Below are 71,859 nucleotides of genomic sequence, written 5' to 3'. Positions count from 1 at the left end.
TTAGCTTCCTATTTATGATTTCTATTCTGTTATTTGGTTCTAGGGGGTAAGAAATGACAGTTTAAAAAAATGGATCAGTGAAAGAAAAAAGAGAGTAAATTACCTAGCTTTAGCTCCATTGCCTGTAATAGGTACTCTTCATTTGTGAAAAATGGGAAATAACACATCATAGTTCCTAGATGCTGTTAAATCCTGAATCTACCAGTCCACATTCAAAGAGTGCCAGCAACAACTGCCGCCAAAGACCAAGTAATATCTACACTTCAAGAAACAGAATCTGTGTCCTAAAACTTTCTCCAAGAAAAGGGAGAACATTACTCCCCATCTTTATGGGTTTCTGAAGACACATTTAATCCATGAGCTAATTGATTTATTTTGGCATGAGAGCTGCCCTTTTCCCTTTCTCTTTTTTTTCCTTTTTTCTTCCCCCCCTCCCCCTTTTTTCCCCCGTGTGAAGCAAGCAGGCTATCAGGACAGCTTTTTAAAATGTGAAGATCTGCTTAATAAACTCCTTCAAGAGTAATTGGGACACAGATGTTTCTTATAATTATTAGTTATAGCTTGAGATAAAAAAGATGGCAAATCAGAAGTCTGAGTTTTATACTGTGTACCTATTAAATCTCTATTAGTGACCTTATCCAGCAGTATGCAACAATTGTATTACTGCAAAGCATGCATTAAATAAATATACCACGTGTATATGGCCATATAGTTGGATGATATATGAATAATGCAAACATTTGCACTCTTCTTTCTTGGGGGAAGCGTTTACTTCTGTAACGTAGGACATTCAGCCATTTAATATCCCAAAGTTCATCTGATACAAGAGACAATGTTTCAGTTTTCTCATGGCAAATACGAATTTTTTTCCCTGGGAGTGTTTTCCTATAATGCCTAGCAGCACAGCTTACGTCGCTCAGCCCTCTCACCACAGAAATAGAACAGCACTCACTTGCTGTTGACCAGCTCAACTGGCCACATTAGACCTTGACCTTTGGAAACGGGTTTTCAGTATTAGCCATCTTGTTGGTGCTTAGGGAGCTGTACTAGTGGTAGAGACCTGGCTCTTCCAGGCACCTCACACACACGTAAGAACAAAATTTTTACTGCCCTGAAGAGCTCACAGGCTCGAGAAAGCATTCTCTCCTCAGCCAGCCAGCGGTGGCTGGTGAAAGCTCCTTACCAAAGGCAGGCAGATATCTCCCAGCTGTGAGCAAGGGCACACAGCCTTTGGTTCCCCTCCAAGCTATGTTCTTAACTGCTGCCCACAAACAAGTCTTGTTTTCTCCATTTTTGTCATGTCAAAGCTCTGTAGCCGTTTCTCGTTGGTTTTTTCTTCCCCACCCCATTCCCTCTCAAACCCACCACTTTGACCCCACTGAACTCGTGTAAGCCATCAGGGGTTTAAGTTCATCTCTGGCAGAAGTCAGAGGATAGGTTTCTGTAGAGCTAACCTCTGGGTCCCGGGCCGCTTCCAGCCAAGCCCAGTGCTGGCTGCAGGAGAGCTCAGCACACCGTTTTTCCCATGCCCTCAGACTTTGCCTGCTGAGATGCCTGCAAAGCCTCTCTGGGCTGCCTGGTGGCCACCACTGCATCAAACAAAAAGCAAATTCTGCATGGTCGATTCTTGTTTAATCCTTATGCATCAGGAGCCCAGGCTCCAGCCAGGATGAGCCAGGGCAACCAGGTCAACCCAGGCAAGGCTATGCCAGGATACATCAATTGAGGACCTGGCCCCTGGTCTCAGGGGCCTCCCTTGAAGTTCACCGGGAGATTTTCAGCCAAAAAGCTTCACGTTCCCCTTCCAATAGAGGCTGCTTTTTCCAGCTCTGAGAGCTGAGTTCTCATAAAACATGTACTCTTGTTATTATTACGGGACAGTAACACTAATGTTATAGCAGTACCCAGAGGCCTGGAACGAGGTCCCACCACATTATACGCTGAACAAACACAGCCATGGGTCTTGGCCAAGGCATCAGCTCTGCCACAGCCGCAATCACCACCACATGCCCACAGAGAAGCTGAAGGTACCAAGCAGGAGGAGGCCCCCAAGGCTGCCAAGTAGGTGCACACCAGCCATGTCTGTCTTCAAATACCCACCCTTTCATGCCCTGAGGGTGGGTTTTCACCCTCCTTTTCACAACCTCAAGAAACCTGTCGGGAAGAAAACTTACAGGATACAACATAAGACAGAGGGTATGACAGGGAGGTCACCATGACTCTCACAGGAGAAATAAGTTAATACCTGATCTGTGCACTGCCACAGCCTTAATCGATCTGTTTTTCAAGACAAATATTCCAGCCACAAGCTGGCCCTTCCAGAGAGACTTTTAATGGCTTATGGCAACGAATAGCTAGCTTATGCTCCCTCCTGGGGTGCCGAGATCACCCTTTCACATCCAAAAGGGAGAGAGAAGGTACACACTCCCAACTTCTGGCTCTCAGACATACCTTTAGAAATTGTACGGTGCCCTGCAAGGGTGTCACAGGGGAGACGTCACCAAACGCAGCCTGTCTGAAGGAAGATTTCCATGGCTCAGATGTGTGAGCTGCTGGAGAGACATGAGAGCCTACAGTTTGTTTGTTTGTTCATTTATGTGAATAAGTAAAAAAACTACGTTATTTCATTAGGTTTTGACATATTCAATTAAATATTTAACTGTGTCAGCATGAGAAAACTCTAGTTACGGTGCCAGTTGGTTTACTAGAGAAGCAGTTATTGACTGATACATGCTATTTATCGGTACTCTCTAAACACTACATTTAACAGATGTGGCATTCCTCAAGCACGATTTCAGTCCTAGTGCTTCTGTTTGCTATCTGTCCTGGGGTACCTGGAGGCTGTCTCCATGCTTTGCCATTCTGCGAGGTACTCCATAGGTGCACAATGTTTCACAGACCCTATTTCAAAGACTTTTAAAATGACGTTCGTGGTTTCTGGACTGGAGTCTCTCTTAGTTTAGATTGGCAACCCTGCATCAGTTTCAGTGGAAGTCTGGTAATTTACACCAACTGCAAATTTGGATCTTTATTTCTTCTTCTTTTTATTTCTGAGGACAGATTGGTTTATTTTAAAACCTGGCTGCTGACTAGAAATGTGTGAAATAACTTTTTTTGCTGCATAAATATTTTTAAACAGTATTTTCAAGGATTTTGCAGTGAGTTACATGAAGCTGGCAAAGCTCTGGTACCCCCTTCATCCTGTGCAAACAGAATTATGTAAAGAACAGGCCTTTGGGACATTAACACGTTCATGCAAAAAGAACATTAAAAAGCAACTTTTTTTCCCAAGGACCCTTAACCTTTCCCCATCCTGGCCCCTGGAGTGACATTCCACCATCCAGACATTTTACCTGACTTATCCTGACTGCCCCCAGTAGATTTTCTTTATACTTCAGATAGGACCAAGTGGCCCGTTCGCTGCTTGTGTTTGCCATCACTGCAAAGAATAATTAATCTCATGCTGTGAGTCCCTCAGTCTATAAAGCCTACTCCAAATTCAATTAAATTTTGAAGTGTAGGCACAAGGCCATCTAAAAGTTGTTTTTCCCTTGGACTTAATAGGCTTTGGCCTAGAAAACTGGTCCTCTGGCCTGGTAGTTTTTCCCACATAAGGGAAGCCTTTCTCTTTCTTTGTTGTTCAGAATTACCTCGACATCTTCCCAGCAGTAAGCACTCACTTAGCTATATACCCCCCCAAAATGTTTTAATGTGATGAAGCCACTGAGCATTTCTAAATACGGGAACAAGTATTTACGGCTGTACTCTAAATGGTTTCTGCATCCCTTTGAGCATTATCCAAGGCCGAAACTCAGCGCCAAGGAATCAAATTTAAAACTTTGAAGTGAAAATCAGGACTTGGTATCTGGTCCTTAAAGGAGGGCTGCACCTCTGCTCAGGCTGCCGGGATGCCTTGCCTGCTCCAGAGCTGCCTCTCACACAGCTCTCTGCACATGTCTCAGCATCCTCTCTCCCATCCAAGGTTTTCTTTCCTTTCTCACTGGTGTTTTGGGGAAGCCAGTCCTACTCTGTGCAATATCCAGTCTCTCCCCTGCTGATGAAGCAACTTGCCTCCTCAGCTCTAACCGCTCTTTTTCCAGGCTCCCAGTTAGTTACGCACCTGTGTTACCAAAGTTAAACGGTAACAATTTGGGCAACAGCGAGACTCAAACACAGCCAGACACCTAAATATATGTGGGATGTCTTTGATCCCTCCTTGGAGCTTGAACGCCCTTCACCTTCTCACCTCTGAAGGCTGCAGTGGGCATGGTGGTGCAAGGCTGCGTGCGGGTGGGGGCAGCTGCACAGCCTGCTCCAGCCCCAGCCCCATGCTGAGGGCTCTCGCAGGTCCTTGGGCATTAGGGTATTGATGGCTCCTCCTGACCTTTGCTTCATGTGAAGACCCGCATGCCTCGCACCAGTGCACTCTTCCATCTAACAGCAACGGCTGCTGCTGCCTGACCCTTTCCGCCGCCCCAGATCTGTCCCCTGCCTGCCCCTGCTGCTCAGCCCCATCTTGCTTTTGCATTTGCAGCCCTGGGAGGCTGCTTCTTTGGCTGCACACTGGTTCGTCACTCCTGCACCCTCATCATACACACACAAACACATCTGCTTCTGCAGGGATTTCCACAGCTCTCTGCCCACCCTCCCACGCCCACTTTCTCCGTTCTCAGCCTGGCTGGGAAGAAGGGTGCAGAGAGCCTGGGGATGTGTATCCACCTTCTCCTGGAGGTGGAGGGCAAGGCACAAAGGGTCAGGCAAGGAGGATTTCCTTTTGAAGGCAGAGCTGAAATTTCTAAGAGGCCTCGAGTTCTGCCTTTATATGTTTCCTGACTCTGCTCCCTAGAAAATCGTGTCAGTAAGGAGAGCTGGCAGCACCATTGCCCCCCACCCCCACCCTACCCCCCCGGGTCCTCAGCCCTGGAAGACAGGCTCAGCGCCCAGCCCTCTGGCTTCTGAATCACGGCTGAGCTGCACGGGGAGCTGGCTGTTGCTCCCAGCCTTTGCTCTACCCCTCCATGTGCCGCTTCTGTGAGTCACAGGTGTTGTGCATTTCCCTCAACAGACTGAAAGGAGTTTTCAAGAGCTCCAAAATCACTCAAAGTTAATAGGAGCCGGGAGCCCAAAGTGCCCCTGAGGAGCTGCACTGCCCCAACGCTACTCAAGCCCTGGTGTGCGCTGGAACTGGGATTCCTAAGTCACAGGATGCCTTCAAAAATGTGTTTCACTCTCTCACACAAGTAGGAGCCAAGAGCTTGCAAGTTCTGGTCTTGCTTCTGCAATTAAACTGTTCTGAGGCTTTTAGGCAAGTCACAATCCTACTGAGCCTCTTTCACCATCTGTAAAAGGGAGATAACAATACTTAACATCCTTCCAAAGTAAATGTTAATAAGACTTCAGCAGTTTACGTCTGCATAGGGTCTTGAAGATACAAGGCACTGGGAGAGCATTATGTGCTGTTGTTACTAATTGTGAATATCCTTTGCTTTAGTTTGTTGTCAATTATTATTAAAAGTGAGAATTTGTGATCCAATGTAATATTACTCTGAAAAGATTTAGTATCTTTCACAGCCTGTAAATAACTTGGTTGTATTTGTCTGATGCAGAGATGGTAATAGGAAACAGATTTCAAAAGTGGTGCGAAAAGGAATGTGTGGTTATCCTGACAATATAGTTTTCTTAAATTTAAACCTGATAAATCAGCTTTGGGATCATATTTTCTCGGAGAAGAATATTTTTAGGGGAGGCAACATAAATGAATTCCTTAATTGGAACATAAACATTAGCAATATGTTTGTATCCTTCCATTCATTGTAATGAATAAACAGACACGTCGGGGCTTTAAACGACATTTGGCAAGGCAGCATAAGGAATTTGTTCGCAAATTGCAGAAGGAATCTGGTGAAGGTCTTCCCACTGCCAACTTTTTGACCCCAACAAGTGAAAAGTGACCCACACATAGCAAGGCTAGACACGTTGGTGCCACAGAGGGCATAGTGACGTATCAGCTGTTTACCAAAAACATTTGTCTTCGTTACCGTGAAGTATCTATCTGAAGCCATCTAAAATTTGCCAGGTGAAAGTTAATTGAGCTGCAGTAAAGATATGAGATCAACTGACCCCCTCATGTGGGAAGTTACTCAGGCACAGGAAAGCTCTGCTCAGTTTCCTTTATCTTGTTCCTTTTTTCTTCAGGAACCATAGGACACTAGATACATCCACTCTGCATCTCCAGCATGAATGTTGTTCTTCCTCCCCCATCCTGCACATCCCTATGGATTCACACTACCATGGGCTTCCCTGTAGTGGGGGATAGCCCTAAAAATCAACCTTAATATAAAGGGTGGAGCAGCTCTTTGCTGTTGTGCTATGAAGAAGTCAGTTTAGGAAATGCAGGCGTTTTCTCAGGGATATGGGATTGCTGGTTTGGGTTTAACTCTTTGAGATTTCCAGCCCCACTTGCCTGAGTCTCCATCCCCTAACACCAGAGGGTTCCCAGCCCTTCTGGGTCATAGTGCACTAGCTGAAGGATTGTTGATATTGCTATTCTTCTTTTCACAGGAGTGAGTAAGCACACAAGTACGGGTCACTGATGCAAAGCAGCCTATTTGTCTGCAGAAAATGAAGTCTGGACTCTTTCTTCCGTGGATGAGATTTCTTTTATGCTCTCAAACCTCATAAAACCACTGTGTAGCTTCAGGTGTATGTATGGTTTTGTGTGGTTTTAATGTAGCTTCTTAGATTCTTTGGATTAAAATCTGTAATATTTTTCTAATATAATAGCAGTTTTGGAAGGGCCAACTCTAATGAATTTTATTATAGTTAGTAGTCGTCCTCAGCATATATGGATCTTTAATGGGATCTCAGCTTCCGTGGAGCTGAAGCAGATAGGAATTTTTCAAAAGAAGAGAAAGGAGTAAGAATGCTAGTCTTTTCCACATTTCTAAGCAGCCAGTTATTTTGGAATCTATTGCAGATGTATCCCATTAACTGTCAAGTTACTTAGTAAACCCACCAAATTACTGCACACTCACTCAATAAAAGTGCTAGATATATAAAAGAGCAAGGAAGTTCTCAAGGTTTTGCTTAAACCTCACTAGGAAAAAAAGAATTGTTTGTTCTTTTTTTTTTTTTTTTTTAAACAAGGAGTACAGCCAGGGAAAATGAATGTTAAAAAACAAGCAGCACAAAATGAGGGCTTACATTTCCAAACCTCGACATACCACATGTGCCTATAAAATACAGGAAATGGGTACAAATGTGAAGCTGCACACAGGATTAGAGGCACATGAACACATTTAAAGCAGGTGGAAATAATGTCAGCTGGAGCTGTAACGTTAGGTTTGTACCAGGGGGCAAAGAGTAGATGGGGCTATACTGCTATTAAAGTACTCTTGATACAACTTTCTGAAAATAAATCATAAACACAAACAATTTCTGGCATCCTTAAACAAATGTACAGATGTTAGCTACATCTCTTCCCATTGCTTTTAAAACAGGAAAGCCTCCAGGCCTTCAGCTCAACTGCAAAGCCTTCCAAATCCAAAAAGCTACTTTGTCAACAAAAGGAGCCTTGGGGAACATCACTAAAGTGACTGTTTTGTCAACTGGCATTACAATATCACGCAAGGCCAACACATGACATCAAGCTATTGGGAAATCTGTGGCCTGGTGCTAAGTTATCCTCGAATAAGTGTGTCATGCATTGAAACAATGATGGGATGCACGCAGGACAAGTAATACGATGGCCTCTACTGCCCCCACAGACCCGTCCCTGCAAGATCAGCAGGGGCAGGCATAATCCTCTGCAAAACCATATTGGTTTTCCCCTAACCATCCCCAGTTAGGACGATTTTGGGTATGCTGTATCAGAAAGAGCCTGGCAGGGTCAGTGTAAGGTCTACAGAGGACACACAGTTTTGACCTCTTTTTGGGTAATCCTACCAACAGTGAGGGTAAAAGTGACTTGACATTAGCTGTGCCCAAGGCTACCGTCTCCTCTCTGAAGATGCTGTGGGCAGCTGGAGCTGACAGAGCCAGGCAGCCAGAGGAAAGGGCTCGGAGCTGGCACAGAGGCAGAGCACAGGATGGTCCCGACCCTGTCTGCATCCTCTGGGATATAAGTTGCTCTGTATGCACAGTTGGTGAATTTTACTGCATCCTGTGCCTCTCCTGCCAAACTCTCGCTCCCAGTGAGAATCCAAATCAAAGGCTCTCCTGCCTCTACAGCCCTGCCTCCCCGTAGCAGCTTAGATTACACATTTTCCACGGACTAGAGGAGCACCCATATCCTACAGCTTAAAAGCAAAAACTGAAGAATTGCCTGGGTCCAAAGCAATCTGTGTTTCCAAACAGGACAAAATGTGAATGATTTCAGAGTCTGGAATCCCTTCAGTCGATACCTTCCAAAAGCAACCCTAGCCCTGCATCCAAAATCTACTGAGGGAGAGAAAACAAGAAAATCTTTCCCGCTTCTGAAGATACGGCTTGCTTCAGTGCCCATTAAATGAGATAGTAAGTTTTTCTCCTCTTTGCCAGGTTAAACGACAGATATTCCTTCTCATTCTCTTGTACTGTTTTCCAGAGCACAAATAAAGCACCATCTGGCCCTTCATTAACTCTATTTGATTTCCTTTGATCTCATGTAAACGATGAGAAAAAGATCTAAGACTCCCTTCTCCTCTTTAGACATGTGCATAACTCACATCAGTGTCAATGGGAGTTAAATATGCCTATGGAGAGGAAGAAATAGAAACCACTGTGTGTTTCACTGTAGCATTTTTGCATTTGCAAAATGGAAACAAAATGGTCCAAAACCTAATTCCCAGATCACATTCCTCCAAGTCTGAAAGTGGACCTTGGAGAGGATGTAGAAATACCAGGGTACTGTGACAGGACACAATAGGGTAGCTGATGTTCTTATTCATAAAGCAAATCATTTTGGTTGTCTTGAATTCAAGTGTCTGCAGCTCAAAGGAAGCAAAACCGAATAAAATTTAAAATGCATTTTGAAGTTTTCCACAATTTACTTTATCTTCTATTTATATACAAGTCAAATTGCGTAAATTCAAGTCTGAGGTCACAGAGTCTTCCAAGGCCTCTCTTTTATTTGCTCTCCCGCTGCCCCTGCCCCGCTTCCCCCCACCCCCACCCCCTTCCCAAACAGCACTATCATTCCCCAGCTGAAGGGAGCAAGTTCAGCATTTTCTTCTCTCGCTGCTAATCGAGTTGTTAAGAGCAAAAGATGCTCTCTGTGTTTTGCATTGGTCAAAGGAGCAATAGGTCTGGAAAGCTAGCACTTGCCCATTAACACTCCACACTTCCTAAGGCATGTGGGGAAGTTTGTGCCTATGTGACATCACTGGTGGTGAAGTCCAGGGGCACATGCACCCCCAGAAGAACCACAGCCACCCAGGCAGTCACGGTCAAGCAGCAGGGCAGGGATGATGCGTACCCTCTCACATCCCCTGGAGTGGGGTGCTTGGGGGAGATGCTGAGGCCTTCACCCTGTCTTGCACCACACTCTGGCACCTAAGTTCCTCCTTTGCCCTGCTGCCAAGGGGTGTCTGAGCCCCTGTCCCACCCCTCAGCATCCCCTGCTGCCCATTTAGTGAGGCTTTTCATGGATCACATGCTGAATTTAGGGGTGTCTGAGCATGGTGAGAGCTGACAAGCCTGCCCAAGAGTTCATCAGTCTAATGCATGGTCCCTTCTGCCCAGCTGAAGTCCTGTATATGCATGTGTGCACATTTGTACACACACACTTATGGAGTCACACAGCATGGTGAGGGTGGGAAGGGACCTCTGGAGATCATCTAGTCCAAACCCCTGCTAAAGCAGCTTCACCTGGAGCAGGTTGCAAAGAGTCACGTCCAGGCAGGTTTTGAATGTCTGCAGAGGAGAACCCACAGCTTCTACATACACATATATCTACACATATAGACACAAATATCTGAGGTCTGTTTCTGCAGCCCAGCCCATCCAGGTGTTCCCGGCTTGGGCACTGACCGTACAGCGCAGGCACTGCTGCAGGACGTGCCGGGCGCTTTGCCGCCGGACCAGGACGAAGGAAAACCGGGGGAGAGGGGCTGGGGGAGCGGCGGGGCTCCGCGCTGCGGCTGCGGGGCTCCACGGGCGCGCAGGCGGCACGGCCCCGGCCCCGGGCTCGAAGCCGTTTGGCGGAGCCGCTGCGGGCGGTTTGTCCCGCCATCCGCGGGTGCGCAGCGCTGCGGCGTGGCCCTGCGGAGCCCCGGAGCGGCGAGCCGCGGGGAGCTGCGGGCGGAGCCGGGCCCTCCCTCACGGTCAGTTTCGTTTCCCTGGCGTTTAATGCGGGGTCTGATCTAGTGCAATAATCAATAACCATCCTTCAGTCTTTGAACACCAGGGGGCTGAGAGGACTTTTCAAGACAAATTCCTCGGGCGATGATGTATACTTCACACTTACTGTGCACTTTCCACTGAGAAAAGAGAGAGAAAGAAACGGGGGGGGGGGGGAGGGGGCGACAACACCCAAAACACCAAAGGAAAGACTTGCATTTATCTACAGAAATCAATGACTGAAAGAATCCCGACGGCAAGGAGTGCCTGTATTTAATGCGAAGACCTTAATCGATGTTACATGTGCGTGTGTTTGTTTATGCATACATATAGATTTATATTATTATGTATATGTGTATGCATATGCACACACGCATTTGTTTATTTTTAAAAAGGCGCCAAGGGGCTATACACACGCAAGCCTTACAGGAGAGTAGCTTTAAAGCCCCGCTTTGCAACACGTAGCTCGAGTCTCCACAGGCGCCTCGCCCTCGCCCCGCTCCCCGGGTAATTACAAGCAGAGTGCTCGCACAGTTTTTAATAACTGTCTCCCTTTCAGCACATCGAAAAAGCAATATATTTAAAAGATATATTTTGAATGCAACACTTGATAGGGAGCTCGGGGGAAATGATCTCCTGGATGTTACCCTGAAAGTATTTTGGTCTGGCTGATTGCAGAGGAATTTAATTTCGACGAGCCAAATCCCTTCTTTCAGGTGATGGGGGGAATGGGACCGCGCTCAGGCGCCCGGCCGGCACCCTCGCTGCAGCGGGCGAGCGTGGGGAGCCGGCGTGCGTGTGCTGTGCGGCAGAGAAGCCTGTTTGATGGCTCCTTCAAAAATCGCTGCCCAGATGGAGCTCAGCTTTCCCTTCGATAAATGCCTTTCTAGCCCTAAAGCCTCTCCGCCTGCCTCCTGCTCCGACGGTTCTCCGCAAACGCGCTGGCCCGCCGCCGCCGGGGCGTCCCTGCCGGGCGTCAGGGCACGACGGCCCCGTTCCCAGGCGGAGCCCCCCCACAAGCGGGCAGCGGAGCCGAGGGACTGCGGAGAGCCCCGGCGACGTCCCGGGGTGCGCGGTGCCCCATCACCGTCCCCCGGCGTGGGCCGCCGCCAGCCCGCCGCTCGCCCGGGCTTCGGGGATGCCTGCAGGGGAAACGAAAGGGGGGGAAAAGCAGAGGCCGAGGGCCTGCGCCCCCGGTGCTGGGTCTGCGCTCCCCCGCCACCGGGGACGCGCGGGGCTGCTCCCAGAGTCCGGGCGGGAGGCTCCGGGGCGAAGCCTGCGGCTCCCGGCCCCGCGTCCGGCTGCGGAGGTGAAACCAGCCGGCCAAGGTGCGCTTCAGCCAGCGAGACGTTTCAATTCCCCTCGCATATAAACACAGGAACGGCCTTTCAAGAAATTCAGACAACTTTGTAAAACACCGTCTACTCACACGTTCACACCGAGAAGAGCAGTAAAAGGGTATGAGTGTAGGGTCTGGATTTTATATTTTCCTGTCCTCTGGGGTCTGGCTTTAGACGGAGGGAATTGGGTTTTATTTTAGGGATATTTTTTTTTGCCCCCCCTTTTTCTGTGTGGGGAAGGATTAACCTTTCGAGCCGAGAAATACAGGTGCTCCCAGGAATTTCTCTCCCCTCCCCGCCCCCCATCTAGGCGAGGACCGCAGAGCCGCGTTGTGCGGGACAGCGAACGGGAGATTACAAAGCTGAAAGCTAAAACAAAGGGCTCTCGTGTTTCCCACCGAGCAATACCGGGCTAGTTATGGCAGGGGAAAAGCCAAGTCCTTAGCAAGTGAGAGAAGCAGGACGAAAGCCAGTTCAAGGCGTAGAGGCAGGGACTTTCGTTCACAAATTGATCTGTGCTTGGAACAGGAAATATTGACTCTTCACATCTTCCCTTCACATCTGTCCGATTATTTCGGTTTATTTATAGCTGATGGGGAAATATCATCTTTTCCTTCCCCTCCCTGGAAACGGGGAAAGCACTAGTGGCTCTCTCTCCTACGGGATAAGCTGTTCTGCCGCTGCGAACAAGCGCCGCTTGTGAGACCCGGCGGCGGCCGGTGGGTGCGGGGGCGGCGCCGCGCACCTCCTGCCCCGGGGAACCCGCCGCCCCGCCGCCCCGCCGCTGCTCTCCAGCGAAGCCCGGTGCCGCCGGCAGGTCAGGGCCGTGCTTCGGGCAGCTCTGCGAGGCCCGATCCCGCGGCCAGAGTCTCGCAGCTTTTCCGAGGGAAATCCTAACTGAGCAGAGACCGCAAGGTCAGCTTCGAAAGCAGCCGACTGGGATGTTTCGTGGCCATAAAGTCCTTAAGTAACCTTGCATTAAAAAAAAAAAAAAAAAAAAAAGGAAAGAAAGAAGGGGGGGAGGGGGGAAGAAACCTTCTTTGACACGGTTCTGTATTAAAACAATCGAAAAAGCTAAACCTCTCCCACTCGGGCGCTCAGAGAAGGGAGTTTGCAATTAGCTGCAAAATCCCCCTGTGAGTTAATGACCTGATTTTTGAGGTATACATTCACTAACTGTCTTTGCTTTCTTCTTTTATTTTTTCTCTCCCACCCGCCATCCCCCGACTTCTATGGAGGTGTCTTTATTCATTTGTTTGTACTATACCAAAACTATGACTTCGCCACTTTGCTGCGCGGTATTCAAAGAACGGCGAACACTCGCTTGAGTGCCCTTGGCTTTGTAAATAACTGCTTTGCCAATAGATGGCATAGTGTCCTTTCCGTTGTGAGGAAGCTCCGCTTCCCCGTTTATTTACCTTGCTTGTTTGTTTTGGTCGCAGCGATTTTTTTTTTTATTTTTTTTTTTTTTTTACGCATAAACGTCTTTTTGCATTTCCTTCCCTGGAGTACAGAAAACATAGGTATCTTTAAAAAGGTATATTGCAAAAATTAAAATTACAGATGTAATACATACTGTGAAACCTATAAAAATGCGTTTACAATGGTTACTTAAAAAAGAAATTTATAACTTTCATATGTACCTAGCTCGTGCAATATGCAACGGCCATATGTTTCCTAGTTCCATAATTCAGTTTTTCCTGGACAGCTGGAGCAGGTAGTACTCCTTAAAGTACATTTCATGTAATATGAGAACTAGCCCTGACTAAAGACCGAAAGTTACCATAAAAAGACACAAGCCTTGCTTAAAAAATGTTGTTTAACTACACATCATTTCTTACACTGCTATGATATAAACGTTCCCGTAGACCCACGTTATGATAAAACGGGGATATACCGTATCTTTTTACTGCTGAAATCCCAGCCTCGCAAACATAAATATTTCCAATTAGTTACTCTACCCTAAACTATAGTGATTTAAGGCTCCCTAATTTAACTTAATTCCATACATGTTTTCATATTTTTCCTGAGACAATAGTGAAAACATAAGTTAAATTTATAGGAAAGCAATAAAAAGGTAAAGCCGGAGGTTTCTTCAACCCTCATCTAGCGTTTGCAAACGTTTATTTTGTGACCGGAGTAATGAAAAGGCTGTATTTAAAAATCGTTTGTCTGAAACGAACAATAAACGTAAGCGGGAGTGTAGTATTAAAGATTGGAGATTTCCTTAAAAATTGTTCATAACAGAGGCTGCGTAATTCCAAATTAAAGTAGTAATTTAAGCGCTATAAAACGCAATCACCAGAATATTTACAATTTTAACACGGGTGCCTTTAAACTGTGTTTTCAGTTCTTTAATGCGATTCCTCATCATTTTCACCCGTCTGGAAAGCCGGTCGGTTGGCTGCGCATTTATTTCTGTACGCTGATCTTATTTATACTCCGCAGCAGGGGAGCGAACATTTTTTTCCGCAGTTTTACAACGAGACCTGAGGCTGCGGGGACACCGGCCGGTAAAGACGGCCGGGCCGAGGGGCTCGGTGCAATGCGCCGGGAAAGGCCGGTAGCCGCCGCGCGGGGGACGGCCGCGCCTGGCTGGCGTCCCGGGCGCCCCGTCGGCGAGCACGGCGGGCCGACCCCGACCCGTTCGCCTCCTCGGTGCGCGGCCGCCCGGCGCAGCGCGCTCCGCCGGAGCAAAACGTGCCCGCCGCGCCGGCAAGCCCTGCTCTCACTCCACTCGCGGCCGCCGTGTGAGCGGCCGCGCTGTCGGCAGGTTGGGCTTGGCTTCGGGGCGACCGGCTACAGCCGCGGCGAGGCTCCCTGCGGTCCAGGTTAACTCTGGGTCACCGCAGGCGACAAATGGCCGCGTGAGCAGGGAGGGCGCGCCGGTCCCCCTCGCCTGCCCGGCCCGGCTCCCTTTCCTCAGCTCCTGAGCACCGAGGAGCACCGAGCGGGATGTTGCAGGCGCCCTGCTCCTGGAGGCTGGGGCCGGCTCGGTTTCGCCGTCCCCGTGCTTCGGGAGCCGCCGGTGGAGGTCGAGCCCAGGGTGTCGCGGTTGTCGGGGAAACCGGCCCCGCTTCCTCCTGCCCCTGCCCGGCCGCGGAGCTCAGCCCGTCGGGCGGGCTCTTGGGTCAATGCGCCCGGAGCAGGCCCCGGGACGAGTACCGGGGGCTAAGCCAGGGTCGCCGGGGCTCCGCGGGCCCGGGCCCGGCGCGGGGTGAGCGGTGGCCGCCCGCGCCCCTCGCTGTGAACCGCGCTCGTTACGCGCCCGCGGAAGGCGGCGTAGACGAGCCGAGGCAGGGTCCGGGCCGCCCTCGTCGGAGAGCGGAGGGGAGCCCCGCCGCCGCCCCGGCCGGCCCTGCCGCCTCCCGGGTGCCACCTCCCCCGCCGGGCTGCAGCCCGCCTGGAAGCCGCGAGAGCAGCCCAGCCGCAGGGTCCCCGGCAGAGCGGGACGGGCAGGCTGTAATACCCGGCCGCGGCCAGGGGGGCTGAGGGGGGCTTTCCTGCCTCTTCTAAATTTAAGCCACGCTCAGCCTCCTCTCAAGCCTGTTTTGAAGGTGGTGTGTATCGCGGGGAGAGTCGTTGCCGTGCTCCCACCCAGTTACAGGAAGGCTGGAAGTGCTAATTCGCCCCCAGCACCCCCGGTCCTCCCTCGCAGCAGCACCCGAGGAGCGCAAGGGACAGGCACGGGGCGAAGGTGTGCGTGGGATGCACAGGACGGGGGAGTTACATGCCGTTTCCTCGCCGGCGTCTATAATTTTTCTCCAGTTGATAATGTTTGACTGACTGCCTCCGTCCGCTACCTGCTGTCAGTTTTGAGCGCCACGTCTCCTTAAGGTGAAGCGATTAGGCTCACTGGGGGGAAAAAGCGGGTAATGATATAAATGTTTTCCTTGGCGGCCGCCCCTATGATCCCCTGCTGGGAAGTTACAGAAAATCCTGTCTTTGAAGAGAAAAGGACGCTGTGGATATTCTGCTCTCTGATGGCACCCGGCTTTAATGTTCGAAAAGATTTGCAGAAATCACACTGTGAATGGCAAAACATGGCCCTAACGACCCCCTAAATGTCACTCGAGATTTTCGAAGGGAGCGCAGGAAAATATCTTTCTAATGGAAAAGAGTTTAAACATCTTTTTTTTCTTTTCTTTTTTTTTTTCTTTTTTCCCTTTTTCCCCCCAGGAAATCTAAATATGCGATTCTCCTGCATAAAATAAATAGCGCCTCACCCAAATGCCTAAAAACCCGGACTGCATTTTAAAGTCCGGAAATAAAAGTAACCCCAGAAAGGTGTTTTGGATATATATATATTATTCCATTAGCAGATCACTATATATATAGATTCTTCTCTCTTTCATCATCCTATAAAAAAATTAATCGGACAGACATATGGATCACAGGTTGTTCGATAAATTTAAATCCACCCAGTTATTTTAAAAGGTCGAGAAATGAAAACAGCATGCTACATATCTACCTACAGAAATCTGGCAAATAATAAAAAAAAAATCAACAACAACAAGCGACCACCCTCCCGGAAAAAAATAATCCGGGCGATTTGTCCATCCGCCGTAGGACGGGCAGGCTGCGCGCAGCGGCGCGGCGCGGTGCGGAGCAAGGGGTCAGGGTCTCCGCCGCCGGAAAGCGCGGCGGTCGGCTCTGGGAGGAGGGAAAAGAATAAAACGAGCAGGGCCAGCAACCCCGTGCCCAGAGGCTTCTCCGGGACCCCCGCCGCTCCGTCCCCGCCGGCGCTGCGCCGCGGAGAGCCCGGCGGAGGCGGGGGACAGCCGCCCCCGCGGCAGGTCCCGGCGGCCGCTCGGGGCCGACCCCGCTCTCGCCGCCAGCGCCGCGCTCCGCCAGCGGCACAGCCTCGGCCTAAAGCCCCCGCGCTCCCCGCCGCTCGCACGCCGGGCCCGCGGCCGCGGAGCGCCCCCTCCTCCCGCGCTCCTCCGCGCCCCCCCCCCCCCGAGCCGCTGCGGCGGCGGGGGTCGGTACCTGCTCCCGCGGGCCCCGCCGGGGCCGTCGCACCGGTGGCGGTGGCGCGGGTGGGGCCCGGCGGCCGCGGGCGGGAGCGCGGAGCGGGGCCGCGGAAGGTGCCGTCGGAGATGGGCGGGCGGGGAGGCTGCCGGAGAGCCCTCGGACAGATAACATCCATTTCCTTCCTTCCTCTCCCTATCGATCTCATCCCCACCGCCGTGGCGTTTAAACTCTTGCAAGATCCTCTAGCTTAGCACGTTTCGATCACTCCCGCACATCTGATTTCCTTCAGATTCAATCACGGCTGGAACAGGCAGAGCAGACAGACTTTAGACCACGGAACAGTTAATATGTCCCAGATTTAATGTAAAGATAAACTGACTCCGCAGCACTGTTCGTCGGTGACAGGCATTAGGCATTTTCTGCTCTCCTATCGATTCACAGCGACAGCCACTGCAGGGGAATTTTTTTCGTGGTGACGAGTTTTTCTCAGACAAATTGCCATCTCTCCCAATGTGGAGAGGGTTAGTGCTCCTGCAGCGGTTTCGTGGTGGGGTTTGTTTTTTTGGTAGTGTTTGGTTTTGGGTTTTTTTGATTGGGGTTCCCCCCCCCCCCCCCCTTCTTTAATCAAGTATTTATCTGTCACATACCTATATTTTCGCGTCTGGAAAGCACTTCTACAATCTTAACGCTGATAACCTTATTTGAGGTGATAATTTATCTCTAGAGTACGTTTATTAATCAGCCCCTTCCTCAGACTCTCTGACGAAGCAGCTGTTGAAATTAGGGATGAATTTGCATTTTAGGGCTAGGTAAAATGCGATAGTGGGAACGGTTACGTCTCCTAAAAGGTAACTCTTTCCTTTTTAGATTACGATCAGAAATCTCAGCTGTGCCACTCGACGGCCCGAACGGGACCTCCGAGGCTGTGACACAGACGAAGCGCACCGCGAATTTGTCTTTGCTGCTCAAAACAGCGAACCGAAGCCGAGATCCGAAACCGTGAAATTTGCCTCATGATTTTTTACAGAAGGAGGATTTCTACTCTGTTTCCTTCAACGGAGCATGTCACCCCATTCAGATCTGGGGGTGTGTGTGTGGTGTGTGTGGGGGTGGGGTGGAAGGGAACAAAATTATCTCCCAAAAAGAGAGGGGGGAAAAAATACAACAAAAACCTCAATAGCTTTTTCATTTCCCTGGGCATGCAAAGAAAATAATATCTGGCTCCAAACCTTTAATAGTTTTACTCACTGGAAAGATACAAAGGGATTTTCCCCTAACTATTCTATGCACCTGAATATGATTATTATTAAAGTTGCTGCGGCTGGCTGCATGGATGTTCATACAAGGTTCGGTTTAATTCTCTTTTTATTGCAGCTTCAGCGCCTAATGGGTTGGGTTTAGAGGGGGCTATGGATGCTGCGCTGAAGCCCTTCTGCGGCCAGCGTCTGAGTAACAACGCGATTAATCTCCGGGCGCGGCAGCTGAACAATACCAATAATTACTGATCTCTAACAGCAAGAAAGGGCCCAAAGTCATTTTTTTTAAGTCCGAACGGTTTTTCCCGAGCGAAACGCAGCGCCCCGGGAGGGCCCCCCTTCCCTCTGCGTTTCGGAGGGAGCTGGGGCCTCCGGCCAGCCCGGTCCCCCGAACCCCGGGGGGGAGTCTCGTTAACGTTTGTTGCGGGGTGCATCTGCCGCGGGCTGGGGAGCACGGGGCGGCGGGGGCGGGCGCGGGACGGCGGGACGCCCCCCACCCCCGCCCGGCCGCCGCGGCGGGGGCCCCCTGGTAGGCGGCGGGCCGGGACGGCGGGGCCGGGGCCGGGGCGGCGGGGCCGGAGCGGCTCTGATTGGGCTGCGGGCGGCCGGGCCGTGGCAGCCCCCGCCCCGCGGCTCCGCCCTGCCCCCGCCGCCGCAGTGACACTAATGAGCGAGTTCTTCCCACCGGTCTCCTGCCTGGAAGTGCTGACAGATCAAGGCAACAAATTTCAATTACAAGCCCTAATTTGTGTCCGCAGAGCGTTTGTTACCCATGTCAGTCCTGCCTGGCCCATCAGACGGGGCAGAACGTGGAGGAGGAGGAGGAGGAGGAGGGGGAGAGAAGGAGCGCATCTGCAAAAAGGAATAGATTTTTTTTCTCTTAAAAAAAAAAACAAACAAAACCAACCCCCCCCCCAAAAAAAAAAAAACAACCAAACTTGGCTGATAACTCGGATTTAAAAAGAAAGGGGAGGAAAAGCCCCAGCCCCTTGCCTGCGCGGTCGGGAGGACGGGAGGGCGGCCGGCGCGGCGGGCCGGGCGCGGGTGCCGGTGCCGGCGGCCGCGGCGCGCCTGGATGCGCGGGCTGTAGTGGGGCGGGCATGGCCGACAAGCGGCGGTCCTCGCCCGGCACGACCATGAGTCTCAAGGCTCACGCCTTCTCCGTGGAGGCGCTCATCGGGGCCGAGAAGCAGCAGCAGCAGCAGCCGCCGCCGCGGCAGCTCAAGCGACGGAAGCTGGGCGGCGAGGACGAGGCGGCGGAGGACGAGGGGGGCAGCGGCTGCTGCGCCAAGAGCTCCCCGGTGGCCGGCGCCGCCGGCAGGACCTGCGGCGACATGGAGCTGGGCTGCGCCGCCCGCGCCCCCGCCGGTGAGTGCCGCTCCGCTCCGCGCTCCGCCGCTGCCCGCGGCCGCCTCTCGCCACGACTGCCGGCCGGGAGGCCCGCTCCGCCGGCCGGGCCCCGGCGCCCCGCTCCCCCAGCCGCAGCCGGCGCTCTCTCTGCACGTTGTTCCTTCTGCCTTTCGGCACGGCCCGGGCACCCCGGTGCCTGCTCCTGCCGGCGCTGCCGGTTGGAATCCGCGGCGCGCCCCGGGGCACGGCCGGCGGCCCGGCAGGGAGCGGGGCGCCTGTAGCGGGGCTGGCGGTGCCGCAGCGCGGTGGAGCAACAGCCGGGGGCTGCGAGGAGGGGGAACAGCGCTTGTACAGTGCATGTATGAGTGTAACTGCTACGAGTGTGTGGGCAGCTGTGTGCGCGTAGATAGAGACACACGCAGCAGACGTGTATGCGTGCCCGTAGCGGACCGCACACGGACGGGACCGCGTTTTCACGCCGCGGGGGCAGGAGGCCGCGGCCGGCAGCGGTCACGCTAAACGCGCCCGAACGAAACGCGGCGCCGGCCTCGCACCGCGGACCCGCCGCTCGCTGCTTCGACCCGGCCCGGCGCGGCGCAGCACCGGCGAGGGCTCGCCCCGAGCTCGGCGTCGGGGAGCCGCTCTCGCCGCTCGGGTCGTCCCCCGTCCCGGTGCGCAAGGCCGCGGCCCAGGCCCGGGCCCGGCGCAGTGGCGGGGCCCGGCTGGGGCTGAGGGAGCCCCCCCGCCCGGCAGGTCCACGCTCCCCGGCCCCCCTCGCTTCCCCCGCTCTCCGCTCTCTCCGCAGGCGGCTGCGAGGAGGGCTTCCTGGCGGCCTCCCCGCCCGCCTCCCCCGGCGGCTCCGCCAAGGGCTCGAGGCCCGGCTCGCCGCTGCCCACGCCGCAGGCGCCGCGGGTGGACCTGCAGGGCGCCGAGCTCTGGAAGCGCTTCCACGAAATCGGCACCGAGATGATCATCACCAAGGCGGGCAGGTAACGGGCGCCCGCGGGGCCGCCGCCCGGGAGGTGCGGGGCGGGCGGGCACATCAAAGCGGGCGGCGCGGGGACGCCGGGGTTACGAGGCAGGTGGCGGCGGCGGGCGGGCACGGGGGCGCGCGGCGGGGCGGGCGTCCTGCTCCTCGGGGCGCGCCGCGTCCTCCGAGGGGAAGCGCGTCCCCCTTTCCAGGGGAATGCGGGTGGTAACAACCTGGGGTAGCACCAAAGTATCTGAACTTATTAGAAATCACAAAAACATATTTTATTCGATCCATATGCTACCGTCCGCGTTTTCAGAGGGGCTTTATTAATGATTGAAATGCAGCCCCAGACGGCACAAAGCAACGTTTGTCTGGAGAGGGTCCGGCCGGGGAATTTCTGCTTTATCTCACAGGTGCACTGAAATTACAGCGAAAACTAGTTAACCGCGGCCAGGCTTGCCCTCCTGCTTGTGCAGGAATAACGGAGATGGGGATTTTCTTTCCAGTAGCGACTTTTAATTGATTTATACGTATATACGCACACATACATGTATTCTAGAACGGCAGCAAATGCTGAATAAACTGGAATGGCTTTCAGGTTTATAAAATACAGAAAAGGACCTTTCAGTAGCTTGCAGTCAGCTTGTCCCTCGGACGTTTCTTCCCCGCCCCCCCCCCTTTTTTTTTCCTTCAACAATGAAGTTTCTTGATCAAAGGCATGCCGAACGTGAGCTAAAAAGTGCATTTATATGCTAAAACCAGCGCATCGCTTAATTACTCCGATTTCTCCTCAGAAAGATCTAAATCTTGAATGTTTTGTCGGTTTTGGTTTTGGTTTTTTTTGTGTGTGTGCGTGTGTGTTTTTGTTGCTTTTTTTTTTAAAAAAAAAATTACCTCGTAGATTCGTTTCTGCTTTCAATAAAGAAGTTTTACTATACCTTTCAAAGACAGAGTAGCTCTTGCACTTCACCTTTAGTAAGTTGCAGACAGGAAGTCCCGTCTCAATAAAGACCATATTGTTGGGTTACAGCGTGGCACGTTGGCTTGTATAACTGCTTCTTTGCGGTGTTACAATTGTATCACCGTGGATTTAGCTTTCCAAGTTTGCTGCTACACAAATGATAGCACCGTTGGCTGCTGTCAGGTTGAAAGTTCAGTGGCAGTTTGCGTTTCTGTAAGTATTTGGCTTCCTGGGTGGAGGAGGTGTTTGCACATCTCCAGAAATAGATTTCCAGCTAATATCTCAAACGGGCTTTAAATGCGTGTACTGCGAAAGTCGGGTCTCAAACCCGAATGATTTACTGTCTAACAATAAAGTTGAAATGATGTGGTAATAGCTGTACTCCCAAAGCGTATCCCAAAACATACGAAGCATTGTTCGAGTAAATGCACTTTAGAAATCTGTTTTGACATATCGAATGGGCCATTTCATGGCTATGTAACTATAATCGTCCGAAAGGACTCTGTAGGCTAAAAGGAAGAACGAGAAAAATCCCACGAACTGGTTGCCTTTCCTAAACAACCGTCCCCGAGTCTGTTTCATATTAAAAATGACCTCTCTCTTTCCATGTTCAGGCGGATGTTTCCCGCAATGAGAGTGAAGATCTCAGGTTTAGACCCACATCAGCAGTATTATATTGCTATGGATATTGTGCCAGTGGATAACAAAAGATACAGGTATGGTGACTTTAAGGCAATAAATATACGATGCAAGCTTGGCAGTTGGAAAAAAACCATTAACACTATATAAATTAGCAGAAGTTCCTGTTTAACTCTCCTGAAGATTCCTATTTTCGTCCAGTGTATTTAAAAAAAATAAAATTGTGCTAGGTATGCAAAACCAACTACAATTTCTGTTCAGGCTCTTTTTGCATTTGCTTTATATTGCATATGCACTGTGGGCAGATGCTCAGGTTTTGGCTCTCAGTTCTAAGTGCGGTCAGGAAATATTACCATATTTTATTCCTTATCATGTCATTGGCAATTATTTCAGATCAACAAATAAATATGAAAATGCAGATTTTCTTAGTGATAAACGACATTAACATTAACTAATAACATTAATAGCATGGATGTCTGATTCAATGGCATGTAAGCTTTCTTGATCAAACTTCAAACTGATCATATAAAGTAATTTAAAAGCTGTTTATCACTTAGATATTTGTTCACTTAGATTCACAAAAGGGTAATGTTTCTAATTACTGTTTTCTAAAGAATTAATGTCATTATTGTCTGAAGAATAATGTGAGGAACAAAAGTAGTTGCTCTTCTAACACTTCAAAGTAAGGATTATGTGCTGACACTTAGTGTTTTGAGGGCAGTCGTGTTTTGAGGGAGCTAGTTGAACTCTGCTGAAACCACTGGTTTTGTAGAAATGTTTGCAGGATTGGGCCCGCAGCAGTTATTGTCAGTTGTAGGCGTTTTGTAGGTCTTACTTTACAGATGCGATCCCATGCTCCGTAGTAGCCAGGAGGAGCCTGGCCAAGTAGTATAGTGGAGGCAGGATCAGGTCCTTACCAATTGCTGGTTTGATTGTTTCAACCCTATACTTAGTATAATGTAGGGAAAACCACTGCAGATTTAACTGTAGAACCAGGAATATTTCAGACTAAGACTAAAAGGTTGGTTCTGCAGGAATGCTGCCTGGTTTCCTAAGCAAACACTGCCCTGTGGCTTTTGCATGTCCTTACCTCATTGACTGCAATTTTGTCCTTTTCTCGTGTGGTGTAGAAGACATTTCTTAGGACCATTTTAGATTTTGTGGTTTTCAACCAGGTGCAGGTACCAGTGCTGAGGATGTCCAGTACGTGCAGTTATGAGAGGCTTTTCTGACTGTACCATAGGGAAGAAATGTTTTTTCCTTTGGACCAGTACAGTGCAGCTCAAATGAAAGCCCTTTTTTCTTGCTTTCTGTTGCACGTGTGCATTTACTTCGCGGTCTAAACATACAGTTCCTAGAAGGTCTGAGCAATTCCTTAACTCTTATAAAGTGAGGTAATTATTCCAAATTGAATAAAAACGTTAATACTCACAGTAAAAAACAGTTCTATTGGATATGAGTTCACTAAACATAATTTCATTAAAAAAAAATACGGTCATACTGAGCTGCACTGTCTGCCCAGTGCGATACGTGATGCCCAGATAACTGAAGTCACTTGCAGAAGTTGTGCGAAGGGCAGTATTTTCTTCGTTGGCAAATTTAAATTTCTGTAATTCGTGGTTGTAGTACCACGCCTCTTCCTTTCCCATATTAATGTTTTGCATGTTTTACTTGATGCCGCTTTTCATTCTTCACTGTGCAATCCATTTTTTTTTTATTGCTGGCTGTTATTTTAACTTTAGTTGCTCATGTGGCTTCACAGACTGCCTCGAGATCTTTACATTTGAAAGATACAATAGCAGCCACATGGAGCCTAGTCTTTAGCTGTCCTAGAAGATAGCAAAACTAGATGGAAATGAAGAAAACTACGTCTAGGTCTAGGTTTCTAACAAAATTGGACCTTGTTGTAAATACTTGGAAGCTTAAGCTGTTGCTCAATATATTGTTATGTGTATTTGTGACTTTATTTACTTTTGTAGGGAAAGCATGTATTTAGTATAAACCAAGAAATATAACATAAATGAAAAATGGTACAACAGTTGACTGTGGGATCTGGGGTTGATAATTTGTTTCCAGGAGAGAGTTTCACCACTATGCTAGATCTTAGTTGTACAGCTTGATATGAATTGTACAGAGTGATGCATGTATTGGATCATTTTGTTTTAATGTCCCATTTTGTCTTTTGGCTTTTTCTAATAAGGAACTGAATTGTGCAAACATATGATTTGATAAAGTCTGCCTTGTTTTTAGTAAAAAATACAGCTGGATTACCTGAATTTTACTGTACTTGAAAAAAGTACCTTGAAGGTGTTAATTAGTGTGCTTTAAATTGCCCTGTGAAGTGTCTGCTTTCAAAATAAGTTTTCTACCAAAGCAGGCACTATTTTTATTAGAAAATTACATTGTCAGCATTGGCCTATCAAAAGAAATATGGGCTGTGTTTTTTCATTTTTAAGCCTTTCTGCAATGCTATCCAAGACAATTAATATGGTCTTGCAGAAATAGCAAGAGCATAGTTTGACATAGTTTCATTATTTTTCCCAATCATAATGTTCTTTCCCTTCAATAGCTTTATTTATAGACTCTTGTATTAGACTCAACATGTTAAATCTTCCAAATATGGAATCACTACTCGACTTGATAAATGAAGGACCAGATTCTTCCCTGTTTGCTGATGCTTATTCAGAGCAGAGCTGTAGCAATCAATGAACTGACACCAGCTTAAAGCTCAGTGTGGAAGCGTAGTGTTAAGACTGTTCCTGATTTTAAGATGACTAAGGTTAGACCAGAGCATGGTTTTAAACCTTAATTTTGCAGATACCACAGCTATGTTTTCAAACTAAACCCCCCCACGTTTATTGCCCTTTCATGTTTTGTTAATTGGTGGGTTCTTGCTGTATGTATGGGCCCGAATTTATTAATACTGAATGGGTCTGATAAATTATTTCAGGTTTTGTGGTTATGGTATTTGTTTTCTTTTTATAGGTATGTTTATCATAGCTCCAAGTGGATGGTGGCTGGTAATGCTGACTCCCCAGTACCACCTCGTGTTTACATTCACCCTGATTCACCCGCCTCTGGGGAGACGTGGATGAGACAAGTGATCAGCTTTGACAAACTGAAGCTTACCAATAATGAGCTGGATGATCAAGGGCATGTGAGTACTTGCTCTTCTGCAGTATTATATGTAGGCACATTGCTCAGCCTTGAGGGACTGACGTACAGCTTCAGGGTGCCAGAAATAGGCTTGACTTTTCAAAGCTGTTTTGGAACTTTAAGTGTCCAGATCTAAAATCTGCTTACTTTCTACTCCAATAATTAACTGCTTATTAGAGCCTGCTGTTTTACTCCCCCCTCAAAAACAGAACTCCTTCTGCAAAGTAAGAATTTACAAGGCTAAATTGCCTAATACGAAGGGGCAGAATTGCTCTCGTGTTTTCCCACTGAGTGTGTTGCTTGCAACTTCTGCTCCGATCAAAAAGGACGCTGAAATTCACAAGCGGCTAGAAGAAACATTAATAGTGTGTAATAACTTCATGTGAATAAAAATACACTTAACTATTTTCTTAACCTAAACATTTGTGTGAAATCCCATGAGGTGTTAAGAATTGCAGTCAAAAACGAACAACATGGGAGCTGGGTTCGCTCCGATAATGATTTATTACATACCTTATGAAGCAAGACCCTTTCACAGCTGAGGCTCATTACTTCTGAAAAAACTGGCGAAGACGTATGCAGTATGAGTGTTCTGTTTGCAAGTTCTAAATTGTTTAGTTATGACATTATCTAATGTGACAAAATGTGTTATGTTAATATTTCCTTTTCTCTTCAAAACTGTTGAAACATGACAGATGTAAGCCAGTATCTCTCCACCAATGCCTAAAATAGTTTTGCTTGACACCTTAGGAAATAATTAAAAATGAGAATTGTTTTTAGTCAGGGTGAAGTCTTTAATTTTGAAAAATCCTGTAATAAATGGCAAATGTTGGCTTCCTTTCAGAAGGAGCATCGAGTTCCAAGTGGCAGAGTTTTAAGATGTTGGAGGCGAGTTTTGAGACAGGATGTGGATTCCATTGTCCTTAGTGTAGCCCGATGTATTAACCAGGATACTTTCTCCTTCATGGAAGGGAGTGAAAGGAAACGTACCTGGCACAGAGTACAAAGATACTACATGCATCTTTCGGTGTGGTTGTAACTCTGTGACATTAAGTCATATATTTTGTCAATACATACTCCAAGTTTAGGTATGAGATTTTTTTTCCCCCCCATTTGTGTTTGCAAGGGAGATTAACGTGTGCAGGAGCTACAACTGTTTATGTTACGGAGGCAGGAATACGGGAGACTGGCTAGACTGAGCTACCGAATGTGATAACAAGGGTAAAAAGCCTCTCTTTCATATAATACTGTTCATAATTTAATTGCACTCGTCCTTAAAAAGAACGTGAGGGTATTCACATCTCTTAAGTTAGCAGTGCTTTTCTTTAGGCTTGTAAGGAGGACATTTTTTATCACTTCTTTCCAGAATTAGTTATGGGGTCTCATTCAGCAGCGTCCATTTGAGTGAAGGTTAACACAAGTAGTTCCCTTAGTTTCCCCAACATTTGTGTATTTGTGACTCTTCTTGAGTGGGAGTTGCTTTCTCTGAGTCCTGAGTCTATTGTAAGGGCTTTAAAAAGTTGAAGTGGATGCAAATGGGTAAAATGTCGCTTTTTCAACAGAGAGCAGGCCAGCTGGTTTTTCTACTCCCTCGTTTCAGAGGGGCGATACGTGGGTACTGTGGTCCACCCAAGCACTTGCAGTCGAAAACTGCCCTGTGATAAAATCTCGGCTATGCAGAGAATTATATTACTGTACTTTTCCATCCCAGATCTTAGCTTTGTTTCTATTCTGCACTGAAACCTGTGTAGTGTACACTGCACACCATTATTCATAATGTGGGGGGATATAAATTTTCTGGTCTTTAGTTAAGTGTTTGGATTTGGAAACTAGTGAAGCAAAGCCCTAGTACAGTGATCTGAGACACATTGAACCGATTCAGAGCTACGGCAGCACCCCTCCTCCCCAAAATGGAAATTTAAGTATTAAAATAAAAGGACAAAAGAAGGATGACTGTAAAATAATTTCATATTTCTCAAATCTGGGAAATTGCAAACATGTCATTCATAATTACCAGAAAAGGCAAAAGCAGAAAGCAGAAAAGTGTCTCTTCCAATGGGTACATTTTTTCTTTTAAAGCTATGGTAGTGTGGAATGCTGTATTGAAAAAGCTATGTAGCCTCTGAATGCCTCCAGCAATAATGGAAAACGAATAATCATATTTTTGATGAATATAAAAACCAATTGTTTCTCATAAGCAGGAAGGAACCATTTTTCTCAAGAGGGTACCGGGTGAGGGATGGGGGATTAGGAGATCTAGGGGTCAAGGCTGCACTGTCCCTCAAATATTTGTTTTTACATCAGGTGTTCTGACCCTCCCACCCCTGTATGGGAGATGAGGTGTATTTTAGATTATTAGAAAGTTGTTTTTTTTCTCCTCCTGCTTAGGCAGAGCGGCTCAGAGGAGCCTTAGTGGGGTCTCTACACTCTGCCGTTGTTCCCCCAAGAAGTTCAAGCAGTGTTGGGCTTTGCTGTTGTACTTTGGGTGTGCTTTTCATGCTGTCTAATTGCGGGGCTTTAATCGTTGTTGAAATTGTTCCTTTATTCTGGCCGTGCTCCTCAGAGGTGTAAGCATTTGCAGAGTTTTTGTATTAAAATCCCAGGGCTAGGTTTTGATCTTGCAGGCTTTGAGGTAGGGAGTTTTCATGAGATCAGCCCAGAGCCCATTATCCTATTCCAGGGTATTAACTCTCAGAATCAGTGAGAGAAGTGGCCCATGTCCGTGGAAATGGGGGTGGTATTTGTAAACAGATGCTAAGGTAGTATTCCTGTGCAGTATTTATATTGCGGTAATAGTTCATGGCAGCCAGCTCCCCTTGCGTTGCGTTGGGCTGGAATTAGCTTCTTGTGAAAGGAGATCAGCCATCTCTAAGACAACTTGCTTTGCTGCTCGAACGCTTTCCGGGCGCCTTGCTGCCTGCTGCTATTTTCATCAGTATTTTGAGTGGGAGTTTGTGACAACGTAATTTTATAGCGCTGTTCCGTAGAGAGATTTTGAAGTACATCTGCACGTAGGACACTCTCTGATACATGAGTTCCACTTGCAGGCTGAGGAGATCAAGCAAAATTTGTAAGGAAATGTTTCCCTTGTGCGTTTTTAATCTCAAAAGGGAGTCCCACGGTGAATTCGCTTTGGAAAGATGGTGTGCTTACAGAGGTGTTAAGGTCTGATGGCATCGTGAAGACACATACTGCGGCATTTGTGTCTTTCATCAGAGTTTCGATGCTAAGAAAAAGTAAACCTGCATTTTGCAGTTGACAGAAGCGGGTGGTCTCGGTGCTCTTTTTTAACGGCTCTCATGCATCTCTCATCTGTGTAGTGAGTGCTGCATTGTAAAAGCAGTCTCTCCCTCTAGCTGGTTAGAGCTGGCTGATTTTTCTATTTTGATGCAGTTATTAATCTGAATTTGGGGGGGGGAGGGGAGAGTATTTTTGATGCTATTTTCCATGCTTTTCAACTGAGTATTTTTTGATGCAGAGGAACATCTTTTAACTTTTAGTGAAAATGAGGCTGTTAGCGTGCTAATTGTTCCTTGGTGGCTGATTATTTTTTTTTTTTTTCCTATTTGAAAGTGGGGTGAGGCTGGAAGCAGAGGCGCACTGTTACTCTGCCCAGACTTGGCTCTAAGTAGTGAGCTCTGCTTACAGTCAATGGGTAGTTATATGTTCTTGTCACAACGAAAAGCTGGGAAACATCAGCGTTTGCACTTGCAGTTTTTGTCTTTGTGAAGAGGGAGTCCATGCTCCTCGGCCCCACATACTTCCCTGACTGCAGAAAGCCTGAACGCATGGGCTTTGCGAGGAGGATGAAAGGAGGATTTTTGGCAAACACAGCAGCAAGATGAGGACCATGCCAGTGGTGGGGAGGTGACTGTGCAGTCTGTGCACTGCTGAGCTACTGGAGGATTGGTATCTCCCCTGCGAAAAAGTATTGGCCTCTCGCTTGTTCTGGCTGTGATGGTTGTGCCATGTTGGTGCCCAAGCTCATGGTCAGCTCTGAGACCTCATCACAGCAGCATTTCTCAAAAGCCACATTGCAAAGGTAAACCCAGCTTTGTGTGTCTGCACAGGTGCTTTGGTCACCTTTGCTTTGCCGGGCTGTTGCCTTGCTCTGCTGCCTACCTGTGGTCTCCCTACTGTGGCGCTTCCAACTGATAGCGATGTCTTGACAGTTGCTGTGGTCAAAGTGTAATTTTGCTTTTGGTGGGAAACGTTTACGCCCCCATGAAGTGTTTTGGTCTTCCCCTGTGAGGGGTTTGTAGAGAGAGGCAGACTCTTCAACCGTGAGTTGAAAGTAGTGCCAGTTCATGTTTGGCATTTGGTGGGACTTGTTCTCGTTGGGTTTTTTTATTGTTGGCTTTTAAGGGTACGAAGGGAAAGTTGCTGCTTCTACACTTAAACTGTTAGATCCCATCCGTGCTGTTAAATGTGCAAGCACTGCAAATGAAAAGCTGGAATCTCCTTTTCCTCAGCTTTTTTTTCACAGTAGCTTTAGGTGATGCTTAGAGTAATAGAGCTAAGTGGTTTTTGGAGTGGGTGTTGCATCTGCCCCTCCTTTTATATCCTGTCTTCATAGTGTTGCTCTTTAATTCACCAGGGCTCTGCAGTTATGTATTATTTATTTAGAATTCAGCATCCTGATCATTAACAAAGATCCCATTGTACAAGGCATCTTATGAAATCAAGGAAAAAAATATTTCTTGCTGTGGATTTGCTAATTGTCTAACAGTGTGCCAGCACAGAAAATTTCAGTATAGCACAGAGCCAAGCCATGTTGCTCTTAAGAGACAACAAGGATCAGTTTAGCTGTAATAGCCACCTAGATAAGGAGTAGGAGGTGTTCATCTCCACGCTGGTGTGACTTTACTTGTTCTGATACGTGGGCAGAGCTGTTGGTAGCTGCCTGGCTTATCGTTGCGTATGGTCAAACCCGCCGTATCTGCAGCGGTAGTTTGCACTGCAGAGTTGGTGGGGTAAAGTAATCCAGGTGGGAGCCGAACGTGGCACACTCAGGGGCACCCAGGCAAATGCAAGGCACAGAATAACGGTGGTTTGAACAGTGGAACAGAGCTTTCCTTGAGGATTTTTCTTTTTTCTGTTGCACCAGTATCTCTCCTGGTATTGCTGGGTGTTTGCAGAAAAACAGGGTCAGGAATGTGCGATCCTCCCTGCATTTTCATTTTGTAGGTCTTTGCCCCTGGAGAACCGAAAGAAGTGTTATAAAAGAGGATATACATTTGCATGATAAAAATCTTGCTCTGTTCAAGATTTCAGAAACTGGGAAAAGGCTTCATATGAGAACATCCATAGGGCACTCCTTGAGCAAATTAATTGGAGTCCGTGATGTCATTGTCAAAACCTTACTTACAGGCTAATAAACCCCTTGATTATCCAGAAACTTGGCTTATCCAAGCCCAGGTCATGTCGTCTGGCCAGGACCAAGTGTATTAAACTAGCCAAACTCTAGTTTATCCAAACGAATGTAATGTCCTCTATGTCATTTGGATGAATGAACTTCCACGATGTCTGGCATAGGGGCCTTGTTGAGTGCCTGAGCACATGTACGTTCTGAGGCTACTCAAGGAGCAGGAAATTAAAAAGCTTCCCCTGAATGTTGATTAGTGGTTCCACAGGCCAGTAGCCATAGGGCTATTTATTTATCGGGTTACTAACGTCTTCGGCCTTCCAACAATAATAGTCGAGCTTCCAATTATTTTTTTTCTTGAAATCTTCTATTTTAGTAGTGGTTAGCTGAAATGGAGTAAAATAGAGGAAAAATTCTGTGTTTTAAATCTCCTCTCAAATTTGGGAGCAATAGCAAGAGGTATTTGTATTTAATTTTATGCACTGAGTTCATATACTTCTCGTTTTATCATTTATCCTTAATTGAGCTCTTGTATGCTGGGAGGGGTTTGTGTATTTATTACTCATTGTCTGTATTACAGATCTAGAGTTATTAACACTTCATAAAATTTGGGTTTTGGTATTATATTACTCTGTATTTCTGCTTCTTCAGAGTGCGAGAGTCTCAGCGCATGTTCCAAACAAGATATGTTTCCAGCCTTCGGGATATCAGGAAAAATATTGCTTTGAGCATATCCCGAAGGTTCCAAAACCAAAAGGCAACTGCTGCTGCTGTTAATCCTGTTAGATCAAATCGAGGGTCCAGAGGAAAAAAGTGACAAAACTTGCCGAATTCCAGTGGGCAGTGGGACCAGGACTTCACTCCTGCCTTTTTTTTTTTTTTTTTTTTTTTTGTTTTTGTTTGAGCTAGTCTCTGAATTTGGTGCTCTTGAGTTGTAATTTTTAAATGTTTAGGGTTGGCAATAACATAAATGCACAGGGATTAGACTACTGTAATAAGAACCTTCAGAGGTTAAAGAAAACATTTGATTTCCAGTAAGTGGCACGGTAAACACATACCATAATCTGTTCCAAAAAGCTATTAGTCCTGAAACAGCAGGGTGCCCTTTCTAATGTTATCTTTTTCCTTTCGTGACTGTATAGATTATTCTTCACTCTATGCATAAATATCAGCCTCGTGTCCATGTCATCCGAAAAGATTGTGGAGATGATCTGTCCCCTGTCAAGCCTATCCCTTCAGGAGAAGGGGTGAAAGCCTTCTCCTTTCCAGAGACAGTTTTCACTACTGTCACAGCATACCAAAATCAACAGGTAACTTCGGCTTTCTGCTTAGCACTTTACAGGCTTTTCAGAGTAGACCAGGGAAGTACGAGACAGAAGAAAAGAGGATGCATGCTTTTATTATATCACTTGTTAAAAAGCACTGTGTAAACTTTGTTTATATTTCAAGTAGCTTTCAGTAGTAGTATTGCAGCAGTGCCTGGAGGCTAAAGCTGAGACATCAGGCTACGTGGGCTAGATGCTGCATGTAAAAAGTCATTCTTATTATGGAGATCACACACTCTAATTAGCATAGTTAATAGTGTCTTAATTATAAATACAGCAGTGAAGCATAAGGCAAAGAGCAATCTAATTTCTAAAGGTGTTTTTGTACCTTTAGGTGTAGACACATGTCTGGATAGAATTTTTACAGCACTTTTATTCCTGACTCCAGTGATTTCAAAACTGTCAGGACCTTAACAGAGAGGCTGAGGTCTGAAGAAAGTTGCAGTCATTTCAACTACATTCAGCACGTATTAGTAACTGCAATTTATCTGGATCCACACAGATTCGAAGTCAAAAGTAAACAGCATGACTCCAGTGTTTGGCTCTTACTACCATTGGTTAAAGTATTAACATACATAGTGACACTGTAGTTAGTGTTGTGACAATTTTTCTCATTTCCACGTAAGTTATTTGAGCTACATTTGGGGAAATTATGTGTGTCTTGCTGTCTTTACAGAAGAGTAGGAGAGCCGTGTAAATACTGAAACATAATTATTTGGTGCTTATCCCATTTATTTAAATAAATTACAAGTATTGGGGGGTGGAGGTGGGACTGGTTGGGGTTTTTTTGAGGAGGATAATAACCTAGAGATAATCTCTTTTTTTCACATTTACTTCTTAACCCGTACAGAAATAAAATTTAATATACATTTTATTGCAATTAAGCAGTATACTCACTGAGGTGAAGAATGACATTTGCCAGAAGATTTTTCTCAAGAATTCTAACCTGCCATTTGGTAGCATTAAATACCTGCTAGCTTCTCTGGGGATTTGCAAAAATACCGATCAGAAGGCTGGCCCTGATTTTGCTGTGTTTCAGGACAGCCATTTTTAAACCATGCAAATGTGAAGATGTTTCTACTCCACTGTAGGCTTAATTCTGTCAGGAGAGTCATTTTGTGTGTTACTTAGCTGAATTTGCAGGTAATAATTTCTGTAATCATACTCACAGATTACTCGTCTGAAGATTGATAGGAATCCATTCGCCAAAGGGTTTAGAGATTCAGGACGGAACAGGTAGGTGTTGGGGAAGGAGGGGGGTTTGTTACTGCTAACAGAAGTGGTTTGTGAAGGCTGATTGAGGGGAATACCTGTAAATACAGACAGGTTAGCCTGAGGACTCGGACGCCTTGAGGGACCACTTAGGTTTCCCAGTAATATTCTCTGTCGTGGGCTCCCATTCCTACTCTTCTGACCATCTAGGTCAAGAACAGGTTAGCACTTGGCCTGACTCATGTACTCAAGCTTTCTTTTGGTGGAAGCAGCAGCATACCATCAAGGGTGCAAATGGAATTAGTGCATACTCAGGTCTGTGATTTCAGGTTGCTCCTGAAATATCCTCTTTCTTCTGTCTGGAGACACAAATTGCAGATAGCAGTGTCAAACTGTAAGTCCAGGTTCTCTTGCATGTAAGTGGCATTTAGTATGGATGATTGGGTTGTTGTTTTCTCTTAAAGGGGGAGAAACTAAGTTGTTTCGTGCAGTAACCTAGTGTTTAGCACTCTCACCTAGGAGGTGGGAGACCTGTCTTCAAGTGGCTCTTTAGCCTAAGGAGTTTTAAATCCACTTCCTAGGTGAATGCCTTTCCTACTAGGCTATAGGTGACCTTGAAATGAGCCTGGTTTCCACCTCTTCCATTGCGGTCGGATTGATTAATTGCTTGTTCCCTCTTGATCCATGAATCTTTCAAAATAGCAATAGGGAATCTGAGTAGTGCAAAGTGGAGACTTGAGTCTAGTCCCTGCTGCCAGTAATGATGAGGTATTTTATCCAAAGACTGTCTAATGCAAAATACTTAAGCCTGTTACGAATTGTATGTTAAACCGTTTCAGCTAAAAAAAGCAGCATTTCATTGTGGTGCATATTATACACCAGTTCCAGTGACCACATTGTGTTTGGTGTCTACAGCTGCTATATTTATGATCTAGCCTTGCAGAGAGGGGAGCAGACTGTGTGCTGGTAGGAATGCTCAGAGAGTATTTTTTTGGTAGCTGCTTTATTGAGCTTCTCTTTTAGCGGAGGCTACAGCATTAAAGCCTGTTTTGTGCTTCCACCGGAGTTATTTAAATGCTGAGACTGGGCAGTAGATGAGAGTAGTTTTTAGAAGATGAACAGTTATAGAAGGGGTAGGGTACTTGTAAAAATTTACAGGAATTCACTGTAAGTATCTTCAGTTTGCACTGTGCATTTGCTGCTCTCTAAGATTTTTGTCTTCTAGCAAGAAACAATTGGCCATGCTCTGTCCTGGGGCCTGGAAGAGAAGATCCAGGCACTGGCATAAATAAAGTTTTGTCCTCCTTTGTAGCCTTCTAGTTTGAAAGTAAGTGAGCAGTAACTTCCAGATACATGCAGTGACTGAAAAAGCAAAACATGCTGTGTGTACTTGGCAGAGAAGTGTGACAGCTCTCCGTAGGCAGTGTCTCTGCTATGCATGCTTTTTGGAGAGCTATAAAATAAGTACTAAGGAGCCTCCTAAGAAGGGTGAAACGCTGACTCCTCTGAAACTTCTGAGTTTAAGCGGAGTTAGAATTTCTTCCATAGCGTTATATGAAACAAGAGAAGATGCCCTTGAAAACAGAGAGGAAAGAATCATACAGAAACCAGTTCTGAACTGCGTTTAACATGGTGGGGCAGCCCTGGTATTACCTGAGGACGGTGTGCGGTAAGAGTACTGCATCTGCAGCCATGCAAACCCAGTCGCAGGACTGGGGGTATCCAGAGGGGTATTTTCGTTCGGCTCTAGGAGTGTTTGATTCAGGCATTAGAAAAAATGCAGGGTATTTTAATGGAAAGAAAGTTACAGTTTATGGAAATGGATTAGGAGGTCAGTCCTGTAGGAAGTGCCAGCCTCTGTGAGTTTTGGAACGGGCTTGGGATGAAGTCTAAATGCTTTTACTGTGACAAACACACTTGTTGCAGATGTGACTGCCAACTCTTGTCCATTGCAAATTGATGTTGGGTTACTGAAGTCAGTATTGCTGTTTTCTTTGATAGACTGTGTGGTACCGAATAAGTGTGTTTGGGAATGCAGCTCAGCTTTTTAATTGTCAAGGAAAATTTCTTTTTTAATTTAAATTACTGGTTTACGCAGTTGATTATTAATTTGCTCTGTTGCTGAATATTGAAATGAAATGTTAAGTTTCTGTTATCATCATTGTTCTAGCTGGTGTATTTATCACCAAGGCATTTTAGTCTGCAAGAAAAATGTAAAATAAAAATACTGTGATACCATTATATCCAACTTTTCAATATTGCTTTAATTATTGCAGCTATCTCATTCTGCTGTGCTGCATGCAAAAATTCTGTTTAATTAAAAATATTCCCTTTCAGGTCATTCTCCTTCAGTCCCACAGGCTCTTTTACAGAAATCAGTAGCTTCACCTTTTAAAAGCATTCCCTGTGCATTTGCAAAGTGCAACGGAATTTATGTGCTGAGAATAGTTTCGTTCTTCAGTTAGGCCTTAAGTTTGACCCTATAAAAACTTTTACTCAGGAAAGGACCAGAATTTCTCCCTTTAAATACTTCAGGAAAAAAATAACTGTTTTGTTAAATAAACTTGGCCATTTGATAGCATAAATTAGGGTGGTGATAAAATGTGGAAGTTGTTCAAAGGCATCTTGTATAAATTATCGCCTTGGCTACACTCCTCCAGGAGGTGGCTTTTATCTCTGCTTTAACTAGAAATGAAAATTCACCATAACAGCAGAAAATGAAGCCTATCTTTTTAGGCCAGGTTCAGCTAATAAAATACTTTCTAAATGTTTCCTCACACGCATTTGTGATCGTGTTGGAAATGCAGTGGGGAAGAACAGTATCAGCAGAACATGCTGGTAGCTTCAAATTGGGCTGTTTGCATAATTTGAGTTCACGGAGTGCTGCTGCTCAAAGGCAAGCACTCGTGTGTGCCTGATGCTGACACTTAACAGGCCTTTGGGGCCCAGCAGCCAAAAATAACCGCAAAATTGTACCTCTGAGGTACATTATTCATAAAATTATATCAGAAAGCAAACAAGCCTATACCTTCAGGAAACAGAGATTCTTCCAAATACTGTCTGCCACAATTGTCTATCCAATTATTTTTATTTTGTCACAATAGTGTTGAAAGAAAATGACAAAATTTTTAGTTTCTAAAGGCATTTTGCTCAGCACTTAATAACCAAGGCACAACATTGCTTTATACATTTTAGTAGCAACAGAGAAGTACACCCATGCTTTGCTCATGCTATAATCATGTGATCATCATGTGATTTTCCAACTTGTCAATAATGACTGGTAATCCTATTTTAACAGAAGCTGTTAGTGGATCACCTTTGTTCTAGGCAGAAATAGGAGATCATCCCTCTGGCCGTTAGAGCTGTTGCTCTTAAAGAAATATCATACTAGGAAAACATTCAGTGTCATTTTAGCCAGGTGTCTCCCCTCAAACAACCTTCCCCAAAAGGCCAAAACCATTGAAACAGAGAGCCAGCCTTCTGGAATTCAGAAACTCTTTGTGTGCTTCCAGCCCAGTGGCTGCGTATCACAGTGATCTTATGGATAGGGATGTAAGACTCTTCTAAAAAGCAAAATGAACTTCAGAGTAATCCTGAAATGTTATTAATTTTTATACGTTTCTGAGGTAAAGTACCCAGAGACATGTGACAAGGTACAGCCTTCTTTCATGACATGGTGATGTTTTGGTTCTAAGTAGAATGGGACTGGAAGCTCTGGTAGAGTCTTACGCCTTCTGGAGACCTTCACTGAGGACACTTACATTTGAAGATATACCTGGGATACCCAAACAAGGTAATGGTCTTCTTTGTGTTCTTTCAAAACAAAAATGCATGAAGATAAAGCTTCACCCATCATGCTTTACAAAAGCCTAGGTAAGTGTATCACTTGCAGAGAAAAAGCAACCAGCCAGCCCCAGTGTAGGCCATCACCTCTCATCAGAGTTATTCTGTTAGAAAACTAATGCTAACTTAACCACTGTGTCAATAAAACTGGTAGGTTGTAAAGATAAATCAGATCACATGTGGAGAAGAATGTCAGTTATTTAAGGATGGAACAACCTATTCCTTAGCATTATGTTCTGACTGGATACACAAGGTAGAGATCATTTATAGATTACTTCCTTTGCACACATCCAAACTCCAGTATAGGAGTTACTTGTGTGTTTGAGTGAAAAAAAGAAAATGAGAGAAGAAATGTCCTCTTCAGTAATGAATAAGTAGTAGCAATCTTAATTGGGTATCTTCCTTGGAAAGCCTTCTTAATTCTTAAAGACCTAAAGATTTTCAGTAAAAGTCCCAACAAACTTTATCTGCATCCTAGAGCTTGAAAAAATGGACTTCCTCTCCACTTTGCTTTTTCCTACTCCCCAGTCTGTAACCTCTTGGTTTCCACTTCCCCCATTGTATAGGTAGTGCTGTGAGGGAGCGAGATACTTAACTGGCCTGTTTGGGCAGAGAGGGGTGTCTCTTTACTCTTTTCTGAGTTCCTTTATTTCCACAGTATGCCAATGCATATAGAAAACCTCTCAGCCTTTTCCCAACTAAACCTGATATAATGCTTCTGATTATTCACATTTTCTGCTACAAAAATTTACCAACATCCTACCTGTTTTCTTGATAATGCATTGCAAACTCATTAATTGCCTTTGGACTAAAAATCCAGAAAATATGGAAATACGCAAAAATCACTTTTGTCAACTTCTTAGCCCAATCATGGTTAAAAAGGAGGTTTTGTGCCAAGTCATAGATATGTTTTATGAGGGTTGGCAGAGCGTTGAGTGGAGTATGGGCCTGGGGGACAGTCCTCATAAGAAAGACCTGTAATGAGAAGTCAGCATCAGACCTGAAATACCTTGTGAGACTGTGTAAGACTCAAGGGCAACTCACTGCGGAGTTCATCCATCTAGGAGACAGACCAGCCGTGTTGCCCTGTTTATATGTAGCCGCACTGAGAGCAGGGGAACTGCTGCCATGAACTTTCCATTTCCTTTTCTACTGCTGCCTGAGGTTAAGGAGCTTGTTGAAGTTACTGTTGATGTTCAGAGGATGGGAGCTGGGATCCTGGCAAAATCTTTAGTCTATACCTTGGACAGTAAGGTGGTTTAGAGGTTTGTTGAAGGTTCCCATTAGAAATTTGTCCTGGTTGTTAATGCTGGAAGTTCCTGTCTTCAGGTAGCAGAGGTGTTGATGCAGACTGGAAGAAAAATAAGTATGCCTTACACCAGGATTTCTGGAATGTGGCATTGTCTCATTGTGCTTTGATCTTGTGGTGTCCTGTCAACAGAGCAAGAAGCAGCAGGCAGAGTTCACTAATAGTGTATTTTTCCTTGTACTAGCTCACCTATCGTGAAAACCTGTTAGTTTGACAGTGTGTGTCTCTTTGCAGCATCAAACTGTTTGATTGTTAACGTGATTCATAAACAGGAGAGTCTTCCTTGTTAAGTGCCTTCCACCTGGGAGACTGTGAAAGGCCCAAATTAGTTTTTCTACACTCATTTTTTGGGGAGATAACAATCCCTTAAGAAAAGAAAATGTTTCTTGCAGCTGGGAAACTTTCAGTCCTGAGGAAAGGCCTCACCTGTAGCAAGTAGTGCGTTTTCAGGAGCATTCAGCACTGGTATTTGTCATGTAAAATGTCCTGGTATTGGTAAATGATAGTTTGCAGTCAGTTTGTTGCAAACCTAAACCTCCACTTACCTGTTCAAGAAAGGAAGCAGCTGTGCACAGTACTCAGCCTGTACTCTTTCTGAAGTTGTTTTGTAGTTTTGTTCTCAATTTTTTTTTTTTTTTTGGTTTGAAGTTGGAAGAGTTTTGTTCTGAAATTTTGTTCTGAAGTTGTGAACTTTCCTGAAGCTGTTGAACTGTGGGAGCCTCTATCATCTGAGCTGAGGAGCCAATTCCTTAGCTGGTGCTCTGACAGTGACAGTCAGGCACAGAGTGCGTAAGACACTCCAGTGTGTAGCAAAAGCATAGACAATACAAAATCTGTCATTTGGAAGAAGGCTTCCTGTGATGTGGTACTCACTTGGCTGCTTCTTAGCTGCCACGCAATTTCCTTCCAGTATCAAATAAAGAGTAGTTAACCTTTTGGGCAGGAGCTGTAAGTATTGAGTGGTGGTTGCAAAAGCATTCATTTTTTGAATGAATTTGGGTTGTGTTTCATGTCAAGGGTTATTATGAAAGACGAAGGCCTTGATCTGTCACTTAGGAGGTGAACCTTTCCCAATGTGCTGCTTACACTGTAATATTCTCTTCCAGGAAATGCAGGTTCCTCTACTTTACTCCAGGGATCTGGCAGTGGAGTGCCATCTACCCATCCTCACCTTTTACCGGGTTCCCCTTGCTCATCTCCAGCCTTCCACCTCAGTCCCAACACTAGCCAGCTCTGTAGCCTTGCTCCAGCTGACTACACAGCTTGTGCCCGCTCAGGCTTGACCCTGAACAGATACAGCACTTCTTTGGCTGAAACCTACAACAGGCTCACAAACCAAACCAGTGAGACGTTTGCACCCCCGAGGACTCCCTCCTATGTTGGTGTGTCAAGTAGCACAACTGTGAATATGTCTATGGGTGGCAATGATGGGGATGCATTCAGCTGCCCGCAGACTGGCTTATCTATGCAGATTTCAGGGATGTCTCCACAGCTCCAGTACATCATGCCATCCCCATCCAGCAATGCCTTTACCACTAATCAAACCCACCAAGGCTCCTACAACACGTTTAGACTGCACAGTCCCTGTGCGCTCTATGGATATAACTTTTCCACATCCCCTAAACTGGCTGCCAGTCCTGAGAAAATTGTTTCTTCCCAAGGAAGTTTCTTGGGGTCCTCGCCAAGTGGAACCATGACGGATCGGCAGATGTTGCCCCCCGTGGAAGGAGTGCACTTACTTAGCAGTGGGGGGCAGCAGAATTTCTTTGACTCTAGGACCCTAGGAAGCTTAACACTCTCGTCTTCTCAAGTGTCTGCACATATGGTTTGATGAAGCCTTTAAGTAAAAGTACAGTATGTTTGGTGTCTACAATGTATTTCTTTTGGAATATGAAAGGACACTCGATGTAGCTTGTAAAGTGTGTGTATATATAATATGAGAGGAAGTTTCACTGAATTTTTGACTTGCTTGTGGCCAGATTATTCTTGTATTTTGAGTTACACAGAGTTTGCTGCGGCACAGACTGCTTTAGTTTTCTGGTATAATACACTTAGTTGCATAACACGTTGAGACATATGCAACAAATTAAGTAAGACTTCCTCCCCTTTCCCCCTCCTCTGTTCTAACCCCTTTAAAGAATGAAATGACACTTGGAGTATTAAACAACACAAACAAGCCCGCTTACATTTCCTATAGTACTAGTGAGTTTCTTTAAAACATTCGTAGAATGATAAGCTGATGCACCAAAGGCATTTTACAAGTTTCTTCTCTGTTACAAGGGATATGAAGGGTATTTGGACTTTTAAGTGTTAAGCATCAAGCATCCAGCCTAAAATAGAAGTTTAGCTAATGGATTATTTACAAAGTAAACGGAAAGATTAGTTTGCCTTCTCAGGATATGCTGTTTTTAGTCTATCAACAGCACAGCATTCTCACTAGGATTTTCTTCTTTTTCAGCATGAGTCTAGATTTATGATTAGGTATTTGAAGACAAATAATGCATATTCAATTTGTGGTGATAGGAGTAATTTAAACAAACGGCAGAAGCAGCGGCATTCCTTGGTACAGAATGAACTTCGGGGTGCTTCATTTTTATCAAAGGAAGGGCTTGATGCATTTTTTCCTCCATAAATATTGCCTATAAGACATTTACTGGACAGTAGGATATTCTAATGTATCTTTGTTTTTGTATTTTTACTTTTTTAAAGGAAAATGCAGGTTTGATGTAGGAAAAAAAAGTGAGCAGGATGAGAAATTCCATTGTTGGTTTTATCCATTTGTGTGTGTGTTGTTTTGGGTGTGAGTTTGTTTGTTCGTTTGTTTTTTTTATAAGGGCAAAAAGTCCTCCATCCTCACTATCTCGTAAATATATTGCCTGTATCAATTAGGCAGATGACCCAGTTTGCCCACAAGTGTTTCTGGAAGCAGAACTTTTTTGTAGCTGCCTCCCTGCTGCTCTGTTTCTCAGTCAGTTTTTGCCCTGGAATTGGAGAGGTTCCCTTCCTTCCCAGTTCTGGTTTTAAATGGCACTTGTAAGAATGCAGATCACAACGTGTTCCTGACCAGGCTTCTCCAGAGTGACAAGAACATGGGGAGACACTTGACGTGGCAAAATTTGTGCCCTCGTCTGCACCTGCACAGCCTGGGTGCACATGAGTCCTGCTGTGAAAGCTGCCTCTCAGCTGCCCGCCTGTCAGAGCTGAACCATGGAGGCTGTAGAACAGATTTTAATGCTTGAGAGAACGGGTTGTCTTCAGCAGTATGCTAAGCCTCCTTTATATTGTGCTGATGATGTAAAGGCATTATAAAGTGGGTACAAATGTAGTTGAAAATGCTTCTTCCATCAGCATTGAAGGAGAATAAGGCCTTTCAGATTTTACGTTTTTCTCTGTTAGATTTTTTTGTTGTTGTTGAAAGTGAATTGTTGTGTTTCTTAAGAGTTCCTGTGTCTTTTCTGGCAAACCTCCCACTTTAAGGAAGACTCATTGCAGCTACTATTTCTGCAGTGGGATGTAGATAATACATGCAGAAACAGCCCTTTTGCTATCTCCTCTTACTGTTCGGGAATAGAAGAGAAGCCACAGCAGTCTTCAAGTCTGTGCCTGGAGAAGACTTTATTTCTAATAGTTACATATTTTTTTATGTTAAAGAAGACACGTAGAAAGTTTTTATTGAAAGCTGGAAGGACAAGAGGATGCAGTTGAAGAGATGTGCGTTTGCTTCTTCGCTGTCTCAAACTTCCCAAGTGACCTTGGGCAATTTGCTCAGCCTTTCTATCAATTTTTTTTTTTTCTTCTGTAAAATGTGATAGTGGCATTTCTCTGCCTCACAGGAAAGGGTGACAGTACATTGAAGATTAAGGTCATCTTTACATCTGCTGTACTGTGGACAGTACATTACAGGTGAATGGCTAGGTAGTGTTCATATATGAGGAGAACAAAGAGCATTCATGTACTTCAGGTCTGTGGCTAGTTTTGGCATTGCAGTGTCCCTTGAGGCAGACCTCCTAGCAAAGACCTGCAATGCTGAAAACACTATTCAAAAACCTAACACTAACGATTTGTGAAATGGTTCTAAGATGTATAGAAGATGGAGAAATTTTCAGTTATGTAAATTGTCCTAGGTCTATTGGTATAAATTAACAAGAAACTTGTGTATAGTAATTCCTGCTCTAGTCAAAACTTTGAAATGTTGCCGTTGGACAAATCTTTAAATGGAAAGGATGGTACAATTAATGTATACTTGAAAAAGGATAAAGATCGTTATCCATGTCATCTTAAGGGCTGTGACTAGGTAGAAATGTGGAAGAGCTAAATCATGCACGTTACTTCAAGGGGAAGAAAAAAGGGTTGTGCGTGGATGTTCGTGGAGGTGCTCCTGGCAAGAGTATGTACTTTTATCGTCTGGGAGTCTTTTAGAACTGGTTTCTTATTTTTCCTCAAATTATTCTTATCATATAACCACACAATATTGTTTGGAACATTTGTTCCTTAAAATTTGAATCATACTGTAAATACTTACTGGTGTGTCATTGTGAAAAGACTAGCTTTTTATCAATATAGTAAATGCTATATATGCATTATATCTATAATTATATATCTGTATTTTACAAAAATGCCACAGAAAATATATTAAAGTGTGTATTCAAACACTTTTTTCTACATTTGGAAAATCTGAGGAACTTGGGCCTTCTTTTTTTCTCTCTACAACTTCAGCGAGACCAAAGGAACTGACTCTAAGGTAAGCTCTGAAATTCAAAGACTTAATACGTCGAGCTGCAGTGATCCAGCTAGTCCACAATTCTTGCATGGTTCAGTTTAACCATCTGCTGTTGAACCTCTCCGGTCATTTGTATGTAAAGGTCACAACAGATGTTGGGTACAAGAAGATGCTGGGACTGACTGCAGAGCTGTGAGGTTTTTATGTGGGAAGAAGGGACCAAGCAGCTTGCTGGGCTCATTAGCTAGTGATGGAGCTTTGCTGGTTCCTCATAGCCCAGCTCATCCCAGCTGCCAAGATCAGCTGCCCCACATCAGCTGGATCTGGGAAGTTAGCCCTTCCATGTGATCAGGAGCTCGGTTCCCTGCATATTTTCTCTTTGTGCTTTTACTTTGGATATTGCATCTTTGTTCTGCTTATTCTAAATGCAAAAATCCATTGATTCCTAAGGCACAATTATACAACCTTGAATCAGCTGGACATACTGTTACCCAGCAATGAGCAAAATTTCTCCCCGCCTGAAATACTGTTATGCGTAGTGGCCTTATTTCCTATTGTGTTGCAATAAATGATTCCATGTGACATAGGGCACAGGGCCTGGAATTCTGATTACTTTAGAGACTAGAGTTTCATAGTCACTTAACACCAGCATTGTTGCAAATGACCAGAATTAGGGCAAGAGAAGTAGGCATGAAATGCTTGATCATAAGTATCAGGCCTCAAGAGAGAATGAAAGCTTCTGTTTTTAATGAAGAGCCTTTTTTGGAATAGATTGATCAGACCCATAAGAGGGCTCATTTCTGCTTCAACAGAGGACAACAGGAGAAACTTTAAAATCACGGACAGTGTTTGGCATTAATGCTAGCCAGTCTATACCATGAGCAGTTCAACAGAAGAAACTTATCAGCAGAAGTGGTTCACAGGTTCTGTGGGTATATTTTTTCTGTAAAGATAATATATCAAATTAGTCTATCAAAGTGTTTAAAAAGGCTGAAGAGTAGCTACTTTTAGAGGTTTATGTACCAGCTTCATATATGAAGCTGCTGTTTTGTTGCACTTTTCAGAATAAGCTGTCAAACTTTAATGACCATGTTTAAGTTTACTTCGAAGTCCAAGTTTTAATATCAACGACTGCAACTTATCATAATGAGGTAATGGTCTGTGGGCTGACTGTGCACTTCAGCTGACAAAGTATCTTGACATGTCAGTTGAGCTTTGCATGAATGTGATCCTCACATTCAATATTTTGCCTTGTATTTAACACCAAGTTGTTGGTATGTCAATTTAATGTATGCAAAACTACAGGGAATTTCATGTACTGCATTATGTTCCACTATATTCCTCAGCTACCCAGTTAATCCAAAGCACTGACGTGCCAAGACAACACACATTTTTAAGAGATGATGACTTGCTTTGTTACAAAATAACTTTTCTAGAGATTTCAACTTGCTTTAGATGCCTTTTGTCAGTGCTGTTATGTTTATGCTCTGAAAAAATGTTTGTTACCCAAAAAAACAGAAGACCTATGTAGCCACAGCTTACTCTTGCAAAGCAGTGTTGCATTGGCCATAAAACTATCTCAGAGAGTTTGGTGCCTGGAGCCCAGATAGCAGTGTCAGCAAATGAGAATCTGAATCTTCTGGACGTACTTGGAGAAAGATAGGGCCTGAATTAGTGATAGTTTTATCTTGTTTATATTCAGTCTGAATCCTCTTCACCTGAAAAGGCTAAAACCAAATCCTCGTACAGGAGTTTTCTAGGTCTCACCTAGCCAAACATAACCTGCTGCAGGCTGGCTGAAAGCCTGTCCCTTCTTGATGTATCATCACTGTTCCCGTTGCTCCCCTCCTTGAGCCTTTCTGTTTGCAAAGGCGCTGGTCAGGTTTGCAGGGGAAGAGGTCAGTGCTTGCTCTACTGTTAGTTATTACCCTACAGTAGGTTTCTACAGCACAGGCTCATTACCCACAGTGAAGTATGTAATCCTACTAAATATCAGCTATGATGTTTGCCTCCATTTTAGAATTCAAAGCCTATAAACTAAACTTAAGAAGCATCAGTAAATCAGGACATCAGTACTACCAGGAAGATAGAGATGCTGTGGGCAAATAGAAACTCTCTCCTGAAATTTAGTTACCTTTCACCTTCTGTTCAGAGGTTTATAACCCTTAAATAGTTAATATCTCACATCTTCCATTCTACCAGAATGAACATTAAACCTCCAGGAGCTGGATACATTACCAAATTTTTCCTTTGTGGCCTTTCTAAACATCGGAGGTAGTGCCTAGGTTTCAAGACAAGCGCTTGGCTCCAGTTCTGTGGCAGGGAGTGGCAGGAAAAGTGGAGACAGCACAAACAGACCCTGCAATCCCACCATACACTTAGGAAATGTCACAGGTGCTGTGACGGCACCCACAAAGTATAGCTCTATCCCAGTGTAGCTCAGTGCACCTCTCTCAGGAGTCTGTGGCCTAAAATAAGAACTTACATCAAAGGCTAGTCAAGAAGGATAAAAGCGTGATGTGAAAATACTTGCGTTACCCGAAAGTCTGGGCTATTGCAGTGAACGTTTGGTGTAGCCCCGGCACAGACTTAACCTACCTCAGCTCTGCAGCCACTTTGACGATACTATACCCTTATGCTGATTTGCACACCGCTGGGTTTTGTTTGGATGCTATAATATAGAGCCAAGGGTAAATTTAGAGTTTCGGAGGAAACCTGTACTCCACTGTGACCGGTGGTAATGTTGCCACTGACTCGAGTTTTATGGATACCACATTTTCAGACCCTAAGCCTTCCCTCTTTCTGTTGCTGAGTGCTTTACCCACGCAGCAGCTGTAGCCATACTGCTTTCAGGGGCGTTCTTCTGGCCCTTTGTGGTGCTTTTTCAGATGGATAACTGGCCTTTTGCGTTTCACATGCTCATACGCTGTTTTTAAATTTGTGCTTCTGCAGTTTTTGAGCCACGGTCTGTCTCACACTGAAAGATAAGGCTGGAGCTTGGTGCTCCCTCCCCCAGAAGCCTTGCCGATGGATGGTGTATTCCCTTCCACTGCAGATAATTGACTATATATTTCCCACAATGTTTTTATTGTATTTTACAGAGAAAAGTAATAAAAATAGAGGCTGTATCACAATCAAAGCAGTGTTTCCATTCCTCAGGCAATATTTTTCACTAACCCAAAGGAAAACACCTCCCCACCCTTTCCTGGTTACTATACTCAGTATATGGTTCTCAGTAAGAAGAAAACCAGATGCCATATTTAAATGTAAGATGGCAGAAACCAGAAAACCAGAAAAACGGGTCCCAATTCAGGGAAATGTTCCCAGATAGTCTTTGTATTCTTTGAAGTGCAATATGGACACTAACATTTCCATTGACATCCGCAAAGACCCTTTGATATATCACCAAGTATATCGCTGTCTGTGTACCATAATTGCCGTGCTGACACAGCGTGCACTGCAGATTACCTGCCCCATACCCAGGCAAGGCATTGTCAGTGCCACACACAGACGTGCGAGCAAATGCCATTTATGTGGTTCTAGTGATCCGACACAGAAGTGTAGCTTCACAAGTGTTAAACAGACCCCAAAGCTATGTTAAAAGACCAGTTCTCAGGGAGGACTAGTTATGTGCCAAGCCCATGCAAGCTATTTAATTACCGTCCTTGTGGTGGTAGTTAAATAGCATCTTACAATGAATATAAAAGCGATTAATCTAAGCAGGCATTTATCTCACTTTGTTATAACTGAAAAGGATTTATTAATTTCCCAAGCATTTTGGGAGGGGACTGAATATTTAGGGGCTGTAGTATTGAATGTTGCAGCCACGTAGGATTTTTTTTTTTGTGGGAAGGGGAGCCTTGGAAAACAATTTAAATCAAGAGAAGGCAAATGAAGGCTGGTCTACGGGCAAGGAACCTTTAGACATCAAAATATACCATTGCAAATGTCTAAAAATGGTCTGTCTGGTGTCACATTCTTGCATTCAGCAGAGGACAGAACTGTTACATTAAGGAGTGAAGCGATCCATGATACCTTTAACTCATGAAGTGTGGGTAGAATGAAGGCCTTTGTTTGGTAAGTTAAAGGCTGAACTACTTAAAATAATCCAAGGTTGAATGTCTGCCATTTTAAGTCTTTAACAGTCTGTCCTTTTTTTTTTTTAATTTTATTTTATTTTTTGAAAGATACTGTTAGCAAAGATGAGATGATGCTTAAAAATTTCCAGCCAGATGTGTCTCCAAAGTTTCCCAGAGATGAAGGATATTTAAATGTAGTTTGGATTCAATGCGTTATATAGATAAGTTTGTTTTATAGCTGGCCGCAGCTGTGAAGTTTGGATTCAGATCTGTAACTCCCCTAAACTTTGAAGACTGTAGTCAAATCTGTGGTTTTGCATTTGAATCTCCAGTTGCTTGTTGCATCAGACTGTCATTCACATCTGTTACAACGACAGCTCAGTGCAGAACACTGATACCAGCTTCAGCCTCTGCAAAGCTGAACCTCTGAAAGGCCACTTCTCAAGCACACTGCTACATATGAGCAGCGACAGCAGCATATTGCAGGTCTGTAGGTTAAATACTCTCTATATGTCATCTAATGGCCATTGGTGACCCACCACAGAGCACTGGCTGGTGGGTCACAGGTTGTTGGCTCCCGCCCTGCGAAGTATGCTTTACATACCTCCTTCATATTATGTTTCTGTGTAAGCGAATGCTGTAGCTTCCCACAGGGATATTACATGATCCGGTGTGGAAGGAGAGGGTTGTCGTAATTGCAAATGGGGTGAAAGCTGGTCCTTGTGGTACTCTCTGAGGGCTTATCTATACAGAGTGGTCGCTGAGAAATAAACTAGGAGGTGAATTTACAACACCTCAGCTCCACAGGTGGGCACTGTTAACATGCAATAAGCAAGGGGAAGGTACTCCATGTGGATAATAATAGAGAAAGTACTCCACACAAGCAATGTTCCCTTGAGGATACAGTGCTGTGAGGCTGAGGTTCTGCAGTTTCCCTCTCTTGTTTTCTCTACAGGCAGACCTTAAGCCTTCAGCCACACTGTAAAATATAACAACCCACAAATTTCTGTCTGGGAGGGTGTCACTGGTTGTCACCATGGCATAGACGGCCTCACCAACTGCAGCGACGGAGCCACCCATGGTAAGTGCTGGACAACTCTTCTGACCTGTTAATAGTTGGCAGACTATTTGATGACAGTTGCAAGAATCTGATGCACAGCAGTATCCTTTACAGCAGTTTAATCTTTGTCATCAAATCCCCCAGCAGCCATGATTAATAGCAGCACTTGAGCTTGTTTTGAAAGTTGTATATTTGGCAGCTATGAACTTTGATCTATGGTTTTGCTTTAAAGAATCATTATGACACAAACTTTTCCTGTAATCCTTCCATCTAATTAAACCACACACAAATACTATGTGGGGAAATATGATGCTATTGATATAAGCTGTGTGTTTATTACAGTATTTTAGGCACTTTATTAAAGAGGATAGTTGTTCCCAGCAAGATAGTAGATAAGCTCCCCCAAAACAATAACATCACCCAGAAAGAATATATAAGAAAATTTCTCAAGGCCAAGTTCGATTAGAAACTAACTTTGTTGGTTAATACTTGCCCTTGAACCTGTTAAGGGCTCAGATGTTTTAACCTGAGCTAAAATTACTAGCATTTAATGAATCCAGCCTACTAATGTGTACTTTTCCACAAAAAGTTTGCCTTTGTTCCAGATGGTCAAAGGATTTAAATGTCTAACATGATAGTATCTGTCTTCCCGTAGAGGGCTCTTCAGTATTTGGGTACAGTTTAATGGGGAAGTTTTCCAAGATCCACGAAAATTTATTTTTGTATAAATATTTTAAAGCATGAAGCATCTATCTTTTTGTAGCTGAATCAACCAGGCATTTCTTGCTGGTCACTATCCTGTTGTACACTGTGTAGTGAAATGCCCATCAGGTAGATAAAGCTCATGCTTCACGACTAGAATATGAACCATGGGTCAGAATCTGAACAGCATTTTTTCCAGGGCTGGGATGCAGGGTTGCATAGTCTTGACTGAATTGACTCGCTTGTGTATTGCACCCTCATGACCCCAGCACTTGGGCAGAAGAGGGTTCCTTCCTCTAGACCCGACTACCCAGGTTGTGGGCAGCAGTTTTATGGATCTACCTGGAATCTCTGGAGTTTCTCCTAATTGGCCCAAAGTTTGGTCTGGGTGCCACAAAACTGAGAGATAACAGAGATGTAAGTCACCATCTTGAGGTTCCTGCTGCTGTCAGGTCCACTGGCGTTTGTATTTGCTAGTCACCATCTTTTCCATATTTCTGGGTAGACTTTCACCCAGCTGGTTTTTGCCTAAAACATGACTCCAGTCAATAATTGTTAAGCCCAGTGACCATGGTTTCTGAGTCAGTTGGAAAGCAGACAAAGTACCAAGTATAATAATTTTCCCAAATTGTCTCACAAGTTTCCAGAGACTTCATATAAATGTAGAACAGCTGAAGCAACATGAGTGATCCCTTAGGGAATTCACTGAGCAACCTCAAGCAGAGGGAATAGCTGCCCATCACCACTCTCTGGACCTGATCAGAAAGGGGTGAAACAGAACTGCTCTAATGGAATTCCATCTCCTCATGCCAGGTTCTCCAGTCTTGGTATTAATCCCCTGTGATGAGCTGTGTCCAAGGCTACCGCAAGACTGAGCAGAATTAGCAGCAACATTTGTCATGTGTCTGTTGTCATGAGGGAGGCTGGATCAGTGGCCAGAAACAGCCTTGACCTATCCTGCTCCTGAATAGCTGGATGCAAGTTACTTGAGCTGTCATCCTCTCCTTAGTGGCTCTTCTCTGAAAAGCAAAACTTGTTTGGGTAACCTGGAATCACTCCTACATCTGCACGACCAGGCCTTTGAGTGACAGTGGCTGGCTGGGCAGAGTGGAGATGTCACATATTCTCAACCAGCCACAAAGTCTTGTGTGTGGATACAGGGTCAAAATGTATTTCGTATACAACTGGAATAAAGTTTTGTATAAAGAGCTTATAAAACCTCATAAGGACTTTTTACTAGATCAAGGGCTGCCTCTTGTTCTTATTGAACTCAATGGGAATTTTGCTACTGACTTCAAAGGAAGTTGAAAGGAGCCATGAGGGGTTGATTTCTACTACTACATGTGTGCTTCTGCACACCAAATTTGCATCTGGAAGAGCTGTGTTTTAGTCGTTTTTTGTTGCTGTATTTGGGGGTTTTGCTACTCGAGAGTTTGTATAAGATCAAGATCTGCTACATGCAGATTGACTATACACATGAGTGAATAGCCTATTTCTGTTGTGCAAAACTATCCATACACTACACATTGCATACTGCAATGAAAAAAGGATGCACTCAACTACCTCATCCAAGTGGCATCATTCTCCTGGGAGATCAAAATCTCTCCTAAGCACATAATGACTGGGGAAGCAGGTTCTGCACTTATAACTGTCAACTGCATAAAACCAAATCACATATAAATGAATCCTTTGCAGTTTTTTTTTCCCAGGCTGCAAATGGAAAGCTTCAACTTCTATTCTATAAACAGGCATAGAGCAGCCTTAAGACCAGATTCAAGAATCCAAACAGTTGTCAAAATGGTTTGTAACTTATTTTAACTTAAACCCCTTCTGAATGCATACACTTCCATTCCTCCCCTGCAGTGATTTGCAGAGGATGAGACATATCAACTACATGCAACTACACCACGTTAGACAAGAGGGCTTCTTACATAGGAGTATGAGTTAAAACTTCAACGGTTCAGAAACATGCATGAAGTTGTTAGAATGGGGGGAAAATTTACAAAGCAGCAATTCAGTATGAATAGGGGAGTGACCTTGGAAATGCCCAGTAGTTCTGTACCAACCTTGTGTGCACTAGAGGTTTCTGGGGGCTTAAGCAACATCAGATTGAACTAATTTCTATGTCAGTAATAACATACTCTGCTTTACAGTTGATGGAGACCTTGTTGCTGATAGCTTTCTTTTAGGGATGATTTCATAAGCTGTGGATATTAATGTTAGGAAGCACTCCTGCATTGTGTGCTTCAATAATTACCATCCCATTCTTGATAGCTACACATTCTCTTTGAGTCTCAATAATGCTACTATTTCATAGATTTTTATATCCTTCAGACATTAGAAAGCATTATCATAGCCTTCCTCCTCAGTGATCCTGTAGTCAAGCCATATGTATTTAATTCCTTAAACCTTCCCTTCTGAGAAGATGCCAGGAAGACCAGAAGAAAAGTTGAGACAGCATCTGTATCTCTAAGTAAGGATGTAACAGAAAGCAGAGTGGCTGGGCCCTCTCGGCCTCTCAAAAGAAAACTGCTCTGCTTGCTCCTCCCCTCCTGCATGACTTTTTCTGGATTAGTCAAACCACCAGCATGGAGCAGAAGATTGCCGAAGCTTCACAGAAGATGATTCCTGCTAAATTAGAGACAGTTCAGGGACCAATGTGATGTGTGTAGGAGGAGACTGACTGTGTGGAGATGGAGAGCAGCAAAGCTTGGTGAAAGCCCACACAACTTCGGGGTAAAGAATTTGGGTAGTCCCATAAAGCATCAGCACCTGGTTGCTGATGAGAACAAATCCATTTTTCTGAGCTGACTGATGTTTCTTTCCTCTTCATGAAAAATATGTACTTCAGATCTCACACTCTGAAGCTAACCCAGTCAGCTTTTCAGAACAGGTTTAATATATTTTGTTGTATTTGAGGTCAAAGGGCTTTGCTGCAGCTGCAGCTCAGCAAAATAATCTGGACTTGTTGCAGGAGTTACTAGTCAGAGCTCTGATTTGTGTCAGGTGTAGGTTCAAACCAGATGTGACAGGGATACTTTCTGGTGCTGAAAGCTAGGGAAGGTGTCCCACACTTCCTGGGAGCTTAGCCTTGGGCAATACATACCAAAGAAAATAGATTTTAAAAGCAGACAATAAAAAAGTGACATTGGAAACTGAGTTATAATTCATCTAATAAAAAGAAACATCCTATACCATGGTTGTGGTCATTCCTAGTGTTGATTTTTTTATGCTTTTTGTAAGGCTTGCTTTATGTCCAGGATTAGCTTTTCAACATCCAGGAGTGATAAGGGCTTTTGAAGGGATGTAGGTAGCTAGTCATAAGATAAAGGCACGGAGCAGCTACTGGAGTTCTTCTCATTAAAGCAAACATAGCTACCAAACTCGAGAAAGAGTGTCCTGGACACAGGCACTGGCACAGTAACCTGATTTGGAGATCTACATCTTTTAAAAGGTGGAGTTTGGATTAAGAAGCCTTCATGCCTGGGAGGGAATGAGTAGACTGAAGGGATGTGTGTACATATAAGTCATTGATATGCTCAAATTGGAGCTCACGGTATCACAACTGTCAATTCTGGCAGCCCTCAGTGCGGAGTGAACAGGCAAGGCCATAGCGTAGATCCTTGTCACCCATTTTGACCTGATAGGCAGATGTTTCAACCAGAGCATTTCACAACATTTTGTCATAGGGTTTTATGCCCGTATGTCCCGGTAGGACCTCATAGATCCTCACTTTGTGTTGACAACAGCGTTTCAGTGTGAAATAATCAGTGACTGCGAATACTTTGATGGACAGTTTCGTTGCAACAGTTAATGAGAATTTTCTCACGTTGATATGTTAGACTTTTGTTTAAAGCTGTTCAGACCACTTGCTGTTCCTAGGAGTCCAGTACTGCACCCTGTTTCCCTAAATGTCAACAAAAAGGAGGAACTGTGTGAAATACCTTTATCTTATTGCCTGCTCTTTAGAAACCCGAAATATACTCTGCATATGTAAAAGCGTAGCACAGCTCTCTTCAATAAGCAAAACGACAACACATGTATTTAAATATCAGAGCCTGAATGGAGTCTGCTTCTTTCCCCACACCTCTGTAAAATCAAAGTTTGAAACCCTGTAGGAGCTCTTTTAAAATATCCTGGCTTCCTTGCTGCAGACCATATGTTGTTTCAAAAACCAGGACTGCAAACTCGAATAATTGCATGACTTGCATTCTATCACTGTAGACTGTGCTCCACTGGCTTCAACTGGCACGGTTTGGTAGCTGTTACAGATGCCACAATTCATTGCTTTGAAGTCTGCACATTAAAAAAAGGCGGGGGGCAGGGGGGAAGAGGAAAAAAAAAAAGCTTTCAAAAGATTTGCCTGACTTTCTGTTATGAATAAGTTGACATTTCGCAACATCTGTCATAGTCCCTGCCACTTCAGCTTCCTTCCTTTGCTCAGGCTTGTGTGTTTTATGTTAATACTGGAGCAGCTGTGGATTCACGCTCCGAGTGAGGTGCAGCAGAGTGGTAAGGGCAGGTAACCACTTTCTCTGAGGATCAGGCCAGGAGGTGTTGCCTTGCTCCTGCTCACATAGGGTAGGGAGCAGAGAGAGAATGGATGTTGCAGTAATACCTGCCTGGGAACAAATCGTCATTACAATGGTCTGCAATAGCCTGTCTTTGCAGAAGGGGCTCAGACCATCCCTGAGAAGCCTATAGGTACCCCAAACCGCCTCCCAGCACCACTCAGGCATTTACTCCTTCTTCTCTACTGCTCTGAACGGGGTGTCATGGACAGCTGTGGCTTGGGTCACCGGGGTGCAGCTAATCTCCTTTTCTTGCTGTTGGGAGGCTCAGGGCACTGAAGCCATGCTCTGCTCGGTCCCCCGTCGTGACTAGTTCAAGTGTTACCATCGGAGGAAATAAGCCTTCCCTGTGCTGTTCCTGTGGTTATTGATTTTCATATTCCTAGATGCAATCTGCATAACTCCATTCAGCTGTTAAATGGCAGAACTCAGAGAGAAAAGTGTGTCCCAGGTGGACTTGCTACCAGCTTGTTTTAATTTAGTTTTTGAAAATAAATATTGCCAGCAAGAGAAAGCAGTGCCATCAGTGATAAGATTAAGCTTTGACTGTTAAAGTACTTGAACACTAAGAAAAAGCACCTTCGCTTTGGCAACACCAGCTGGCTCCCCGGAGGATTTGCTATGCAGTATCATTTTGTGTGCAGTACAATTTCCCCATTAAAAAAGTGACGCCACCCCTCCTTGGCATGTTACTAGCAGGGTTCCTCGCATAGTGCTCATGCCCAGGGAGGTGCCCCGGCTGTCTGCAGAGCCTTGGCTATGCTGAACGTTGGCTCTTTCATTCAGGCTCCACATGGAATAATTCCACCTGGGTTGTTTTCAGGTTTGAATCTGGGGACTGGAATTCATCACCTCGGAGGCTGCTTCCCCCGATTCAGTGGTGTGTTCGATCAGAAGCATCTGTAATCCCTGTAATCCATTTCACCCCGCTCGCCTTTTGCATGGAGTATGGGAAGAGAAATGGTCTGACTCCATAAAAGCACGTAACACTGCCTGTGACCCTGCTTAAAAGCCAGAGGAAGGTGTCCTTGAAGCTATTAAGAGGAACTATGTGACAGCTCTTTACACTATTATTTTAAGTATCAGCTTCAGCTTCCTTATTCATTTCCAGTATATTTTTGTTTTGTTTTGTTTTTATTTGGTAATAATATCCTGAGCACGGCACTCATCTGGTTTAGCTGAGGTGGTGCTACTGAGGTGGGTTCCCCCCACCCCCTCTATACTGTTGGTCTGTTTTATAGAACATGGGAAAAGGGTCAGGGCAAACATAATTAAAATGCCAGCACATGAGCAGATTTTGTCCACATGTTCTTAAGATCTTGTTGTTCTCGGGTTTGCTGTTTCTATGCACCAGGTGTTAAGACCAAGTTATGTTAAAGGGGTTTCATATTAAAAAACTGTATTTGATGTGGTATATTATTAGCTGGCAGTGGTGCTGTCTTATCCTAGCGAGGTAAAACGGAAAATTTTTGCATAGCACTGCACTTTGCGATCTTTTGCAATGTGAAGCATCTAGGTCTTGGGAAAGTGAATGCATTTCAGCAGATACTGCTTTGTCTTTCCCCTGTCAGCCATGATTTGGGAGGGTTTCTAAATCTTTGCCACTTGAAATCCTATTGAGCTGAAACTTGCCCAAAAAACTGTCAGCCTTGTTGCTTTTTTTTCTTTAACATGCTGTTCATTACTTCCATATACCTTCTCCCACAAATAAAAAGTTGCAAAAAAAAGGAAACAAAGGACTTTTAAAAAAAAATACTAAAAGACAGATTTCTAACTGCTGGTGATTTACAATCTTTGCAAACAATTAAGCTTCAGTGAACACAGAGATTTTTTTTATTTTGGTGATTAACATTGTTAAAGAAAAATATTTTGAAGCCCTGAGATATTAATGTTGGAAAAATTAATTAGAACCATGCTGCATTTTTCATAAGGATGTGATTGTCTACCATGATGCCAGCAAAAGTTCAGATTTAAAATTCAAAAGCATTTATCCAGGATCCCATGTTTAACTATGAACCAATATAAGAGGCAAGCATGAATGGAAAAGTAGTTTGAGGTAGAAGGGAACATTTTTCTCATGTAAAATTCTTGAGCAAAACCCACCTTTGCTCCTGCTCCTGCCCTTTTTAGTTAACAAGACGCCTAATCTGGAGATCAAAGTGACATACAAAAGTGGTTCTGTGAACAGCCAAGGTTAAGGCTCAGCTGCACCACTGTCATTATCTTTCCTGCACTTTCTAGGATACCTCCAGGGGCAAAATTCAGGGGTGGGGGGTGGGGGGCGGGGTAGGGGGGTAGGGCGGGAATGAGGATGGAAGATTGTAGAAATAGAGTGAAAGGTGAATATATCATGCATGCATGAGTATATAATGCCTGGGTCATGTAATTTTATATGATGGAAAATCTACCAAGAAGGCAGCCTGGGAACCATGAACTGAGCAGCCACCATTTATCAAAGGCTGGAGTCTGTGCCCATACACAGGCTTTACACGTATTCTTCATAGATATCTACCACACATGAACTGGTTGTCTAGTTACTACTTTATAGCCCATGGCAGAAAATTGGAACTTGTAGGTTTCCATTCCTCTTTTTTCCCCAAAGAAGACATGTAAATCAGGTCAGATAAATTACTTTCTACAAGCACTGGTAGCTATCCCAGAATTACAAAGGTCACCTAGGTAGCTGAGCTCAGACTTAGCGAGATGTATGTAATTAGGTGGGATGAATCTTACCTAAAATCACTGTGCTAATGATTCTGACTTCCCCTGTATCTCCTTGCATATGTGCCAGCATCGTGTTGGGCATGGCAGCCCTTGCACTCTGTAACTGCTTGTCATTTGTCCAAGATTTGGTCCTTCCAGCCCTGTGGTTTCTTTGGAAAAGGAAATGCTTTTCTATCAATGCTTTGGAAGGTGCTATCCATTAGGCAGAGTGACATTTATACCTGTGTCTGGAGCAACACCCTCTAAACTTGGCTGGACTGAACATGAGCCCTTTCTGTTTCTCTTCCTGAAGTGAAACTTGGGAATGTTTTTCTCTCTGTGCTGGAGGTACACAACTGTCTGTTCAGAAATCTAAACCCTTAGCATTCTGAACATCAGCTGAGGGCTAATTCTTCCAGCACTGTAAAATAATGCTGGGAACACAACTTAACTGCCTTTCTTCTTAAAACAGTCCTTGACTCCATGACTTTTTACAGATCTGAGAGCAAAGGAGATCCATAATTTCAGCAAAGTTAAAATCCCTTTCCTTTGTCAAAGACCTCGATGGACCTTAATATAACAAAGAATTAGGTGTGAGCCAGTCTCTCCTTCTCTTTCTTTTTCTTTTTTTTTAAATTAAGCTATGCCCCCTTCCATACTGACACAAAGTTGTGTTGTTATCAATGTCATGGTAGTTAACGGAGTGGATAGTTGTTATTTCATTTGGTGTAACTCATTACCATTAAAACAGGCCTGTATATTTACTTAGCTATGAAGTAGATAGTTGTACAGTTGTTGTGACTGTTTACAGTTAAGACTGAAGTGAGACTTCCATTACAGCTCCACTTCTATATCTAATTATAATGTACTTAATCTTGTACCAACTTTGGCTGAAACATTGTATTTGCACTCATTTAAGAAATGCATTCATGGTTTTATCAGTCATGAGTTATGTAGTCATTTCTATTTCATACCAATATCCACACAATCTTTCCTTCATATTATATATAATGTTTACATATATAACTTGTTCTTATTTTATATGAGTACATACACATATTTACACATACATACACAAACACATAAACTGATAAGGAAACGTATTTCAGCATTTGGCTTTCAAAGAATTATGAAGTTAGAACAGACTGAAAGGTTCACAATGAAACTTAAAACTTTACTGGCTATAAGATTTCATTGCTAACACAAAACTCAGTCCAATACTTTGCTGAGGCCAGGGTCAACTTATTTTTAGCAGGAGGGATGCTCTTGTAGTTAAAATACAAATGAGAGTAAGGTTTGATTTTCAACACAAAAACCTAACATTGTTGAGTAGCTCCTCAAAAAAAAAAAAAAAAAAAGGGAATAAGGTCTGTTTATTGGCAAGAGTGAAACCTTGCTAAATTCAGTGCAACAGCTTTGGATTTGCCTTGATCTGCTGTGTATAAGGGAAGGATCTATATGTTTGCTTTCTCATGTTGTTTCCTCCACTGCATGTCGCTGCTTTATTCTTCTATTGACATCACAAGGGAGAGGTGGGTGTGAGATATCCATGCACTGGCCAGAACTATTTCTTTAGATTCTGCATCTTCTCTCCTTTCTCATGTGAGTGCATTCCTGCCAATGGGGTTTTCAGAGAAGGGATGTTAATGCACACACAATTCCTGAATAATCATCTTGGAAACAACCTTGAAGTTTCAGGAGTCATCTCCTCAGTCAGGATGCAGGAATGCTTCCTATTTCAGTCAGCTGCAGAACCTGAGGTGTGAATGTGGAGAAAAAAGTTCTTGCAATAGCATTCACAATGTGCAGCAAATCTCACAACCAGTGTAGTCTTACACCATCATTTGCTGAAGGGATCAACTCCGAGAAGCAAATTAATTTCTAAACTTTATTTGTAAGTGTGATGTACTTTCTAGATATCTAGAAACATAGAGTGGGTATAAACAAGACAGATATTAGAAAGACAAAAAACAGAAAGAGGAAATGCAGGTGGGTTTTTCCCCTGTTAATTGCTTAACGCTCTTCACTAAATAATTTATTGTTATAGAAAAAGATATCTCAAGCTAATAAAACTCCATAAAAGTTGATGACTTTGCTGATAGATCTTATATGTGAGAACACTTGAGAGGGGAGAATGAGTCAGTATCTCTGTCATGCAATAAGGTTTCAAAACATTCATCATCAGGTCTTTGTACCTCTGAAGCTATTACACGAGTCTGTGATATTTTCCTCATAAGGATTTTGGAAAAATATATACACACATTGAAATTTTACACCTGCCATTGGTTCCCTCCCTTGCGTGCTGGGGAAAACAATACTTCATGAGCAGAGACATTTTAAAGTCCTTTTATGGAAAGACCATTGTGCCCAGTATTGTGCTAATATTTTCTTAATCTAAGCAGATGTTTAAACAAAGTTGTAAGACTGCAGCATCTGCGGCTGTTGGGAATTGCGCTGTTCCAAGGCAGAATCATGGAAAGTTGCCATAAGGAATTATTCCTCTGCGAAAATGAAGCATAGGTTTGGAGGTGACAGACTACCCCTGAGGAGAAACAAGGAACCCCTGGAGAAGTTCTTTTCTTTGGCACTTGGCTTTATATGAGTTAGAAGCCCCCCTGGGTCTTCTGTAATTTTTCCAATGGGTGGGAAACGCAGTTAACATTTAGGAAAAGCAATTTTTGACTGCCAAAACTGCAGTGTCTGACAGTTTTGCATCCAAGCAGAACTGATGAAAATCCAAATATTTGTGGATTTTGCTTCAGATGCAAATATTTTGTATAGCTTCAATCCCAAATTGAAGTCCCAATGGAATTTTGATTAAAACTCCTGATATTCATACTTCAGTGTTTCCCTCATTTCAAATAATATCAAGTTGAATATTTCTTAAAAACTGAGTAGATATACATGTCAAAAATATTTTAGCCTAGTACATGTTTATAATGTGGTATGTGTATTTTCAAAGCCGATTTCAATGAGGATTTTTATGCAGGGTGTGTTTTATGGCCAAAATAGCAAGCAGAAAAGATGATTATTTGCCAGGAGGTATCATTCAAACAACCAAACCACACACTTCTTGGCCTTGGGTCAATCATGCTATCAATTGCCTTATACAAAATCAAACTCTGGAGCAAAAAAAAGTCACAGCTTAAAACAACAGTCAAGCTTGTGATACCATTTGGATTAGCAGAAAGGATATTGCTGAGGCTGACTTAAGTATCAATGTCTTCTGTCAGCTAAGCAGACACAGCAGACACAGCAGAGCTGATTGCTGGAAGAATTACGTGTGAAGTTATCTCAATTTTTAAAAAGTATCTCTGTATTTTGTTCAATATATTCAGTGATTGCAGACACAAGCCCTCATAGTAGTTCTTCGAAGCACACAGATTTGAAAGGTTCAGCTGTTTTGTCGTCCTTGAAAATCCAGAAAGCTTTCAGCAAGGTTTCCTCACCAATGCCTGCTAGAGAAACTAAGCTGCCACGGGATGAGAACCAAAACTCTGACACGACTAAGCAACTGATTAAAGGATAGGAAAGAAAAGGTTAGGAATGAAAGGTGGAGGGAAGTCATGAGTGAAATCCTGCAGGATCTGTGTTCTGGCCTGTGCTGTTCAACATGTTCATAAGTGATATGGAAAAAGGAGTGAATAATGAGGTGACAAGGTACAGTGATGATAGTAAGTTATTTAGGGCAGTAAGGACAAGGGCCTCTTCATGGTCGAAGAAGGACCTGACAAGATTAAGTAACTGAGTAAACGGAAGATATTTGATGTAGGTAAATGTAAAATAATGCATAGAATTTTATAGTTTTATATATATAGCTTTATCTATTCAGTGGTGGGCCCCAAGGTCTGTTGCCGCTGTCTTTCATGAATGAGATCTTTGCATTACAATACACTCCCCCATGGAGACACCATCTCAATGTGCAGAAGCAGTGAAGAAAATAAACCAGATGTTATGCGCTGGTAGGAAACAGGGGACAAAACATACATATGATTATGCCACCATACAGCCTGTGGTGGTGTCTGGAAACGTGTGTGCAGCTCTGGTCACTCTGCCTCTGCAAGGATGTAACAGGGCAGGAAAAATGTCTGGCAAAGAAGAGCCATCAAAGTAGGGCACAGCTTCTGTGAGCAGTGATTGAGGAAAGCAGGAGACACCCCATGAGACATAGTACTGTTCTCTAAAGTCATGCTTCTCCTACAGAAGGCAAATAAATAGGCAGCCACTGTCTCTTCCAACGCAAAGCCAGTCAAAGCAGAGCAATGAGACCTTATATGAAGTTAATGGTGGCAAGTGTGAAAGAAACAAAGGAGATATTTCCTACATAAATCAATGGTAAACTGTGGAATACCTTGCGACTGGATAATTTGGATGCTAACAGTTACCTAGGTTGAAAAACTTAGTGGAAAAAGAATTGAAATAAAACCCTGTTGAATGTATGTAAACACAAAACCAGCAGTTGCGACTAGAATACTCCCTAAACTACAAATAACCAGGGACAAGGTTGTATTTTGGGGTAATATTACCGCAGACGTGCCCTGTTCTTGCTGCCTTCCCTAGACATCTGCTACTGACACTCTTGGAGCCAGGACGCTCAGCTAGACTTGACTAGCTCTGGCTCTGTCAAACCACACTTACAGTCTTGTATTTGCAACTCATGAGCTATGTTAGCTTGGTTACATCTCAGTGGACAAGCGAACCTTTAACAATGAAAGGTAAAAATGCATTCCTACCGCAAACCAACAAAAACTCAGCAAGTGTTTCTGGTATCATTCTTGTGTAAGTTTAGCTGAGTAATGATTTACGGTCAGAAAATAGTTTGATGGTCACAAATGTTTCCTTAAGCATTTGAATTTCACATGAAAAAACAAAGACAACTAGTGTGAATCCTTCCCGCCATGCTTAATAATCCCACCTTCATATTTCTCTTCTGAATCAAATCAGTCCAGTGTTTTTAATCCTGCTCTTGTAAACAACACAGGGATGCTTCTGTGGGTCACTGTAAAAACTTTTGTTTCTTTATGTTTTCTGTTTTTTACTAAAATAAAATCATATGTCAAACTGATTTGAGACACACTGTTTAGTCACATCATAGAAAGCTACACGAAGGCATTAGTTGGGCAATATTCCTTATCCAATTTTTCTAAAAACCTCTCCCCTGTATGAAAAGAACTTGACCTGGCAATCACAGAGCACACAGGAATGACTCAGTCCTGGAGAGTGTACAACAAACAGGAATAGCAGCACTGCCATCAATCCTGACAAAAAATAAGAAATTCAGGGTTGTTGAAATGACAGACATGAACACTGTTCTTGCAGAAGAGATAACAACGCTACCAACCAGAAAGAAGAGCAGCAAGAGCAACTGTTGCTAAACACAAGGGGATTTTTGACAGGCTGTGATGATAAGGAGTTCTCAGCTGGCAGGCAGACAGAACGCATCCCTGCAGAACATCTTTGAGTCAGGGGATGCCTGTTAGTTAAAGTGTATGCAAAGGAATAGTGTGATGCAAAACAAGAGCAAAAGGTAGAACTCATGTGGCAGAAAACATCATCATGGATGGAAATTTTAAAAAGTAACGCAGCCTTGTGCCACTGTGAAGTCTGTACTTGAACTTTTCTTAGCTGAAATTGTCTGCTGCAGCAGAATCTGTTCCCAACATTTCTGATGTTCTGTGTTTATGCTAACTGTGCTGTCAATCACAGAAAATCTCAAAAATTGTTAGGAAATTCTGGGTTCTGAAGGTCCATTCCACCAGTTCTAATTTCACTGTCATCAATGGGAGACATTTGCACTTACTATTTTTTCATCTGCAAATGCCCTTTATTGAAGCTAAACAAAATCCAATATCATTTTACTTGGGTTGTTGCTTGGAGAAAAAAATAGGATATTTTGCTTTTTCTTTCTGTCTTAAAATGAGAAAGTAATTTGAAGATCTTAATATCTTTCAATATAAGAAAGAAAGAGGGAAGGAAAAGAAAGACTACTACCAGGACTACCACCAGGAACTACTTCCTTCTCAGTTCTAACAACAATCATTTAAGATCTAGAAAATGTGTTGACTGTGAGATTTCCCTAGAGCTCTGTCTCTTTAGCTTATCAGAAAGTAAGTACAGGGTCACTTAATCGCCATTTGTGGGAAATAATTCTGTTAAGAGAAAGATACAAATATACAGCATCCTTCAATGACTAGAAGCTCAAGAAAAATGATCTGAAAGACAGAAACCTAACAGACCATTGAAATAACTGATGTGCTAAAGGTAAATCTAACTGACCATTGAAATAACTGATGTGCTAAAAGTTTTCTTCCAGGAAATTTTAAGCCAAGGCTGGGGCGCTTAGCTAGAGCATACATTTGATTCAATGCAAGCTCTTGAGCTTCAAGCAAGAATTCAGTCATGAAAGTCCTGTATCCTTGAGGGACTGAAAAGCAATGTGTTCCTTTTGTAGGCAGAGAAATGTAGGACCCCTAATGTGAGTCACACTTATGATTGAGAATTGGCACCCCGCCTGGCAGAATCAGCTGTTAAATCGGCTTTTTGGGAAAGGGCCACTTTAAGCCAGTGCTCGTAGGTCTCAGGCAGTGCAAACAGCCATATGAAACCCACACTTTCAAAAGCCCAATGGTGGTAGTTTGAGTACTCCTCAGGCCAGAGGTCTGGTTCCAAATAAGGAGCTCCAGCTTGGTGCCAGTTCACTTCTGTTTCAGGGAACAGCTCACTCTGACAGTACCTGATCTCCCCTTTTTCAGACACCAGAAGGGCACCTTCTGTGCACACCCAGACATCAGCTCGATCAAACTAAAATGAACTTCCTGAAGTCACAGGAAACTGGAGCTCTGATCCTCCTTCTTGCAGAAGACAGGGTCTCCTTATGGACAATCAACAAGGTGAGATGGGATTTGTACCAAGTCTGAGCTTGTCCTCCCTGGGGGCTTCTTCTTATTCTACCAATAGCATGTCCTGAAGTGCATTCTTACATCCCAACTATTGGAGTTTTTAGCCAGTTCCTCACTTAGCAGAGAAATGACAATGTCTTATCTGAAAGAATGGATCTGCCTAGATAGCAGGTATTTTTATTTTATTTTATCTCCCCCTCACCCCCAACAGCCTCTGGTTTACTACTTCCAAGAACGTACTTCGGCTTCTGGAAGAGCTCTGTTTTGCCACATAGCAACATCAGGGAATAATATGTAATAGGTTTGCAACAATAATTCTGAATTTTGCATTGCAAGACCAAATGGGGGACAATAGTGACTTATATATGGTCCTAAATTGTGTCTCTTTGGTTTGGTGATCTATGCAAGGTGAACTTGCTGAGGTATGGTCTGTTCTGGTACTGGAAGAATACCTGATTAGAATAAACTGCCACAACTGGTTTTAGGTATCTCTTCTCCTTTCCTCTCTGTAAAGAAATCTTGAAGACAAGGAAAATGAGAATATATTGCAAAATTCTTGCCTTGAAAAACAAAACATTTAAAGCAAATTTATCTGAAAAGGGCACTGGGAGATGCGGCAGAGCTCTTCTCATGTGAGTTCTTTGGATCCACAGATATTAGCTCTTTTTACTTCAGCATTTATCAGTAATTGAATCCTCCATAACTCTTAGGAGTTCACTTTTCCACTTCCCATCCAAAAAATAATTAAAAAAAAAGAAACTGTTCAGACGAAGATTATGACACAGGCTTCCTACCATCACAGCTATGTGCTAGCTTCAGCAGGGCTGCTGCCTGTGGCACTTAAAGCATGCTGACATTTGCTGATGCCTCTGTGAACAACTGGCATGATTTATGATCTGCTTTTTGGCCAGGTGAATGGCAGGCAAATGCGGGCAGTGCACTTAGCTGGTGGGTGACTGTCCTCACAATCCAAACCCCTGGCTGATATGAGAGAGCCAGTGTATTGCCATTTCTGCTCTCTTGGCTGCTGCTACCACCACCTTCTTAGTTATTTATTTTTAGCTGGGACTAAGAAGTAAGTGGCAAAGCAAGTTACCCAGCAGATTCACATATAGTTTGCTACCAGATTGCTTCTTGGAGTTTGTCATGCTCATTATCACCTGCGATTGCTATCTTGCAACATACAAAAGGAAGGGAGGAATGAAGGAAAGGCAAAGGGTATTAGAACCAACACCACCACATACAACTTTTCAGATTCAGGTTCTGATTCTCTGCACTCTTACACTAATGTACACGCAAAATGCATTTACAATTCATTCACAGTCGGTGTATGAAACTGGAGAATGTAGTCATTTGTTTTCAACCAGGTTATTTTGCATGTGGTTGCCATCCTTGGCCAGAACTTCCCATGCGTGGAAATTAAAAAGAAAACCCAAAGAAAGGCAGGAGAAACAGAAAAAGGTGTGAACATGTGCCCTGCCCAGCTTCATCGCTTGTGTTTTCTTCAGCACTCATCAAGATGAAGAGACTTTGAGTCATGTTCCTGCAAATCTGCAAAATGCTGTTGAATTCACTGAATCTGGGACAAATTTTGGGATTCTACGTGTCATGAGATGACTGAATTGGCTCAGTTTCAGAGTCTCAGAGCATGAAATATAGAAGTATGCCTAGTCATAGTAGGAACAAACTTCTAAGGACAAACTGAAAGTACACAACAAGCCGAACCCTTGCTGGGAAGGGAGTCACTGTTTCCTCCTTACTCTTCTGGTGCGAGCCCTGAAATGGCTGAAGTCTCTGGGAGTAGGAAGCTTGCTATTGACATCTATTGATGAAGAGGGAGAAAAGCAGCTCAGACTGGCCTGAGAGCACCACGTATCAGAGGAAGGATAGGGCAGGAAGCCCTTTGTGAGCATCTGCTTGTGAACAATGGGAAACAACTAAACCAGCCCAAACTTGTTTTCATGTTTTTTTGTGGCCTCAGTTGCTAAAAGTGCTTCTGGATAGGGATCTAATCTGAAAATCAGTTTCACTTCATAAGAATTAAACTCAAAGGTCAGACCGTAAAAATCTCCTATTTACAGCTAGGCAGGCGAATATAATGTTTTGTCCTGTGCACCATTCAGTTTTTATTCTCTTTAGGTCATCAACTCTCATCCCAGAATGTTATACAATACAGTAGCACTACTTTGCCTTTTTCTATCAGAAATTCAAATAATTTAACAACCAGCATTGTGATTTCACAGCACTTAGTGTTGTCATATAATGGCTATGTATATACATAAATCCCAGCTTTCATTGTGTGTACACAGTGCATGACCAGGGGATCATTTTCACATGTAGTTATTTGCTGTAGTTCCCTCATTACTGTCTAAGCGTGGTTTTAGTTCATTTGCCAATTTTTCAGCTTTTCAAGAAGAAATATAGACAGGAATTGCCATCAGGTTCCCATTTCTAGTGATTCAGTTTGCCCTATGTCATAAAACCCTTTGATACACATAAATATGCTTCCACATGCATGTGAACTGTTTTCAGAGTACAGCATGGTCCCACAGACAAAGAAAAGTGCCTGAACATGCTTCCAAACACGGACTGAACACAGTCCTGCTGGGTTTGACTGCAGCTCTTCACAAGTAAATAAAGTTGTATCCATTTACACCAGGTCTGAATTTAGCCCTAGCTTTCTTGGAAAGAAGAAACAAATCACCACAACAACAGCAAAACCAAGCTTGAATGTATTAAACAGCTATTTAAACCATTAAACAGTATGAGCTTTCTTTTGCATCAGCAGGGAGCTAAGCTTTGCCCAGCAATGCTTTGTGATGGATGGTGGTGCATCCATGTCAGCTCAGCTGGCAGGTCCAGCACCTTTAAGTGGGGGTCATGCATCTTTGCCAGTATGTACCAGCTCATACTAGGCTTGGAAAAGTTGGGAGGGAGAAAACAAGCTTCTCAGATCATATGAAGGAAGACTTTGGTTTTTGTCCTTTAATTGGGCAGATCCTGATATAGCAGGGCAGTGCACCATCACCTAAACTCAGGAAGAGCACCAACAAAAGACAAGGTAAGAGATGCAGGGGGTTATGTGCAATTAGCAAGTCCACAGAGCAGCCAGAAGCCCAGATTGTTCTCTGAGTCCTAGGCTTTTTAACTTTTCTGCATCTAAGGAAGTTTCACCAGTTTTCCAATGCTAAATAAAAAGATGTGAGTACCAACAGCACAAAAGAAGCCCTCTCTTGAAACTCTTACAGCAGATTTTGGGAAGACTCTTAAATCTACACAAATCCTAACGTGAAGACAATAGTAAGCCCCACTCATCGTATTCATCCCAGGTTTTTTCCACATGTCAGTCTTCCACCTCACACAGGGCCATGTGGTTGCTTTAGTCAGCAAAGAAAACTGCATGGGTGCTAAAAGCACAAAATAATTTAATCACATTACCTCTTCCGTGAATTACAGTTGGCAAAATAGGGACATTCAAATGTAAATTGTTTTGGTTTTGTATGAACCAAAATATGAATTTGATAAACACAAGCATCAAGTTATATTTTGCCTTACTTTGAAACCTTGAGAACTTGAAGTCATGAGCTCTATCCTCTCTGAGATGTAGATCTATTCCTTCAGAGGTACTTTGAAGAGGTGCCGCATTGCAATGTAGACAGAAGCTGACAAACTCCTTATGTCCCCTGATCGCCTCTGTGAGCACCAGCTGTTCTATGTACAGATAGAAATATACTATTCTGTCTATAAGATGTAATAACTAGACATTGAAAAACGATGAAAGTACTTGGGCCACCTATGCTTTTGGATGCAGTACTGAAATTCAAGTGTCCTGTGTTTAATCTATTAGCAGAAGAAGATAACTGTCTTTTTTTTTTAAATTTGGCAATCTGTTTCATATTAGTATAAACACTGGGAAGAAGAGTATAAATTCTTAGTGAGCAGTGCTCCAAATGTACATTTGATTAAAATGATGCCTCTTCAGAGCAGTAGACTGTATTTATATATCTTGGATGGAACACTTACATTTTTTGGCAGGCCCACACATACAATTTGCATGTTAATATGCTAGTGTGGATACGCTCTTTTTAAGTAGCACACATCAGAACTCACATTGTTTTCCTTTGAGTCCCTACCACAATACCACTGACTATAGGAGGTAGATGAGGCTTTTAAGAGAACCTAGGAATACAACACTGTTGAGCTTCACAACTTCTAAAACTCATTAACCATCAGCCTGTGTAAAATTTCTTAACATCTGAAACATTTAACACGCATGCCCATGAGAATAGAAACTAGGAAAGGGTAAGAGAAAATGACTTGGGCATGTCAATCAACTAGATCTATAGATATGAATTCACAATACATTTCATTGTCATTCATGCTACTGGCCAAGCAAAAGACAAAACATACTCAGAGACTAACAGAGTTCACCTAATGGCATGTTTAGGAGGCATCATTTTTTAGTTTTATTAATCCTTCTCCTTAAAATTCTGAAGTTTTATACTTGGAGTTCATTTGCTGTTTCTGAAGAGAAGAGGATTCCAGAAATTTGAAAACCCAAGGTTTAGATCTATATTATACCTTTCTCCAGAATCCACTGCAAGATACTAAGAAAAGCACTGTTTCAATTTTCTTTCTTCTTTGCTCAGATTTTCAGTAATAATAATAGTAACAACAAAAACACTCCTAGCTCATCACAGGTCATTTCCATTTAGTCTTGGCCAAAAGAGGTTTTTTGATTGTGCTCCTTAAAAAAGTAGCATTTAAAACCCTCAGACTGTTCCCCATGTTCTTCAGACTGAAATGCTGGAAATGGCTAGCCTTGAAAATGATAGAGCAACATTTACTTTGCAGAAGAAGATCTGGCCTTCAAGACAGATCTGAAGAAATAGTTAGGTAGATATATTCAGAATTAAGGTATGAAATCGGGTACTTCTTGCAGGTGCCTCAGAACTTTTCTGCTTTTGAACATCGCCCATGCCTATGAAGCTTGTGATCATATGGTTGATACTTTGGCGCACTGCCAGGAGGGTCCTTTATTTTGCACTTCCAGGTACCCAATCTGTTTGAGTGTTACACAGCAAGAGTCAGCACTGGGCATTTCTTGCAGGCACACTATTATCTTCAACTCCAAAGCATTGTTAGGAACAACATCTGAGAGACGTAGTCTAGAAGATACAGTTTGTTAAAAGAAGACAGTAAAACTTTCTGAAAGTAGGACAGGAGAAGGAAAGGAAGTTCTCAGTATATTTGAGGGATAAACAGAAATAAATTTTTTTCTTACATGTGCATGCAATTTCCAATTACTTCAGTCAGACCTGAAAGGCTTCTATTTAAGAGCTAGATACGGTAAAATATTTAGGTGCTTATAAATTAAATGCCAGACGAGAGAATAATCCAGTCCCTGTAGTCATTTCCAGCATAGTTCAGTGGGAGAGAGAGGTGTGCAATGCTCAGTGGTTAGAAGTCCATCCCTTCAGAAAGTAGGTGCCTGGCTGGGGCCTGCAAGGAGTCACCTATGGCTACCCGCATACCTGGCATGCTCTCACACAGACAGTTCCCCAAAGCCAGTATCTGAAAAAACAGGCAGCATCTGCCAGCTCTGCCTGTATTTTGGTAGTATTCGAGTGTTACAGCCCTTGTCCACGAAGTAGAAAATTGAATGGGAGGTTCAGTGCCCTGCTCAGTCTTCATGAGTACAAATTTCCCTCTCCTAGGAAAAGCATCCTAATCAAAAATAGGGAGGTGCTGTATAAACGTGAACAGCTTCTGGGTGAGAGGAGTGGAGATTTTGGACCTTAATCTGCTTGACTCCAGCCACAATTCATAGATTGTTGAAGGAGAAGGGGAGAAATCAACCCAAAGTCCACCATCCAGCAAGGACCTATGCACATCGCTGGCTGTGTCTGGGTGCTGCTTGAGTATCTGGGGACAGACTGGAGCAGGAAGGAGACACAATGCAGCTCTTCAGGGTCATTCCACAAAATTACTTCTGTCCCTGTGAGATGTCAGACTGAATTGCCGCTCGCAGTAGATTGTGCAGCTGTTCGAACTATGATTGTGCTGCCCTCTGGGTGCTTGGAGCTTGGCGCTCTCTCACGTTGAACATGCCTCTGAGCAAGAAATTCCCAGATAATAGTGGTTAGATAACACACCGAAGTAGCTGATACTATTTTTTGAAGGGTTTTATCCCTCTTCCCTCCCTTAATCTAGCAGCTGACATCTTAGATACTGAGCCGCTTGGGGCAGGGCCCATATGGTCTTATTTTTAGAATGTACCCAGCACACTATGGGCCTGATACAAGCCAAATATATTACTGTAAGCCAGTATTGGAAAAAGGTTGTTGTTAAGAGCAACGCAGTTCTGAGCCTGCCAAGCAGGCTGTGTGGACTGCCGGGCGGCACACAGTGGATATACCTCCTCCTATCCAAATGCCTTCTTCCATGTTTCAGAAGCCAGGAAAGTGGCCACTCCAGTGAAGATACTTGCTGCATGACTTCATGCTTGAGAACCTTCATCGGAGTGTTTACCTATTCCCATCTCCTTAAGGCTGGAATAAAAGGAATCACCGGCTTCTTGGTATTTCTTCCTTCTCACCATCCCGGCAACTAGAGATTAATTTTCAGTGTGCCTTTTATGCAGTCCCAGCCTCTGGTTAATGATGCTTGTTGAGGGAAGTTGCTTCGAAAATTGCTTCATGAATTCAGTTCCTTCTGAATTTCCTTAACAATGACCCAAAAGCTTTCCTTTCTCCAACAAACTTATTTTAGACTAATGCAAGCCTTCTCTCAACTAGGTAAATCAATTCATTTATTTATTTATTTAAACAAGCCCTTTTCACTAAGATTCTATCAATTCTATCAATATGTATTGATTTTCTATGTATCAAAAAGCTGCTGAGACACAGCTCTGAGTGTTTGTGATACAGAAGACTATTAATGATGTTTTCCAGGTCTCCCTTGCAATCTTACCATACAATGTTTTCTATTATGTGCTTAGATAAATTGCAGAAAGCATACCTGTGACACTTTGGAAAAGAAGCAAGAACTTCTAACAAGAACACTTGATTTCTGGTCTACATGTTTATGCCAGAAGAGATATACAGAGCTGGAGGCTTTCCAGCCAGCAAGGACTATCTATCTAAAAGAGGAGAAAAAAATCAGAATTACCATTTACACCTCTCAAGGACATCAGACTCTGAAGTCTGTAAGATACAATAATGTACTTCCAATTTTCCTTCCTATTCCAAGTCCCATCTAGAAATCAAAGGAGAAAAAAAATCCAGCAAGTAATAATCATTTATATCTATAACCCTCTGACATAGGCACTTCTTTTCTGAAATTTCATTTGTGATATTTACCCCTATGTCTTTATTTGCTGTGTTTCTTTTCATACTTCAGAAGAAGATATGCAAAGCTTCATTTGAATGAGTAACTAGGGTTGGTGATTTAAATGCATTGGTCTCAGGACTGTGTTCATTTTTATTTCTATCTGATTTAATATCCTTTACACTAGTATTCTAAAATATGTAAGCCTGTATGTATATATCACATTTTGTTCTGCTTGGTTTTGTTCTATTAAGTTTTCTCTGGCAGTTGCAGGTGTCCGATCTAGTTTTACCATGTAGATCTGGAATACATTACATCTTTAAGACTATTGTGTGAGGAGAAAAAACAGTGAAAGGCACTCAAATTAGTTTTAATTTCTCTGTTGTTATTTGTGTAGTCCATCAATAATTGCCACTTCTTAAGTAAAAGACAAGGAACTGATTATAAAGCTGCATAAGTATATTGCTATAAAGTGTTGAAACAGTACCTTAAATTCACTTTTGAAAAACAGGGGAATGAGATTTTAAAAACATTTACTTCCGAGAAATACAGAGTAGTCCATAGAATTATGCACGTATTTATTACACCTGCTCCACACTTCTGTTGGGTATGATGGCCACAGCCACTAGAATATGTAAAAGCTTCTCAAGGAATGCTGTATGAACCTAGTCTATTTCTGTGGTAGGAGCTTTTTAACTTTCTTTGAAACCTTTTAAATAAATAGAAAAAAAAAAAGTAGATGATATCCCAAGGCAAAGTCAGTGTTGCACTGTGTATACTGGAATAGATCACAGTGTAAATAGAAGAAAAATGAAAATAAAATTCCAGCTGAAATACTTGTCCAGGAATAGTCTACCCAGATTTAAAGGTTACAAAAAGCCAAAACCAAAGAAGTCTTTTCAACACTAATCTTATTTTCAAATTATTAATGTCTTTCCAATAATAACATTGGTTTAAAAATAATAATAATATTTACCATCCCCTAAGTGCCAGGAATCAAACTCTTTGGGATATTCATTTTTAGTTCCTAAGTGACACATGGCAAGATAATATTACCTTCCAAAATTTTCTGTGCCTGGGCTGGGGCTCAAATGGGTCTGCATTCTCTAGACCTTTGAGAGCTGTCTCTGGGATGGGCCAGAAGTTTGTTATTCATTACTGTTTCTATTAGATATTGCTGCTTATTGCCACTGCTCAACTAGGTCATTAGCACATAACAGAAGTACAGTAGGAGGAAAGGGCAGGCCAGATGTGGGGTCAGGAATAAATACACACCTTGGAGAACATCCATCATGTTGGGTTTTTTTTGTCTTGTAAATACAACTAAAAGTTATATAGTTTCATTGTAAATATGTCTGGGCTTTGCTGCCCAGATTCACTGTGAAACAGGAAACTCTGAGAGTTGGTAATTTTGGGAACATGGATGTTCACTGCCAGGAACCAGGAGTGAATACGAGTATGTGGGTTCTTGAAAAGCCATGCGTGACCTCCACATGTATGGACATGACCTTACAAGAAATCCTTGAAATCTGCCTTGCTTGTGCATACTTTTTCTGGGTAGCAAAAGAAGGAAATAAATGCATTACCCCTGTCAAAGATGAGAAATCTAACAAGGAAATCCTTGTGGAGTGAAGACTTGGAAAAATCCTTCCTGTGGATTTCACAACACAACTTCTCATTACTAGTGACTGATTCCAAAGGTACTGAAGCAGCTTTTCCTGGCTGCCATCAAAACAATCCAAATTTCACCAGGAATTAATTTTGTTTATGGTATTT

The 71,859-nt window shown here is 43.8% G+C and overlaps 1 protein-coding gene across 2 annotated transcripts; it reads left to right on the top strand.

The window, feature by feature from the left end:
- The first annotated feature begins 18,871 nt into the window (after nt 1–18,871).
- TBX18 (T-box transcription factor 18) lies at nt 18,872–43,436 on the top strand. 2 transcript variants are annotated; one of them, XM_037393040.1, is made up of 8 exons: nt 18,872–19,261; nt 19,971–20,226; nt 21,786–21,887; nt 24,796–24,967; nt 31,474–31,641; nt 32,828–32,892; nt 36,567–36,661; nt 39,127–43,436. In XM_037393040.1, exons 1-8 carry the CDS (start codon nt 18,988–18,990, stop codon nt 39,849–39,851), a joined length of 1,857 nt encoding a protein of 618 aa, XP_037248937.1. In that variant the 5' UTR covers nt 18,872–18,987; the 3' UTR covers nt 39,852–43,436. The 2 variants fall into 2 exon arrangements, with proteins under 2 accessions (XP_037248937.1, XP_037248936.1); XM_037393039.1 differs by having other exon boundaries at nt 18,872–19,255; nt 20,043–20,226; nt 39,127–43,434.
- The last annotated feature ends 28,423 nt before the right edge of the window (nt 43,437–71,859 follow it).

The sequence above is a fragment of the Falco rusticolus genome, chromosome 6 (genome assembly GCF_015220075.1).
Source record: "Falco rusticolus isolate bFalRus1 chromosome 6, bFalRus1.pri, whole genome shotgun sequence".
Taxonomy (NCBI): Eukaryota; Metazoa; Chordata; class Aves; order Falconiformes; family Falconidae; genus Falco; species Falco rusticolus.
The sequence above is the reverse complement of the archived record's forward strand: the minus strand, read 5'-3'. Positions and strand labels throughout refer to the sequence as shown.

Excerpts from the sequence above, each read along its gene's own strand:
- TBX18 (XM_037393040.1), top strand. The coding sequence starts at position 18,988 with ATGGCCGACAAGCGGCGGTCCTCGCCCGGCACGACCATGAGTCTCAAG. Across the intron at positions 20,227-21,785 it reads ATCATCACCAAGGCGGGCAG|GCGGATGTTTCCCGCAATGA; the intron begins GTAACGGGCGCC and ends TTCCATGTTCAG. Across the intron at positions 31,642-32,827 it reads CAGCATACCAAAATCAACAG|ATTACTCGTCTGAAGATTGA; the intron begins GTAACTTCGGCT and ends TCATACTCACAG.